The 71,856-nt window shown below is 41.2% G+C and overlaps 3 protein-coding genes across 3 annotated transcripts; all 3 read left to right on the top strand.

Moving 5' to 3' along the window:
- Positions 1–17,991: 17,991 nt before the first annotated feature.
- On the top strand, positions 17,992–26,209 carry LOC127690200 (stromelysin-1). Its single transcript, XM_052189746.1, has 10 exons — positions 17,992–18,096; positions 19,096–19,340; positions 19,430–19,578; positions 19,673–19,798; positions 21,311–21,475; positions 21,626–21,770; positions 22,413–22,546; positions 22,935–23,094; positions 24,897–25,000; positions 26,109–26,209. Exons 1-10 carry the CDS (start codon positions 17,992–17,994, stop codon positions 26,207–26,209), a joined length of 1,434 nt encoding a protein of 477 aa, XP_052045706.1.
- Positions 26,210–37,897: 11,688 nt separating this feature from the next.
- Positions 37,898–50,894, top strand: LOC127690199 (interstitial collagenase A). The gene is made up of 10 exons (XM_052189745.1): positions 37,898–37,996; positions 38,570–38,811; positions 38,905–39,053; positions 39,259–39,384; positions 40,642–40,800; positions 40,912–41,029; positions 48,413–48,546; positions 49,605–49,767; positions 50,521–50,624; positions 50,794–50,894. The coding sequence occupies exons 1-10, from the start codon at positions 37,898–37,900 to the stop codon at positions 50,892–50,894; spliced, it is 1,395 nt and encodes a 464-aa protein (XP_052045705.1).
- A 7,851-nt stretch (positions 50,895–58,745) lies between these two features.
- Mmp10 (matrix metallopeptidase 10) lies at positions 58,746–66,630 on the top strand. The gene is made up of 10 exons (XM_052189744.1): positions 58,746–58,850; positions 59,484–59,728; positions 59,818–59,966; positions 60,407–60,532; positions 61,772–61,936; positions 62,390–62,531; positions 63,316–63,449; positions 64,083–64,242; positions 65,208–65,311; positions 66,530–66,630. Exons 1-10 carry the CDS (start codon positions 58,746–58,748, stop codon positions 66,628–66,630), a joined length of 1,431 nt encoding a protein of 476 aa, XP_052045704.1.
- The last annotated feature ends 5,226 nt before the right edge of the window (positions 66,631–71,856 follow it).

Below are 71,856 nucleotides of genomic sequence, written 5' to 3'. Positions count from 1 at the left end.
CAGAGATTGCATTCCATGTGTATTCTTTTGTGATTGGGTTACCTCACTTAGGATGATATTTTCCAGATCAAACCATTTGCCTAAAAATTTTGTGAATTCATTGTTTCTAATTGCTGAGTAGTATTCCATTGTGTAAATACACCACATTTTCTGTATCCATTTCTTCTTTGAGGGGCATCTGGGTTCTTTGCAGCTTCTGGCTATTATAAATAAGGCTGCTATGAACATAATGGAGCATGTGTCTTTATTGCATGCCGGGGAATCCTTTGGGTATATGCCCAGGAGAGGTATAGCAGGGTCCTCTGGAAGTCTCATGTCCAGTTTTCTAAGGAACCTCCAGACTGATTTCCAAAGTGGTTGTACCATCTTACAGCCCCACCAGCAGTGGAGGAGTGTTCCTCTTTCTCCACATCCTCGCCAACACCTGCTGTCTCCTGAGTTTTTGACCTTAGCCATTCTGACTGGTGTAAGGTGAAATCTCAGGGTTGTTTTGATCTGCATTTCCCTAATGACTAATGATGTTGGGCACTTCTTAAGGTGCCTCTCGGCCATCTGAATTTCTTCAGGTGAAAATTCTTTGTTAAGATCTGTACCCCATTTTTAATAGGGTTATTTGGTTCCCTGGGGTCTAACTTCTTGAGTTCTTTGTATATATTTGATATTAGCCCTCTATCAGATGCGGGGTTGGTGAATATCCTTTCCCAATTTGATGGTTGCCGTTTTGTCCTTTTAACAGTGTCCTTTGCCTTACAGAAACTTTGTAATTTTATGAGTTCCCATTTGTCAATTCTTGATCTTAAAGCATAAGCTATTGGTGATCTGTTCAGGAACTTTTCCCCTGTGCCCATGTCCTCAAGGGTCTTCCCCAGTTTCTTTTCTATTAGTTTCAGTGTGTCTGGTTTTACATGGAGGTCCTTGATCCACTTGGAGTGAAGTTTAGTACATGGAGATAAGAATGGATCAATTCACATTCTTCTGCATGCTGACCTCCAATTGATCCAGCACCATTTGTTGAAAAGGCTATCTTTTTTCCACTGGATGTTTTTGGCTCCTTTGTCGAAGATCAAGTGACCATAGGTGTGTGGATTCATTTCTGGATCTTCAATTCTATTCCATTGGTCCACTTGTCTGTCACTGTGAATATTGATACAAAAATCCTTAATAAAATTCTTGCCATCCGAATCCAAGAACACATCAAAACGATCATCCACCATGATCAAGTAGGCTTCATCCCAGGGATGCAGGGATGGTTCAATATAAGGAAATTCATCAATGCTATCCACTACATAAACAAATTCAAAGAAAAAACCCATATGATCATCTCATTAGATGCAGAAAAAGCATTTGACAAAATCCAGCATCCTTTCATGCTAAAAGTATTGGAAAGAACAGGAATTCAAGGCCCATACCTAAACATTGTTAAAGCAAAAAAAGCAAACCGGTAGCCAGCATCAAACTAAATGGAGAGAAACTTGAAGCAATCCCACTAAAATCAGGGACTAGACAAGGCTGTCCTCTCTCTCCATATCTTTTCAATATAGTACTTGAAGTTCTAGCTAGAGCAATTAGACAACATAAGGAGGTCAAGGTGATACAAATTGGAAAGGAAGAAGTCAAATTATCACTATTTGCAGATGACATGATAGTCTACTTAAGTGACCCAAAAACCTCCACCAGAGAACTCCTACAGCTGATAAACAACTTCAGCAAAGTGGCTGGTTATAAAATCAACTCAAGCAAATCAGTTGCCTTCCTATACTCAAAGGATAAGCAGGCTGAGAAAGAAGTTAGGGAAACGACACCCTTCACAATAGCCACAAACAATATAAAGTATCTTGGTGTGACTCTAACCAAACAAGTGAAAGATCTATATGACAAGAACTTCAGGTCTCTGAAGAAGAAAATTGAAGAAGACCTCAGAAAATGGAAAAATCTGCCATGCTCGTGGATTGGCAGGATTAATATAGTTAAAATGGCCATCTTGCCAAAAGCAATCTACAGATTCAATGCAATCCCCATCAAAATCCCAACTCAGTTCTTCACAGAGTTAGAAAAAGCAATTCTCAAATTCATCTGGAATAACAAGAAACCCAGGATAGCTAAAACTATTCTCAACAACAAAAGAAATTCTGGGGGAATCAGTATCCCTGACTTCAAGCAATACTACAGAGCAACAGTGTTAAAAACTGCATGGTATTGGTACTTGTGTGTTTTATGAGCATGTTACACACTCTGAGAAGACTCAGTGTCAACCATCACCTAAAACTTCATTGTTCCTTTAGCTAATGGAAATGCTTCCTCCAAAAACCAAGAAGCCTTGTTTTTAATTTTATGGTTATGAATACCAATGACGTTATTGGATGCTGAATGTTCTGGGTCCTGGTCTCTTCTTCACACAATGTGGATTTAATAAGGAACAAACTGGCACACAACATCAGCTCACTGGAGTTTTGAAAGTGAGCTTTGCTTTGGGATACATCCAAGCCTAATTCTGGATGCTCCTACAAATTTCCATTCTGTCATTCTTATATAATGTGATCCATTCAAAGGATGTGTCACAATTAACCAAATCATGTCTCAAAAGATGAGGTCCCTCAGAGCAATGACAAAGAAGTATGTAAGATTTGTCAATCAATAAACAGTACTGATTGCAGGCAGGTATTTGAGAAAGGAAATAAAAAACAGAAAGAAAACCAATCCCTATAATAAGACAATTATGAGTTACATTTAAAATGTTACCACTCATCCAAGGGAATATTCCAGACTTTTATGTAGGGCAGAGGTGAAACGTGTATGCAGATAATACACATGTCTACCAGTAGAGACCGGATGGAAACATGGACAATTTCCTGACGTTTGATCTCTAGCCTATAGCAACATTCCCAGGAAACTAATCTCTTCATCTACAATAAAAGCCAGCAACTATACTTTCAGACTTGCAGGAAGATGGACTGCTAACTGCAACAGCACATCAGGATTCTAAGCCATGGTTACTTCTATTGTTTTTCTCCAGGTAGCCAGGAGTTTTTTGGTAGTTGGTAGGTCCATATTTTTTGTCCCACCTTTCAACGTATAAACAATAAATGAAAATCACTAAATATACACACCAAACCGCTACCCACAGTTTCCACATGCCTAAGTAGACTCCATATGACTTTCCTCTAGGGTTGCTCCTGGCATGCTACCTGCATACACTTCCTGTTTCTCCAGCTACCTCGCTGTCTGTTGGGACTAGAGTGGCAGGCTGGCACACCTGGCTGGCACATCTGGCTGGCACACCTGGCTGGCACACCTGGCTGATGTAGACTTCTGTCCTACCTTGTAGCAGCTTTGCTTGTGTCCACACTAGGAAAAGCCTCCCAAGTTATAAAGAAAATGACCGCACATAGATATTTTTAATATTTTTAAGTAAATTTTAATTTTTTATGTGCATCTGTATGGGCAGATGCAAGATACAGTGAGCATATGGAGGTCGGAGGACAACTCGTGGGAGTCAGTTCTCTCCTTCATTCGCCTGGGTCCTGGGGATCAAATTCAGGGCATCAAGTTTAGAAGTGGCTGCCTTCCTCACCGAGCCATCTCATTGGCCCCAAGGAGCCCAGCCTTTATTGTGGATGGTTTCCCTCATTCTTTGCTACATACAGGATGTTATACCATGTTTCACCCACCTCACCATGCCTTTTTCTCCATATCATTCCTTTTCTCCATGAATTCTTTTAACTTATATCTACATTCTCTAGATTGTGTATATATGCATAATGTGTAGATGTATATACCTGAACTTATATAGACACATGAAATACATCACTTTTGAGAAGGCATCTTGTTATGTAACCTGGATTGGCCTTGAACTCATGATTCTTGCTCTTCAGATTCCTCAGTGCTGTGTGCATAAGCATCATGCAGGCACAGTTGATATCTGACCAAAAAAGCCAACAGGAAACTTTTTCATTTAAGAAGCAACCGGTTAGTAGTCAGGGGAGGGGAAACTCCAAGAACTTTCAATAGAGCTTATAAAGGGAAAAGAAAGAAATAACCATAGAACTAAAAACAAGGCTGCTTGCTTTCTTGAATGAACTTTATCACTAGCTAAGGGAATAATGAAGTCGTATTGATAAAAGGTTCAGGGGCTTAGTTGTATTTGCCTTAGGCAAGATCTCAGCAACCACTGGTTCCAGAACATACAGACATTCACTCCCTACTGGATATGAGACCCACTGTTCCCCATGAATTAGAAAAGAGAATATCTGTGACTTTATTGTCAAGTTGCTCATAGAAGAAATGTGGTTGCTCTAGCGTTTCTTATTCACTCATGATAGCTCTGTCACATATGAGTGGTCAACAGAAACAGAGCACATTGGTCAGGGCACAAGAACTTTCCTAGAGTCTTCTATGTTTGGTGTTCTGGACAGAGTTTTCTGATTGAAAGCTTGTCAGATAAGCTTTGAACCCAGAGCTGAGCTTGGCCCTGACATTTCTCATGATCATTCCTTCTCCTTCCATACAGATCTGCAGATGAAAAAAAGTTCTTTCTGCAGCAATTCTCTCACTGAATAATCAGACAAGACACACAATTGTTTAAACTACTGCTGTAATCATTGATTTATTTTATTCCATTTTGTACAATTGGAATATTTGTGCCATGAATGTTACAAAAATGTCCTTCTTCCTTTCCCAGAATCAGGTGCCTGAAACCACATGGAAGCCACTCCCAATGCCAAGGACATTGAATCCAACACTGACCAACAAGGACGGGGATCCAACACTGTTTACCCCTGAAAGGAGTCATCTGAATCATTATTCATTTTAAAATCAGAATAGTGATGGATTTTCATCTTTCATTGTCTTGGAAAAATTACTAACATGTAACTATTTCTCTAGCTTCTCTCCACATTTGCGTCATGAAGTGCAGTGGCAGTGATTACTGACCATTCGAAATAGCCTGCGTCAGTCTTCAAACTGGATACATGCTCTGTGTCCTCTTCATAGTTTCCCATGATCCCAAGCAAATGGTATCTACAGACTCCCCACAAGTATGACAGAAGACCAAAAGGAAAAGGCTTAATCACATATGCTTCCTAATCAATGTCTCAAGTCATTTCAGAAACTAAAAGTTGGCCTGCCACACAGACATCAGCAAATAAAACTGATTTATGTGATGTGATTTATGTATTTTCACAACTACAAACAGTTTGAGAAATATTGAAAACCCCCACCAATTAGGAGTAATATGTTTGCTATGAAATAATTATTAAAATCCTATTCTGAAGAGACCTTCTGAGCAGGAATTGTGAAAATCACACTTTCTTGACCTGAAGACTACATAATGCTAATGACAGGTCAACGGCAAGTTTCTTTCCAATTGCTGTCTTCTAGATTCTACCACTAGATTCACGTGTGTTTCTAATCAGAGAAGTTGGAGTGTGCTTCAGCATCCTCCAAGAAATGGTCAAGAGAAGATAGTGGCCAGGCCTGGGCCTTAGCTGGTAGAGTGCTTGCCTTGCATGCACACATTCCTGGGCTCAGGTACCAGTGTGGCATTTACTGTGTGTGTGTGTGTGTGTGTACACAAATCTGCCATTTGATCCACTGTGGTATGGCTCAAGGTCAAGATAATTGTTGGCTACACATCAAGTTCAAGGCTAGCCTGTGGTACCTGAGACACTTTCTTAAAAGAACTGTTTCACAAGAGTAAAGGGCAACTTTCAGTCTCCTCTTACTACTCCAAGAAATCAACCCATGACTGACAGTTAACCTGAACCACCTAGTACTTCACTCTAACAGTATTTTCCTATGCTCTTAGAAGTTTGTGGTCCCTAAATTCAAGTTACTAGGCTGTTGTGTTACATTGTTATTGAGGAGACATGACTCCCATTGTGCTCCCTGTGTTTTTGTTTGTTTGTTCACTTGACACAAAGTTGGGTCATTTGAGAAAAAATGAACCTTGATTTACAAAATGCCTCTATCAGGTTGGCCTATAGGAAAAGTCTATAGGTGGCATCTTCTTGATTAATGACTGGTATAGAGGGCCCAGTGCACTGTGGACAATGCCATCTATAGGCAAATTGCTTAGAAGCTGTATAAGAAATGGGAGATCAAGCTAGGAAACAGTGCTCCTCCATGGTCTCTGTAACAGCGCCTGCATACGGAGCCTACCTTGAGTGCGCACCCTGATATCTCTGTGATGGACTGTGATCCTGGGCCATGTTAGCCAAATTTCCTCCCCCAAGTTGCTTTTGGTTCTAATGTCTGTCGCATCAACAGATGGGAACTCAAGCACCTCCCCCACGCTATAATTTTTTAAAAGAAATTCTCACATGGGGAAGGTTAACCTGGTCACACAGCTAATATTCTGTTAGAAACTGAAGACTCCCATTTGCCAAGAAGTACAAGAGGCTTCATATGTCAGAGGTCAGGGAACTAAGTGGAGGAGATACAGATTACTTAACCAGAAAAGAATTCTCACAAGAGCTGTTTGCCATAGAGACCTTCTGTCACATTCACAGCAGAACCAGTTATAAAGAATTTTCCAGGAGAGGAGGGCTGAGGTGGTCAAGAGCCAAGAAAAGGACAGTGTCACAATCTCCTTTATACATCCAACTATCCAACTCATGTATTAGGAGTATTCTGGAAGAATCTTCTTTAATTTTGTTTGTCGCCATGTCCCTAAAGCAGAGTACTTCAGAAAGCACACGCATGACCAGGGATTTCTTCTGTCATGGAATTCAAATCCATGACCTTGGCAAGAAGGTGCTGGTGCCAGCTTGGAACCAACAACTTTCTGGTAATACATCCTTAGAATCTAAGGACATGATGACTGAGTAGTGTTTGTAGAAATTCATATTTGCTGTTGTCTTCAACTGAACTTTGTTGCCTAAGGCCCCTCACTACATGTGGTATTCATGGTGGTGTATACATGCATACATACATGCATACACACACACATACACACACACACATATATATATATATATATGCATAATACATACATACATACACACACATATACACATATTCACATTAAAGAGTGCAGAAACTCTTTTCCTCCAAGCTGAGGCTGAAATCCAGGGCCTAAAACAAGCTAGGTAATGTCTGTCCCTGAACTACAACCCAGACCTCATTTCCTCCCGTTCTAGTTCACCTGCAAGTTAGCATATCTGAGTGGTTCTGTAGTAAACAGACATAAAAGTCAGTATATATAGTGCAACTTTAACTGAAAAATGTATATCAGATGAGTATTAATTCTTCAATTCAGATAGAGTTATGTAAGTTTATCAAGACTTCTCTGGCTGGCGAGATTCAGAATTTTGAGAACTAATAACTGAGTTTCCTAAGCTGAGTAGCGAGCACGGTGTGCAAACAACATACAGGTATAAAATTGCAAATTTGGGGCTGGAGAGATGGATAATGATCAAGAGCCCTGGCTGACTTGCCAGGGCATCCGAGTTCAATTCCCAGCAGCCACATAGCAATCCAAAACCATCTGTAACTCCAGTCTCAGGGGACCCAACACCCTTTTATGACCTCGATGGGCACCAGGCACTCACATGGTACACAGACATGTATACATGCAAACACTAACCTATCTTTACCAATAAAAAATTTTTAAATTACAAATGTACGATTGATAGTCTTAAAAGAGTCCTCCTTGTAGCAGGGCTATAAATGATTTATTTCCTGGTATGTGTTCTAAACCTGCCTAATAAATATTTAAACTTCCTTATGTTTTGTAGAAGCAGGGTTTCCATCTACCATAGAATGAGCTTTAAACTCCTCTACTGAGACTTATCATCTTCTGTGGTCAAGCTTAAGCACACATGCTCAAAAGTTTATTTTCATATTTCATTACTGCTCTTTATATGTCAATGAAAAGTAACTACCATCTGGTTTTGAGAAAAGAGTCTAGGTTTTTCTTTTCTCGGGCAATGGGAATCACACCCAAAGCTGCCTGCATGTTCAACAAGTCCTCTGACACCATTATATCTGTAGATAATTTTTATCGGATATTTTCTTTATTTACATTTAAAATGTTTCCCCTTTCCAGGTCTCCCCTTCAGAAAACTCCTGTCATGTCCCCCCCTCTACCTGGCCCTGTAAGGGTGCTTTCCTACCCATCTACCCAATCCCTTCTTCCTGTGCTGGCATTTCCCTACACTGGGGCATGGAGCACACATAGGACCAAGGTCCTCTCCTCCTATTGATGCCCAACAAGGCCATTCTCTGACACATATGTGGTCAGAGTGATAGGTCCCTCTAAGTGTACTCTTTGATTGGTAGTTTAGTCCCTGGGAGCTCTGGGGGGCCTGGTTGGTTGATATTGTTGTTCTTCCTGTGAGGTTGCAAACCCCTTCAACTCCTTCGGTCCTTTCTCCCATTGGGGATCACATGATCAGTCCAATGGTTGGCTATAAGCATCAACCTCTGTATTTGTCAGGCTCTGGCAGAGCCTCTCAGGAGGCAGCTATATCAGGCTCCTGTCAGCAAGCACTTCTTGGCATCCACAATAGTGTCTGGGTTTGGTGACTGTATGTGGGAATGGATCCCCAGGTGAGGCAGTCTCTGAATGGCCTTTTCTTCAGTCTATGCTCCACACTTTGTCTCCATATTTCCTCCTGAGAGTATTTTGTTCTCTCTTCTAAGAAGCACTAAAGCATCCACACTTTGGTCATCCTTCTTCTTGGGCTTCATACAGTCTGTGAATTGAATCTTGGGTATTCTGAACTTTTGGGCTAATATCCACTTCTCAGTGAGTACATACCATGTGTGTTCTTTTGTGACTGAGTTATATCACTCAGGATGATATTTTCAAGTTCCATTCATTTGCTGCAAGTTTCATGAAGTCATATTTTAGATTTGTAGTATTCCATTGTGTAAATGTACCACATTTTCTCTGTTGAATCCATTCCTCTGTTGAAGGTCGCCTGGGTTCTTTCCAGATTCAGGCTGTTATAAATAAGGCTGCTATTAATAGAGTGGAGCATGTATCCTTATCACATGTTGGAGCATCTTCTGGGTATATGACCTGGAATAGTATAGCTGGGTCCTCTGGTAGTACTATGCCCAATATTCTGAGGAACTGCCAGACTGATTTCCAGAATGGTTGTACCAGCTTGCAATCCCATCAGCAGTGGAGGAGTATTCCTCTTTCTCCACACCCTCCCTAGCATCTGCTGTCACCAGAGATTTTAATCTTAACCATTCTGACTGGTGTAAGGTGAAATCTCAGGCTTGTTTTGATTTGCATTTCCCTGATGACTAAGGATGTTGAACATTTCTTTAGGTGCTTCTTGGCCATTCGTTTCCTCAGTTGAGAATTCTCTGTTTAGCTCTGTTCCCCATATTTTATTAGGGTTAATTGGTTCTCTAGAGTCTAACTTCCTGAGTTTGTGTGTGTGTGTGTGTGTGTGTGTGTGTGTGTGTGTGTGTGTATTGGATATTAGCTCTTTATCAGATGTAAAGTTGGGAAAGATCTTTTCCCAATCTGTTGGTTGCCATTTTGCCCTATTGACGGTGTCCTTTGCCTGATAGAAGCTTTGCAATTTTATGAGGTCTCATTAGTTGATTATTTATTTATTTCATTACTTGATTCTTGATCTTAGAACATAAGCCATTGGTACTCTGTTCAGGAAAATTTCCCCTGTGCCCATGTGTTCTAGGTATTTCCCAACTTTCTCTTCTATTAAACTCAGCGTATCTGGTTTTATGCAGAGGTCCTTGAATTTGGAACTGAGCTTTGTACAAGGAGATAACAAGGGATCAGTCTGCATGCTTCCACGTACTGTCTGCCAGTTGAACCAGCACCATTTGTTGAAAATGCTGTCTTTTTTCCACTGGGTGGTTTTAGCTCCTTTGTCAAAGATCAAGTGACCATAGGTGGGTGGGTTCATTTCTGGGTCTTCAGGTCTATTCCATCAATCTACCTGCCTGTCACTGTACCAATACCGTGCAGTTTTTAACATTTTTGCTCTGTAGTATTGCTTGAGGTCAGGGATGGTTATGTTCCAAGAAGTTCTTTTATTGTTGAGAATAGTTTTCGATATCCTGGGTTTTTTGTTATTCCAAATGAATTTGAGCATTTCTCTTTCTAACTTTATGAAGAATAGAGTTGGAATTTTGATGAGGATTGCATTGAATCTGTATATTGCTTTCAGCAAGATGGCCATTTTTACAATATTAATCCTGCCAATCCATGAGCATGGGAGGTCTTTCCATCTTCTGATGTCTTCTTCTATTTCTTTCTTCAGAGACTTGAAGTTCTTGTCACACAGACCTTTCTTTCACTTGTTTGGTTTGAGTCACACTAAGATATTTTATATTATTTGTGACTATTGTGAAGGGTATCATTTCTCTAATTTCTTTCTCAACCAGTTAATTATTTGAGTATAGGAAGACTCCTGATTTGTTTGAATTAATTTTATATCCAGCCACTTTGCTGAAGTTGTTTATCAGCTATAACAGTTCTCTGGTGGAATTTTTAGGGTCGATTAAGTATACTATCATATCATCTACAAATACTGATATTTTGACTTCTTCATTTTCAAGTTGAATTCCTTTAACTTCCTTTTGTTGTCTAATTGCTCTAGCTGGAATCTCAAGTACTCTATTGGATAGAGAGAGAGAGAGAGTGAACAGCCTTGTCTAGTCCCTGGTTTTAATGGGATTGCTTCAAGTCTCTCTCCATTTAGTTTGATGTTGGCTACCAGTTTGCTGTATATTGCTTTTAATATGTTTAGGTATGGGCTTTGAATTTCTGATGTTTCCAAGACTTTTAACATAAAGGGATGTTGAATTCTGTCAAATGTTTTTTCAGCATCTAATGAAATGATCATGTGTTTTTTTTTGTTTTGAGTTTGTTTATGTAGTGGATTATTTTGATATATTTCCATATATTTAACCATCCCTGCATCCCTGGGATAAAGCCTACTTGATTGTGGTGAATGATCATTTTTGATGTGTTCTTGGATTTGGTTGGCAAGAATTTTATTGAGTATTTTTGCATTGATATTCATAAGGGAAATTGATCTGACGTTCTCTTTCATTGTTGGGTCTTTGTGTGGTTTTGTTATCAAAGTAACTGTGGCTTCATAGAACAAGTTGGGTAGTGTTGCTTCCGCTTCTATTTTGTGGCATAATTTGAAGAGTATTGGTATTAGGTCATTTTTGAAGGCTCCATAAAATTCTGCACTAAACCGATTTGGTACTGGACTTTTTTTGGGGGGTGGGTGGGAGACTTTTAATGACTGCTTTTATCTCTTTAATAAAAAGATTATGGGACTATTTAGATGGTTTATTTGATCCTGATTTAACTTTGGTATTTGGTATCTGTCTAGAAAATTGTCTACTTCATCCAGATTTTCCTGTTTTGTTGAATATAGGCTTTTGTAGTAGAATCCAATGATTTTTTTGGATTTCATCAATTTCTGTTGTTATATCTCCCTTTTCATTTCTGATTTTTTTTTTTAATTTGGATACTGCCTCTGTGCCCTCTGGTTAGGCTGACTAAGGGCTTATCTATCTTGTTGATTTTCTCAAAGAACCAGCTCCTGGTTTTGTTGGTCCACTGTATAATTGTTTTTGTCTCTACTTGGTTGATTTCAGCCCTGAGTTTGATTATTTCCTGCGGTCTACTCCTCTTTGGTATATTTGCTTTTTTGTTGTTGTTCTGGAGCTTTCAAGTGTGCTGTTAGGCTGCTAGTGTGTGCTCTCTCCAGTTTCTTTTTGGAGGCATTCAGAGCTATGAGTTTTCCTTTTAGCACTGCTTTCACTGTGCCTCATAAATTTGGGTATGTTGTGCCTTCATTTTCATTAAATTCTAAAAAGTCTTTTTAATTTCTTTATGTATTTTTTTCCTTGACCAAGTTATTATTGAGTAGAATGTTGTTCAGCTTCCATTTCTATGTGGGCTTTCTGTTGTTTTTGTTGCTATTGAAGACCAGCCTTAGTTCAAGGTGATTTGATAGGATGCATGGGATTACTTTAATCTTCTTGTATCTGTAGAGCCCTGCTTTGTGACATGGTCAGTTTTGGAGAAGGTACCATGAGGTGCTGAGAGAAAGGTATATTCTTTTGTTTTAGGATAAAATATTCTATAGATATCTGTTAAATCCATTTGGTTCATAACTTCTGTTAGTTATACTGTGTCTCTGTTTAGTAGTGTTGGGGTATTGAAGTCTCCTACTATTATTATGTGAGGTGCAACGTGTGCTTTGAGCATTAGTAAAGTTTCTTTTATGAATGTAGGTGCCCTTGCATTTGGATCATAGATTTTCAGAATTGAGAGTTATTCTTGGTAGATTTTTCCTTTGATGAGTATGAAGTGTCCTTCCTTATCCATTTTTGCTAACTTTTAGCTCAAAGTTGATTTTATTCATTATTAGAATGACTACTCCAGCTTGTTTTTTTGAACAACAAAATTCCCTGTAAAATTGTTTTCCAGCCTTTTACTCTGAAGTAGTGTTTGTCTTTGACACTGAAGTTGTTTCCTGTATGCAACAAAATGTATGTCCTGTTTACATATCCAGTCGGTTAGTCTATGTCTTTTTATTGGGGAATTGACTCCATTGATGTTATGAGATATTAAGGAATAGTGATTGTTGCTTTGTTATTTATAATGTTATTTTTATGTTTGTGTAGTTATCTTCTTTGGGGTTTGTTGAAAAAAGGTTACTTTCTTGCTTTTTCTAGCGTGTATTTTCCTTACTTATCTTGGCGTTTTCCATCTATTATCTTTTGTAAGACTGGATTTGTGGAAAGATACTGTGTAAATTTGGTTTTGTCATGGAAATCTTGGTTTCTCCATCTATAGTAATTGAGAGTTTTGCTGGGTATAGTAGCCTGGGCTGGCATTTGTGTTCTCTTTGGGTCTATGTGTCATCTGCCCAGGATCTTCTAGCTTTCATAGTTTCTGGTGAGAAAATTGGTGTAATTCTGATAGGTCTGCCTTTATATGTTACTTGATCTTTTTCTCTTACTGTTTTTAATATTCTTTCTTTGTTTTGTGTATTTCATATTTTGACTATTATGTGACACCAGGAATTTCTTTTTTGATCCAATCTATTTGGAGTTCTGTAAGCTTCTCATAAGTTTGTGCACATCTCTTTGTTTGGGTTGGGGAAGTTTTCTTCTATAATTTTGTTGAAGATATTTACTGGCCCTTTAAGTTGGGGATCTTCACTCTCTTCTATACCTATAATATTTAGGTTTGGTCTTCTCATTGTGTCCTGTATTTCCTGGATGTTTGGGGTTAGGAGTTTTTTGCATTTTGCATTTTTCTTTGATGGTTGTGTCAATGTTTTCTATGCTTTCTTCTACACCTGAGATTCTCCTACCTCTTTTATTCTGTTGGTGATGCTTGCATCTATGACTCCTGGTCCATTTCCTAGGTTTTCTATCTCCAGAGTTGTCTCCCTTTGTGATTTTTTTATTTCTATTTCCATTTTTAGACCCTTCATGGTTTTGTTCAATTCCTTCACTTGCGTGGTTGTATCATTTTGTAATTCTTCAAGAAATTTTTGTGTTTCCTCTTTAAGGGCTTCTACCTGCTTATCTGTATTCTCCTGGATTTCTTTAAGGGAGTTATTTATGTCCTTCTTAAAGTCCTCTATTATCATCATGAGATGTTATTTTAAATCAGAATCTAATTTTCTGGTGGTGTGTTGGGGTAACCAGGGCTTACTGTGGTGGGAGAACTGGGTTCTGATGATGCCAAATAGCCTTGGTTTATGTTCTTGCCCTTGTCTCTTGCCATCTGGTTATTTCTTGTGTTAGCTGGTCTTGCTGTCTCTGACTGTAGCTTGTCCCTCCTGCAAGCCTGTGTGTCAGCACTCCTGGGAGACCTGTTCTCTCTGGGAGGAATTTGGGTGTGGAGAGCTGTGGTACAGAGTTAGCTCAGGGGTGCAGAATGAAACTAGAAGGATCCTGTCCCAAGCTGTTCCTTGGTTCCTGTGTTCTGAGTTCTGGGAAGGTCCCTCAGAGCAGAAGTCATGGTCTTACCTGTGCTCACAGGCATGTCCATAGTCCTGGGAGACAAGCCTTCTCCCAGGGGTACTCAGGTATGGAACACTGTGGTACAGGATCAGTTCCAGGTGCAGACGGAAACCAGAAGCTCTCTAGATAATTTTTGACACCTGAATTTTCTCTATGTCTACATCATTGTACTACTCACATGCTACCAGCTTTTGCTGTTTTATTATGTTTAAGAACTTCCATTTAAGTCTTCCTTCTTACCTTATTTCTCACAGAGCAGTTGAGTAAGGAGCAATTCTTCTGGATTGTCGCCTCCTTTCCACCATTTATTTTTCATTTTTTCCTTCCTTCCTTATTTCGCATTTAAAAACATTGACTTATTAGAGCTGGCCCTGCCTCTAGCTGGGGAGGTGCTGGAGAGTTAGCCCCGGTGGCATGACGCAGGACAACTGATCCTGATGGAGTGAGCCAGTTCCACCTCTTGCTGCTGCCATAGGCAGTAGAGCCATCCCTGCCCCTCACCTGAACAAAGCAGGAGGGCTGGCTCCATCCCTTACCTGGGCTGAGCAGGAGAACTGGCTCTGGCGACATAGCTGAAGAAAAGCTGGCAGGCTGAACCACACAGCCACCTCCCAGACCCAGACTCAGGGCTTTGAGTTAACCCACTGCATCTGAGCTGCAGTGCATGTGGAGTACATAAAGGGGCCAGTCCTGCAGAGCCAAAGCTGCAGCAGGATCTCCATGACACAGGCAACAACAGGATATCCAATAAGAGTCCTGGTGAGGATCAAGTATTGGTAGCGTATCAGAACCCAAAGGCCTCAGACCACACCAATGACTCATTTCAAGTAAAGATGTTTGCGACACCCAGTAGCTCCCATAGCAAGATAGGGTTTTTTTGTTTGTTTGTTTGTTTTTATTTTTTGTCTTTTTTATTATTTTTATTTTTAATTTTTGTTTTCTTTGGGGGTGTTGCAAGAGTGAAGGGTAAATATCAAGGGATGGGGACATGAGTGGGATTGGAGTGCATGATGTGGAATCCACAAAGAATCAATAAAAAGCTTTTCAAAATTAAACTATGCTCTTTAGTTAATTTTATTATTCTCCCTCCCCCAAATTTCTTCTAAAATTTTATTAACCAATGTGAACTCTTAGTGTGAGTATTTTGAAGTACTTCAGATGAAGATACTTGATAAATTAGTATATAGCTATGTGATTTTATCTGCTGCTCAGATCAAGGATTATGTACTCTCATGACTAGTCAGGAAGGCGCATGGGCAACAGGAAGGGGAAGTGAGTATTTATCAGATCAGGTGATGCTTGGACCACCTGCAGCTTCTGAAGAAATGTTTAGACCAGAGTGAATTTAGCTCCAAGTCTCTGAGCACTGAGAGGTCAAGTTTATAAAACTAGCCACAACCATATCTCGCCTATATTAACCCATGCCATAAGTGATCGTTCTGTGAGGCCATCATTCCCATTTCTGTGTTGACAATACAAGATGTCTGCATATTCTTCTACATTCAAAATGGTGACTCTCTTCTTCTCTTTCCCCTCCCTTTCACTCTCCTTCTTCCCTTCCCTCCCTCCCTTCATGATCTCCTTTCCACCTTCCTATCCCTTAGTTTTGTTATTTTATTTATTCCTTTTCTATAATAAAACACATTTTAAAATTCAATCAACAGAGTACAATCTCACTGTGTCTTTCATCATGAGAAAATTAGCCGGTTCTATGATTTTAGTTTGAGAACTCAAGATGTCCTAGCACATGCATTCAATTTGTTCTTTTAATAGAAGGACTTGAGGTGATTGCTTCAACTTTTCCGGTGGAAAGAAAGCTTTTAGAACTTCAGTTATTGGAAAGTTGGTGAGATGGCTTAGGGTGTAAAGATGGCTTGAGTTTGATCCCTGGGATCAATATGGTGAAAGGAAAGAACTGATTCCTGACAGTTGTCCTCTGACCTATGTACATATGCCATGGTGCAAACTGCAAAAGTACCTAAGGGAATACAAGAAAATGCACTCAGTAGATAAATTAACATTTAGGAAAATTTAAAAATCACTTGAGTATTTATAGGATCCAAGAATTCAGAATTATCTGCATTATTATAAATGTAGCTTTCCTATGTGCCTTCCACTCCTGATTAATGCATTAATACAGTAAGTATGTGCTATATGTCACGTGTTATACTGAGTATGGGGAACACAGAATTAGAGCTAAGTGGCTTAAGAGCCTCAGTGTGAGGTATGGGAGTCATGTTGTACCACAGTGACCTGAATATGCAGTAACAAAAGCTCACAGGGGGCCACTGAGAAGCGGGGAATGATAGCCTGGGACTCAGAAAGATTTCCCAAGGAAGCCTAATGCTGTTCACAAAAGTAACATTGTTTTGTTACATATCAACAGGTTTGTTTTTATTTCAAGAACAGCAAGACTATTTTGCCAATCACATCTGAAAAATTGGGAAGTACCTATCTTTTAGGTCTTTCCCTGAACTTCAAATACACTAAAATATATTTTAGTGATAATTTCAGGAAAAAAAATATGGAGAAGGGATTCTTCACCTAGAAGGAACTGTGCCCATCAAGACTCTCCTCTTTTCTATGTCACTTTCACTGTTTGGCTCCGCCTCTTCCTGAATTTTTCCCCCTAAGGACTGGCACCAGCCCCGACCCTTATTCTCAGCCCAGCATAAACAAATATTCCTGCTTTTGTCAGTCAAGACTAAACACAGATTTTGTTTCATCTACGGAATAGAGACTTATAGACCTCTGTTTCTGAGTGGCCTTTAAAGAGAACTTGGAATGGAAATGCATCTCTTATTGTGACGTGATGGGCGTTCTCTGGCCAACTGGTTCTGTCAGGCATCTCTAGTACTGGAGATGTAGTCCAAAAAGCAGTAACCCTGTCTGATCTTTGTACATCTTCCCAACTGAAAACATAAATGGCACAGAAAGGAAATGTGAATGAGAAGCAAAGGGAGGGAGAGTGCAGGACCTGCACATGCGCAGCATGCAGTTCACCATAATGTAACTCCCATCTCCAGCACAGTGCGCTCCTTAGGAAGCAAATGGCTGACAAACAAACAAATGATAATCAAGCAATGTGTGGTGATAGGAAGACTGGAGAGGAGGTTGGAAAGGAGCAAGGGTGATTAAGTTTATCAAAACCTTTTATAAAATGCTTAAGGACTGCAGTCATGCATTGTACCAAGAATATAAGCGAGAGACTCTACTGGGGAAGGGGGGAAGAAGAGAGGAGGGGAGGGGAGGGGAAGAAAAGAAGTAAGACAAATGGATGTAAGGGCAGAATAGGGGAGGAATAAAGAAAAAGAGAAGAGACTCAAATTAAGGCAAAGCATAAGCAAAGAGTCTTGGATGACATTTTTCAACTTCAGATCATCTGTTAATTTGGTTCTAAGGACAAAAGAAAAATACTGACAAAAAGAAAAGATATGAGATAAAACCAAGACATTCTAGTTCCGTAAATCATATCAATTATATGAGTCTTTACAGAAAAATCTACTATAGGCTCATCATGTTTTACTATATGGGGACAGAATGTGGCCTGTAGCTAGGCATGCTTACATGTTCCTAACCTCATCTCACTGTATTCACCCTTAGCTTCTACAAGTTCTTTGTATGACTTAGACTTTTTACCAACTTAGTCTACTTCAATCCAAGTCGCAAGCATTACAGCTTCTGAAGGATAGTTAAATTTTCCAAAGTGGAAAAAAAATGCCCCAGTTTCTCTTTTGCCAAGGCCGGAAGCATTTCCTGGAGATTAATCACCATTTGCCTTGCAAAATTAAGGTTTGAAGAACTTAGTAAAGAGGATTGTATCACCCTTCTCTGATTTTTAATTTTTGGAAGTGGTCCCATTTGAATGGAAGCAATTATGAGTCAGTTTGGGGGGTGACTCTACAAACACTGCCACTCTATAAAAGTTGGGCTCCGGAAGGTGGACCTAGAAGGAGGCAGCAGAGAAACCACTGGCGTGGTGCAGAGCTGCGGAAGCTGAGGAAAATGAAGGGTCTCCCAGTCCTGCTGTGGCTGTGTGTGGCTGTGTGCTCGTCCTACCCACTGCACGGCAGGGTGAAGAATGACGACACCGGCATGGAGCTTCTGCAGGTAAGGGATGAAAATGGCCTCTGGGCTTTTGGCGGGGCACAGCGTTGCATTCCACAGACCTGTTCTGACTGCCTGTGTAAAGGTGGTTGGGCGATGAAGGAGAGTTAGAAGTTATTGGATCTCAATATCACGTGACTCTTCCTTTTATGTAAGAAGAAAGGCCACGAATATTGGGTGATTTTTCAAGGTCAGGCAGCATAGTGCAAGTGACAGCATTAATGCAGGAGGCACATGAATGGTAAGGGAAGGGCGCATGGACTGTGTCTTGCTTTAGTCCAGTGTAATTTAGTGAAACATCTGTACTGTTAGTACAAGAGAGGCATGTCTACTTTTTTCCCTAGTAAACTAAATCCTCATGAAAAGTGGAAAATTGGGAAAATTAAATAAGATGATCCCAAACACATATTCACACAAAGGCTTATGTGTTCGTTTTGCTTTTCTCTGCACTAAATACTTGTGAATTTTCCCATTGATGTCATTGCTTTAATGGCAAACTAAAACTACAGAGACATTGTGTTTCAAAATAAAGTACAAAAGCGGCCCTCACTGACAAATTAAATGAATGTTATGCTTAGAATTTTAGCAAATTAGAGAAATAAGTCAAAGAGACTAAGAAAAGTAACTGACTGTCAGGCTCGGTTTTCTGAGCCTGTGAACCCAGTGCTCAGAAGGCAGACACAGAAGGGTCATGAGTTTAAGAAACTTCTTGGCTAGATAATGAGATCCTGTCTGAATGAATGAAGGAAAGAAGGAAGGAAGAAAGGAAGGAAGGAAGGAAGGAAAGAAGGAAGGAAGGAAGGAAGGAAGGAAGGAAGGAAGGAAGGAAGGAAGGAAGGAAGGAAGGGAGGAAGGGAGGAAGGGAGGGAGGGAGGAAGGAAGGAAGGAAGGAAGGAAGGAAGGAAGGAAGGAAGGAAGGGTATATGACTATAAAAGTTTACTGTAAATAACAATAGCTTAAAAATCAGAATTGTAACTTAAAAGTTATATTTATTCCACTAGAAATACCTAGAAAACTACTATGGCCTTGAAAAAGGTGTGAAGCAGTTTATTAAGAATAAGGACAGTAGTCCTATTGTCAAAAAAATTCGAGAAATGCAGAAGTCCCTCGGGTTGGAAATGACAGGGAAGCTGGACTCCAACACTATGGAGCTGATGCACAAGCCCAGGTGTGGCGTCCCCGATGTTGGTGGCTTCAGTACCTTTCCAGGTTCGCCCAAATGGAGGAAAAACCACATCACCTACAGGTATCAGCTACAGAGTATTCACATAACATTAATAATGTGTCGGAGCCATCACAGAAGCAACTGTTACCTCTTTGATTTCTCTCATCCAGGATTGTGAATTATACACCAGATTTGCCAAGAGAGAGTGTGGATTCTGCCATTGAGAAAGCTTTGAAGGTCTGGGAAGAGGTGACCCCACTCACTTTCTCCAGGATCTCTGAGGGAGAGGCTGACATAATGATCTCCTTTGCAGTTGGAGGTAAAAGCCAAGAACTGCCTGAAATACTCATGGCCAGTTGGTATTTTACTAAAAAATTACATATATATATATATATGTACTTTTTTTTTTTAAGAACATGGAGACTTTGTCCCTTTTGACGGGCCTGGAACAGTCTTGGCCCATGCCTATGCCCCTGGACCAGGGATTAATGGAGACGCTCACTTTGATGATGATGAACACTGGACAGAGGATGTCTCCGGTGAGTGCTGCAGTTCACAGCATGACTTAGTTCCATTTCTTTTCATATTTAGGGAAGTCTTCATAACCAGCAGTACTAGATGATAGAGCGTGTTCTGAATTCCAATAAAATCCTTTATTTTAATCATTGTTGAATGTACTTTCAGGTGGTTAGAAACCATTTATTTTCCTGATACTAACAGCATAAACTATATCACTAAATGTTTGACCTGTCCAACTTCGATAAGATGATTTTTGTTTTATTATATTTTATTTTGCTGTTTTGTTTTTCTCTCTTAAAAGATTGTTCTTTTCTACCGAGTGACAGAGAGGGGTGGACCTGGATGGGAGGGGCGGGGAGGAACTGGGGGAAGCAGAAGGAGGGGAAACTATTCAGAATATATTGTCCAAGCAAACAACCTATTTTCAATAAAATAGAAAAAATAAAACAAAAGGGAAAATCATTAAATTTTTAACAGTTAGGGATCTTGTATGATCTAAGGCCATGATTACTAAAATCTGCAATGATATCAAAAAAAATTGTAAATATTCAAGTAATACAATAGGAAAATTTTCAAACCAGGAGCCAAAATTGAATTCAGAAACCAGAGGGTTTTTTTTTTTTTTTTGATTTGGTTAGTTAGTTTTGTTGATCTGATTGAACTCATATTTTTGTGGCTTCTATGTTAAGATGAATTTTTATCAGTTTCTGAAAGAAAAGAACTAGCCCTAAAGTACAAGGGCCAACTATGTAAGTGGGAAGGGTTCTTAGTTCAGGACTTTGGGGATTGATTTTCAAAGTTTTCAAAACCATGGCGGAAGTAAATTATATTATTTTGGGGACTGAACTGGGATTCAAAAAGAACTTATAAGCTGATATCCATAGAAAATACAAATCTAACTTTTGCACTGGATAAAATTTGTGGTTTCATAGTATTAGCAATTTTTTTCCAGAGGACCTCATTACAGATACTCAAATGAGAACACCCTCAGGTCGACAATATTCACATGTAAAATTTACAAAAATGTTATGCCAATCATGACTGTCCTACACTTCCCAAGGTCAGCACTAAGAGGTTTATTTCAAGTATTATACTGAGAAGAATGTGCATACAGTCCGGGTCCGAGATCTCATTTGTAACCGTTAGACATGCCATGCTTTAAACTAATTGTAGAAAACCTACGACACCTCTCTCATTTGTCATCTTTTTGGACTTGCTACATAATAGGCTGATGAGGCTTGAAAATGATGTAGCGCAACCCAACAGAAAGCACAGAATTATGGTTACTCATGGGTAACCAAAGAGAACTGTTGGCTTTAACTGGATACTTTAGATTTGTCTCAAGCATGAATTGTTAAATACACTTGGTTCTCTGCTGAGCGCATGCTCAGTCCGCTGTTCGATGGAACAACATACAAGGTGATAAGAGCCTGTGATTTCCAGGGAGTAAATAACCGCAGTGCTCAGCTGGCCTACAGGATATGCAGGGAGGTAAGGAATAAGCACGGTGTTATGTATGATTTCTTCAACAGGTACCAACCTATTCCTGGTTGCCGCTCATGAACTTGGCCACTCCCTGGGTCTCTTTCACTCAGCCAAGGCTGAAGCTTTGATGTACCCAGTCTACAAGTCCTCCACAGACCTGTCCCGTTTCCATCTCTCTCAAGATGACGTGGATGGTATTCAGGCCCTCTATGGTGAGAGAAACTGAAAAAAAAAGGAGTCCTTGTGGCTTTGCCCACATGAGTATCTGTGATTCAGAGTTCTTGAGGGCGCTTGGGAAGCACGGAGTTGACAGGCAGGCCATGTTTCTCCTAATGTTGCTTCCTTTCATCTGTTCCCTTTAGGAGCTCCCACAGCACCCCCTGATGTCCTTGTGGTACCCACCAGATCTAACTCTCTGGAACCTGAGACATCACTAATGTGCAGCTCTACACTGTCCTTTGACGCTGTCAGCACCCTGCGGGGAGAAGTCTTGTTTTTTAAAGACAGGTCAGACCAAAGAGCTCTGAATCACTATCTATTTTCAATGAAAAAAATTCTTAGGAAGGACAACAATCAGGAAATTGATAGATACATTTAAACATTTAAAAATAAATTCTGGAGCTTGGCATCTTTGAGATCTGGCATTGACCTCTCTGTGTGTTCCTAACATGAGCAAGCTCATTTTTGAGGGCCGTTTCATAATTTTATTCTTGTCCCAAATATTCTCTTCGGCCAGGGTTACTTTTTTAGAGGGTAGAAGTAATCTTCATAGTCAGAGTTTTCTCTTTACTTTTTTTCAAAATGGTACCATGAGAAGCATTGGGTTTATCAGTTAGCTTGCTTGCTGCTGGGTAACTATGCCTGTGAGAAAACACTCATTCTGCATGAAAGGGAGTGGAGCAGTGTACACTCCTAGCCCTCTCCCTACACGAACAGTAAATATTCTGAGAGCCCGGGTCTTTCTAAGAGGCCCAGAACGGCCTGGAAATTGTCAGCTCGCACCTCTTCCCTAAACTCAGGGCACCACATCCAACCCAGAGGATAAGAAAATGAAGAGATTATGGGTGAATTTAGAATTTGGGCCGGAGACATCATGTTACAGACAACAGTTGTTTTTCAATTGTCACTTTTTTAAACATCTGCTTTTAGGCACTTTTGGCGCAAATCTCTCAGGAGCCCTGAGCCTGGCTTTTATTTGATCTCTTCATTTTGGCCGTCCCTTCCGTCCAACATGGATGCTGCATTTGAGGTCACTGACAGAGACACTGTTTTCATTTTTAAAGGTAATTATTCCATAATAGTGCTTTAACTTAGGGAAACAAGCTTCTGGCAGGAAAGTAATCAGTACTCGATTTTTCTCCACTGTGTCAAATTCTGCATAATTAGAAATTAGCCAAAGAGGATAATGAAATACATAAAGCCAACATGGTCATAATTTACAGATAAAAAATTAACTTGGAGAGAGACATTGTCCGAGTTGAAAATTCTCTCATTTGATCTTGGCTCATTGTTTCCATGTGAACATTTTCATTGCATGCACACCACAGATCTAAGGTCGAAATCTAAAACTCGGACTCCCTCTTCACCTTTAGTGGTGCTAAGAATGTTTCCAGAACCACAAGCCATTTTTAACACAATCGGTGTTCCTGCTGTTGTTTTGTTTTTGTGTAGGAAATCAGTTCTGGGCTATCCGAGGGCACGAAGAGCTGGCAGGTTATCCTAAAAGCATTCACACTCTGGGTCTCCCTGCAACCGTCCAGAAGATCGATGCTGCCGTTTCTAATAAGGAGAAAAAGAAGACCTACTTCTTTGTAGGGGACAAATATTGGAGGTGGGATGCTGTGAGGCGCTTTAGTTTAGAGATGAGTGGAAAATTACTTTCTATCTCTGAGGAAACACTTTTACCATCACCACCACCACCACCACCACCAACACCACCCTCCCCCCTCCACCCACCCATCCCCACCCTCCTTCTCTCTGGGCAAGGACAAGGGCTTTGGACAGAAGCTTTGGACAGCCCTTTGTGGGAAGGGCTTTGAAAAGCAGCAGCTTCCAAAAGGCAGCTAAGTGCTCCTGTTTGGATCCTCACCTCCCCACCCCTGCCCACCCCACTCCTTATTCCGGGACCCTAGGCAGTAAAGGAGAACTTCCTTCTCCCCTCCTGCTGAGAGCTCCCCTTCTTTCCTTTGCCTGTTCACTCCTCATACACTTCAAGCTCAGGCTTAAGTCCCTCTTCTTTCAAGTCCAGTTGGCCTTTACTTCCTCACTGAGCGCCCACATGTCAGTTAACTCTTCCGTTCCCAGAGTTCTCCCTGTCTCACTGTCAACAATCTGTTGCATAGAGAAGAGACACTCCAGCAGACCTTTTCCACAGCTCGCACGCAGGACGCCTTCCTTACAGGATTACTAATTCCTAGGCTGTTAGTCTAGATGTTGAGACATCGGGACAGACCATCCAGTGTACAGTCAGAACCTCACTTACAGTGCTTTGCTTCTTGTTCAGTCTCTTTCAGTGTTCAGTGGGAACTTTCATTCAAAAATAAATCAATGCACAGGACAGGGAAAGGAGATATAGACAGCCTACTGATGGTGGTGAAATGGAGAGCATATTTTATTTTTAAAAATGTGTTTATTATTTGTGTATGTGAGTATTTTGTCTTGTGTGTGTATGTGCGCGCGCGCGTGTGTGTGTGTGTGTGTGTGTGTGTGTGTGTGTGTATCACATGCTTATGGTGCCCTTAGAGGCAGAAATGTGCATAGAATTCCTCAGGAATAGGAGTTACAAATGGTTGGGAGCTACCATGTGAGATCTGGGGACCTAACCGGGGACCTTCATAAAAGCAGCTAGTACTCTTAAGAACTGAGCGGTTGCTGCAGCCCCCAAATATTCCATTTCTATTTCTGAGGATATTTCTGTGTGAGCGTATCTACATGTGCATGCAGGAGCCTACAGAGGCTAGAGGAGGATCAGTTCCTCTGACACTGGAGTTATAGGCAGCTGTAATTCACCTGAATTTGTATGGGGAGGTGAACTCCAGTTATGGAAAAACAACAGCAAAGTGTTCTTGACCACTAAGGCATCCACAGCCATAGGGATTGTATTTCTGATCAGGAACACAGTCCACACATGTGTGTGCACTGATATGCATATGTACATGAATACATATGGTTGTATATTCATACGATCATGCCCCTGAGGCTGAAAAACAGATGATGATTCTCTAATCCGGCTTAAAGAGAGCAGTAACAGTAGTAGGCTGTTGTCCCTGCTCCTCCTGGAGCTAGTTTTTAAGATTATATTAAAGGCAGGTTTACTGGAAAGCTGTTTTCGGTGCTCGCTAGTTCACTGACTTTGGGGACAGAGCCCAGGGAAGTTACCAAGGGGAAAGTGGGGAGGAGAGGGAGAGAGAAAGAGAGAATGGGTAGACATGCAGAGAAGGAAGAGAAGAAGTACAACTGTGGTTTGAAGAGCTAAACTTTAGCTTATTAAAAACACATGGTGCTAAGTAAGCTTGACATTTATGTGCAGAACTTAGAAAGGTGACTAGGGTGGCACAGTGCGCACTCTAGTGTGTGAGTGTGAGGGCACGCCCTCCACGCGGCTCTGAGCTGTGCTTCTGTCGTTTTGTGCAGATTTGATGAGAAGAAACAAGCCATGGAGCCAGGATTTCCCAGGAAGACAGCAGACGACTTTCCAGGCGTTGACTCAAAACTTGATGCCGTCTTTGAAGCCTTTGGTAAGACGACACTCTGTTGGCAATGGGGGCCCTTGAAATGCTCTGTGGTATGAGAGGACAGACTAGAATTAAATAATTTTCATAACACAGTTTTACAAAACCCTCAGTGCTCTCCTTCCTCCCAAGAATTTCAACTCCTTTGCTTTGCAATTGCGGCTGGCTCTCCTCGGGTGAGCAGCTTTGACTCATGATGGTGTTTAACAAAAATGCTTCTGTCTTATGCACGAGTGGAAGACCAAAACACTGGCAAGCCGCTGCCTCACTTTGTGAGCCTTTCTTGATCCATGTTCTTCCCCATCAGTGACTGGGACCTAGTAAGGCTGACGGGCCGTCTCTACCCAACCTGTTTCCACCACTCAGTCTCAGACGCTGCCTTTCCTGACTTCATTAATAGCAGACTACATTGGTTCCTTGTAAACACTCACCTTTCCATTCACTAAAGCTTAAAGATGTGTTTCCTATGAAAGAGTGAACGAATGAAAACTGGTCATGTTTACTGACTGTGCAGACTACGAGGGCAGATCCTGTGACTAATTTTCCCTAGGGCCAGGAATAGCCTTGGGCTAGAATTTGGCACCAGAAGGAGGGGTTAAGAAGAAAGGAAATAGCTCATAGATTCAAACAAGATGGATTATACTTCCTGAATAGAAAGCGGAAAGGTAGGGGGTCTTCCTGCTGCCCTAAAGGCAGGGAGGCCTCCTTCCTGTCCAGCCCAGTGCAATGGAAGAAGTATGTCCTTCCTTCTACCTTCAACTCTTCCAACTCCTTGATCAGACAGATGTGATTGGATTTACTTAACAGAGCTCTTGCCCAACCAAAACGTTAAAGTAATGGTTTTGTTAAATGCTTCATATTCTTCCCGGCATGAAGTAAAACTACAGAGACACTCTGTTGTTTGTTGTTGCTGCGGACTTCTCAGATGAGCAAGGGTTTGAACCCGGGATGTAGAACACTCTAGGCAAGTGTTCTCCACTGACTCACACCCTGGGTCTTTCTGCTCTCTACTTACCTTTCACTGAGTTTTTTGTTTTGTTTTGTTTTGTTTTAACTTTCCCAAATTTCTACTTTGAAGAAAGTGACTCAAGGATTCTCTGGTCTTTACACACAGGATTTCTCTACTTCTTCAGTGGATCTTCACAGTTGGAGTTTGACCCAAATGCAAAGAAAGTGACCCATATATTGAAGAGCAACAGCTGGTTCAATTGTTAAAAAAGACATTCAGTAAAGACATCATGTGTTTTAACTGATGCTCATAGTTCTTCATCTGAGTCTTTGTGACTGGAAGTGATTTGCTCAGCATGTGCTATGGCAGACCCAAACAGGAGCGATGAATGGCACCAGACGACTTCACATTATCAAAGGACATTCAGAAGCACTGCTTAGCTTACACTGTGTCCCAAGGAGAGGAGGGAAGGCACTCTTGGGCCACAGGCAAAAATGTCTGTCTCTATGTAGATGGTTTGTTTTATTTAATAAAGATGGTGTGTCATTTATTTAATCATGGTAGTTTGCTTATTGATTTCCAGAACAAATGCTCAGCAGTTTGGGCATTGATGGACTGAACAATAATACATCACTTGAGATTCTGGGCAACTGGAGGTAGCATGTTTGCTGTCTCCATGGTGAGTTTATTCATGAAGAAAATGAACCACTCACTCACCTAGTGCACCACTACAAACACGAAAATACAAAACATGTATTCTTCCCACCTGGACTTCTGATGTCTTCTGCCATACCCAATGGAAAAGCTCAGGGTGAGGCTGGTATTACAGGGCTGGCTTTTAATAACTACAATGAATCATACTCATAGCAAAGTAGTTTGAATGCCTCATTTTACAAATGAGGGACTCAAGGCTAACCCTTTAACTTACATATTTCCTCAGCACTGTTCCTTCCTGTCTCAACCATAAACTTTGTTCAAATCTACCCTGTGTATACATGAAAATATCATCTTGTACTGGGCATGTTTGTGCATCCCTTTAATTCCAGCATGTGAGAAACAAACGTCTGTGAGTTTGAGGCCAGTCTGATTTACATAGTGAGTTCCAGAATAACCAGAGCTGTATAGTGGGACCCTGTCTCAAAGAAAAAAGGAAGGAAGGAAGGAAGGAAGGAAGGAAGGAAGGAAGGAAGGAAGGAAGGAAGGAAGAGAAATAAATGGGATTCTGTCTCAAATAAATAAGTGAATATATGATAGATAGATACATACATACATACATACATACATACATACAGGAGAAGGAGAAGGAGAAGGAGAAGGAGAAGGAGAAGGAGAAGGAGAAGGAGGAGGAGGAGGAGGAGGAGGAGGAGGAGGAGGAGGAGGAGGAGGAGGAGGAGGAGGAGGAGGAGGAGAAGAAGAAGAAGAAGAAGAAGAAGAAGAAGAAGAAGAAGGAGAAAAGAGGAAATCATTTGGTATCTGTATGTGCCAAAGGTAAAGTCCATTTGCAAAGGACAGTTACAGAACAGATTTCTCATCCCTCAGTAGCACTTGAATCTCGATGCCTAGCACACAGTGGGCTCACAGTCACCTTTAGATTATCATCTACTGGAAAATAATTTATTAATCATATTCCATGTGCCAGGCATTCTAGACTAGAGGCATAGAAATCCAAAACCGTGCATACCATTCCTGGCTTCATTGGGACTGTTGTCATGGATCGGGAATGTGGACAGAGGTGAGAAGGGAGCCTCAGACTCGGGGGTCAGTTTATAATAGCTTATTTATTCATAAGTAGCAATAAAGAAATAAATAGCAAAATGGGATTGCATTAGTTCACACACACACACACACACACACTAACCTCCAGTCTGGCTTGATGTCATAGCCTAGCTCGATGGCAGCATGTCAGGTAAGGTTTGCTTGTGTCCTTCTGCTTTGAGGGAAAGCTGAGCTAGTGGTGCTGGCTTGTTGATAAGTGGCCAGGTCGGTGGACTCAATTTCCCAGCACGACATCATCTCCGCGGGACCCTGGGAGAGAGTGATTTGCAGTAGCCAGACCTAGGTATTGAAGCTACACTTAGCCAATCACAATTAAGGTGTACACACATTACTTCATCTTACTTCAACATTAGCATACACACACACACACACACACACACACATACACACACACTCTCTAGGCTTGCTTTCTGTGGTTGCATTCATCCATGGTATCATTTCCTTATGTTGTTTACATCTTGTTCCTTATAGTTATTATAATTATCATTGAAATCTAGCAAAGATATACAAATAATCACAAATCCAGAAAAACACTTATAATGTTAAGGAGTTATAAAAGAAAACACACTTTTGTGGATACTTCTAGAGGCTCTTCTTGTAACTATATACATTCAGGGGAAGATGTGAGGACTGAAGAGAATCTGGCTGTGGTAGAAGGTTGGTAATAAATCCTTGATTTTAAGCAGAAGAAATTTCTTTTTTTAATTTTTTATTAGATATTTGCTTTATTTACATTTCAAATGTTATCCCCTTTCCTTATTTCCCCTTGTTTCCAAAAACCCTGTATCCCACTCTCCCTCCCACTGCTCACTAACCCACCCACTCCCACTTCCCTGTCCTAGCATTCTCCTACACTAGGGCAACAAGCCTTCACAGGCCCAACGGCCATCCTCTGCTACACATGTGGCTAGAGCCATGGATCCCTCCATGTGTACTCTTTGGTTGGTTGGTTTAGTCTCTGAGAGCTCTGGGGGAACTGGTTAGTTCCTATTGTTGTTCCTCCCTATGAGGCTGGAATCCCCATCAGCTCCTTGGGTCCTATCTCTATCTACTGCAAATGGTCCTCCATTGGGGACCCTGTGCTCAGTCCAATGGTTGACTGTGAGCATCAGTCACTGGCAGGGCCTCTCAGGAGACAGCTATATCAGGCTACTGTCAACTAGCATTTGTTGGCATTCCAATAGTTTCTGGGTTTGGTGAATGTATATGGGATGAATCCACTGGTGAGACCATCTCTGGATGGCCTTTCCTTCAGTCTCTGCTTCATACTTTGGATCTCCTTCCGTGAGTATTTTGTTCCCTCTTCTAAGAAGGACCGAAGTATCTACTCTTTGGTCTTCCTTCCTTTGAGCTTCATATGCTCTGTGAATTGTATATTGAGTATTCCGAGCTTCTGGTCTAATATCCACTTATCAGCAAGAGCATACCATGTTTACTCTTCTGTGATTGGGTTACCTCACTCAGGATGATATTTTCTAGTTCCATCCATTTGCCTAAGAATTTCACAAATTTGTTGTTTTTAGTAGCTAAGTAGTACTCTATTGTGTAAATGTACCACATTTTTTTCTGTGTCCAGAAGAAATTTCTAAGCAGCTTTATACGGAGGACAGTCACATTAAGGAAGGCTGTAGAATTCACTGTGATCTGGCTTCTGGCCCCTGCACTCGTCTGTCTATCCTGATTCTGTTCTGTAGATTTTACCTAAAGGCTCCAGAATAGCTTAGTACCTATTTCCCCTGGAACCTTTGACCCTAAAAAGGTCTAGTACTCTGTGCGTACAGGAAGTAAGGAATGTCTGAGTCTGAGGGTGGGGGAAGGGGAGCAGATGCTGGGAATCTGCTGAGCAGTTAGCAATAAACCAACAGAAGAATGGATTTGATGCAGATGAGAAGATAAAAACCCAGCACCTCACCAATCAGTGAAATTATATAATATATATAAAGTCTATAATATAAATACTATACATATTATAGTTAAACTTCAGAGGTGCTGAGATTAAAGGTATGTATGTACTACCATGCCCAGTTACTAGGATTTGAGGAAAGTGGAGACAGAGAGGGACTGTACTTAGGAAATATGTAAATTAAAGGGCTAGATAGGTTTGAGGGAAGTGAGACATTCAAACTAGATTATTTGCTATGAGTATAGAATTCATTCCTATTATTAAAAACCAGCCCTATAATATGTCTCGAGTATAGGATATGTACGTATGTATTTATGTATGTATGTGTATATGAACAAGAAAAACCATGAGCCACTTTGTTCAAAGGAGAAATTTGGGAAAGTTTAAAAAACAACTCAGTGAAAGGTAAGTAAAGAACAGAAAGACCCAGGGTGTGGGTCAGTGGAGAACACTTGCCTAGAGTGTTCTACATCCTGGGTTCAAACCCTTGCTCACTGAGAAGTCCACAGCAACAACAAACAACAGAGTGTCTCTGTAGTTTTACTTCAAGCCAGGAAGAATGTAAAGCATTTAACAAAACCATTACTTTAACGATTTGGTTGGGCAAGAGCTCTGTTAAGTAAATCCAATCACATCTGTCTGATAAAGGACTTGGAGGAGTTGAAGGCAGAAGGAAGGACATACTTCTCCCATTGCACTGGGCTGGACAGGAAGGAGGCCTCCCTGCCTTTCTACTTTCAATCAGGAAAAGGTAAGGGAGACTCAGTTGTAGTTAGGAAAGTAGGGATGATATCTCAGGCCGGAAGGACAGGGCCATGACAGGGAGGCAAGAGCAATTAAGGGAACAGCCCTAGTGTCATCAGACACTAGTTCTCTGTTTCAAACGCAATTTCTATGCCCAGCATGTACACATGCTTGCACTGCAGTCACAAAGACTCATGTCCCTGTCCAGATGATTCTACCATTTACCTATTGTGACGTAGGGCTAGGGCTTGGGCCTGGTGGGTTCAGACTGCTCTTGAAATCACAGAGATCTGCCTGCATCTACCTCCTTTTTCTTTTTCTTTTTTTTTTCTTGGATATTTTCTTTATTTACATTTCAAATGTTGTCCCCTTTTCTGGTTTCCCCTCCAAAACACCCTATCCCATCACTTAGTCCCCCTGCTCATCAACCCACAAACTCCCACTTCCCCGTCCTGGTATTCCCCTATACTGGGGCATCCAGCCTTCTCAGGACAAAGGGCCTCTCCTCCCTTTGATATCCAACAAGGCCATTCTCTGCTACATATTCAGCTGGAGTCATGGGTCCCTCCATGTGTACTCTGTGATTGGGAGTGTAGTCCCTGGGAGCTCTGGGGGTATTGGTTGGTTCATATTGTTGCTCCTCCTATGGGGCTGCAAGCTCCTTCAGCTTCTTGGGTCCTTTCTCTAGCTTCTCCATTGGGGACATTGTGCTCAGTTCAATGGTTGGCTGAGAGCATCCACCTCTGTATTTGTCAGGTACTGGCAGAGCCTCTCAGGAGACAGCTATATCAGGCTCCTATTAGCAAGCACTTGCTGGCATCCACAATAGTGTCTGGGTTTGGAGACTGTATATGGGATGGATCCCCAGGTGGGGCAGTCTCTAGATAGTCTTTCCTTCAGTCTCTGCTCCACACTTTGTCTCTGTATCTCTTCACATTGGTATTTTGTTCCAGCTTCTAAGAAGAACTAAAGTATCCATATTTTGGTCTTCCTTCTTCTTGAGCTTCATTTGTTTTGTGAATTGTATCTTGGGTATTCCAAGCTGGATAATATCCATTTATCAGTGAGTGCATACCATGTGTATTCTTTTGTGATTGGGTTACCTCACTCAGGATGATATTTATTCCTAAATGCTTGGATTAAAGGTCTGCAATACCACAGCAGGCCCAAGTAAGTACATTATCAAGAAGTGACTTCAGTGTTTTGTTTAAGTACATGATGATACTTTATAAAAAATTTGAAAGCTTCTGACCTCAGAAAATGAAAAAATCTTCCATGCTTGTGGATTGGCAGGACTAATATAGTTAAAATGGCCATCTTACAAAAAGCAATATACAAATTCAATGCAATCCCCATCAAAATCCCAACTCAGTTCCTCATTGAGTTAGAAAGAGCAATTCTAAAATTCTGAAGATAACAAAAAACCCAGAATAGCTAAAACTATTCTCAACAGTAAAAGACCTTCTGGGGGAATAAGTATCCCGGACCTCAAGCAATACTACAGAGCAATAGTGTTAAAAACTGCATGTTATTGGTACAGTGACAGGCAGGTGGATCAATGGAATAGGATTGAAGACCCAGAAATGAACCCACACACCTATGGTCACTTGATCTTCAACAAAGGAGCTGAAAACATCCAGTGGAAAAAAAGATAGCCTTTTCACCAAATGGTGCTGGTTCAACTGGAGGTCAGCATGCAGAAGAATGCGAATTGATCCATTCTTATCTCCTTGTACTAAGCTCAACTCCAAATGGATCAAGAACCTCCACATAAAGCCAGACACACTGAAACTAATAGAAAAGAAACTGGGGAAGACCCTTGAGGACATAGGCACAGGGGAAAAGTTCCTGAACAGAACACCAATAGCTTATGCTCTAAGATCAAGAATTGACAAATGGGACCTCATAAAATTACAAAGTTTCTGTAAGGTAAGGAATGCCATTGAAAGGACAAATTGGCAACCAACAAATTGGGAAAAGATCTTCATCAACCCTGCATCTGACAGAGGGTTAATATCCAATACATACAAAGAACTCAAGAAGTTAGACCCCAGAGAACCAAATAACCCTATTAAAAATGGGGTACAGAGCTAAACAAAGAATTTTCACCTGAAGAACTTTGGATGGCTGAGAAGCACTTTAAGAAATGTTCAACATCATTAGTCATTAGGGAAATGCAAATCAAAACAACCCTGATATTTCACCTCACACCATTCAGAATGGCTAAGATTAAAAACTCAGGAGACAGCAGGTGTTGGCAAGGATGTGGAGAAAGAGGAACACTCCTCCACTGCTGGTGGGATTGCAAACTGGTACAACCACTCTAGAAATCAGTCTGGCAGTTCCTCAGAAAACTGGGCACAACACTTCCAGAGGTCCCTGCTATACCACTCCTGGGCATATACCCAGAGGATTCTCCAGCATGCAATAAGGACACATGTTCCTCTATGTTCATAGCAGCCTTATTTATAATAGCCAGAAGCTGGAAAGAACCCAGATGTCCCTCAATGGAGGAATGGATACAGAAAATGTGGTATATATACACAATGGAGTACTACTCAGCAATTAAAAACAATGAATTCATGAAATTCATAGGAAAATGGTTGGAATTGGAAAATATCATCTTAAGTGAGGTAACTCATTCACAACAGAACACACATGGAATGCAGTCACTGATAAATGGATATTAACCTAGAAGCTCTGAATACCCAAATCACAACCCACATTTCAAATCACTCCCAAGAAGAAGAAAGAAGAGGGCCCAGGTCCTGGAAAGGCTTGATGCAGCATTGTAGAGGATTGCCAGGACAGAGAGGGAGGGGGTTGATTGGGGAACTGGCAGAGGGAAGAGGGCTTATGGGACTTGGGGAGGAGGGAACTGGGAAAGGGAAAATCATTTGGAATGTAAACAAAGAATATAGAAAATTTTAAAAAAGCTTCTAGGTTATAGCATAGATAAATGCCTGCAAGATGAGCTATTTTCGAAACCTCATTGAGGGTCACACTATGCAATTGTTTTCATCTTGATTCAGAATTGTTACATTATCCTCTCTCTTAAGTGAACTTAGTTACCCTTGTTTTCATATCCCAGGGAGCCATGAAAGGGCACTTCTCTAAAACTTCATATTCTACCTTAAGATCCAACAACAGTACTCTTGTGATTATACCCAAAGGACTCTACATCCCGCCAAATAGATTCTTTCTCAGACTTATTTATTGGTATTCTATTTATAATATTCTGAAATTGGAAACAACTTAGATTCCCATCACCAGATTAAAAAAACAGGAAAATGTATTACACTAATGAAAAAAATGTTATTTAACTGGTAAAAAAAAAATATGAAAATCAAAGGCAAATAGATAGAGCTAGGAAAAAAAAAACTCATCGTGAATGAAATAACCCAGACCCCAAAAGACATGCACACTTACCTGTATGTGTATGTTAGCTGATAAGTCCTTGATAGTCTTGCTGCTCTCTGAATAACCACAGAGGTTAGGTATAGAGTAAGGAACTAGTATGGAAGAAAGGATCTCCCAAGGGAGGGAAAATGCACTACATAGTTAGGGAGAAGCAGGAGGGATACTGAAACAGAATTAATCTGGGAGGTGTGGCAGGGAAGCACGGGGTAAGGGAGAAAACCTGCAGAGGAACTGCTAACAATATGGGGTTTTGAGGGGGCATACAAAATCATACGTTAGAAATCTCTTAAAATATATACATACATGAAAGAAATCTATATGGGATCACCAAATGAGCAGGTAGAGCCCCAGCTACACATTACTGTCAATCAAATGAAACCTCCAGTGAGTACCAGGAATGGGATGCATCTGAGTTGTTATCAAATGGATCTGTGGTGGTTTGAATAGGCTGGACCCCCGTAGACTCATGTGTTTAAATGTTTGGCCCACTGTGAATAACAGTATTAGGAGCTGTGGCCTCATTTGAGGAAATGTGACACCTGGGGGGGGATGGGCTTTGTGGTCTCCACCCATGCTCAATGTCTGCTCAGTGTTGAAGAGTCAGCTGCCTGCTTAACACACTCTCTCGGCTTCCTTCAGATCAAGATGTAGAACTCTTGGTTCCTCCGGCACCATGTCTAGATGCATGCTACCATGCTTCCCACCACAGTGATAGTGGACTAAAACTATGAAACTATAATCCCACCCCAAGTAAATGTTTTCCTTTATAAGAGTTGCCTTGGTCATTCATTCACAGCACTGAAACACTATGACAGAGCCTGATAGAAATTCCAACAACTCAGGCTACTACCAACATTACTGGTTGTTCTCCAATGTGAAGACACTGTTGCTGAAGACATCTACAGAATTCACTGACTACAGAAAAGCTCAAATGATGCTTTTTTAGGGCCTTGACTACTACTGACTAATGTTCATGGTACTAGAAGGTACTGGCCACACTAACAGAGGAGAAAGCTAAATACCAACTCAGCTCCAAATTCTTCGATCTACAGTGGTGATCTGTCTGCATGATGTGCTGGTTTAATAATGGCACAAGTATCATGGGAGTAACCAATCACAATCTGATTGGATTTAACGTTCACTCCATGAGAGAGAATTCATGCCTGACACTTCACTATGACCAAGGACTTAAGACTAGATGGGCAGTGGACCCAGGGTTGAAACAAATACTACCATTCTGCTAAAGGAACATAGTAATAAAATGACTCCTGATAACATTCTGCTATATCCACAGATCAGTGTCTCAGGCATCATCAGCGAAGTGCTCTTGTTCAGGAGTCAGAAACTAATACAGAATACCACGAGTGAACAATATGCAGAGAGTGAGGACTTTGAAACACTTAGTTATAACTGGGAACTTCCACCAAATCGTTCCCCTCAGGAATCAAGGAAGGAACTATGTGTGCGGAAGAGGAAGCAGAAAGATTGTGAAAGCTAGAGGGGATAGGTGACACCAAGGAAACAATGCCCTCCAGACTCACAGGACTGACTCAGTATCACTGAGACTGTGATAAAATACACAGGGCCTGCGCAGGTCCAAACCTGATGGGGCCCAGTGTTGAGATGGAGAAGTAGACACAAGGCCTATCACCAACCAAGAAACGACCCCCAATTGATAAGTGCTCCCAAGAGAAAATTAGTTTCTCCAAGGGAGCCACACTAGATATGTGAATCCATGTAAAGGTAGGCTCCATGCCCAGCAGAAGACAACCAATACAATATGACCTCAATGGTATTTTCAGAAATTTTTGAGGGTCTCATATTACTGTCTCTCTCTCTCTCTCTCTCTCTCTCTCTCTCTCTCTCTCTCTCTCTCTCTGTGTGTGTGTGTGTGTGTGTGTGTGATATGCTTGTTTCTTTTTCTTTCTGTTTGTTCATTTTCTTTTCTACTTGTTTGTCTGTTTTGCTTGTCTGCTGTTTTCTTAAGAGAGAGGGGAAAATATGGAATTAGAAGGAAGGGAAAGAAGGTGGGAGAGTATGAGGGAAAAGAAAACTATGTGCAGAATACATTCTATGAAATAACCTTATTTTAAAAACAAAATCAAGTAACAAGAACATCCTAGGTGCCGCTCACCCTCAGCTGCCCCTCACAGCTCCTGAGGGCAGTGTTTCACTGTGTCCCTTGCCTGAGCTGAGGACACCCGCCGAAGCCTTCTCATGCCCACCTCCCCTCCAGCTGATGCCCAGGAGGAGAGGGCTTGTCTCTGCGAGCTCTCCTCTCAGCTTCCTCCTATGCTGATTGACTCGTGTCTTACTCCTCTTCGTCAAGGAAGCTGTGGCTAAAAGGAGAGAGGAAATGAGTGATTTCAAATCAATGCATTTGATTTGAATCCATCCTTTCAAAGCATTACTTGTCACTAAGGTGTTGTTGGTTTCTCCACGCAGACAGACATCCACAAATGGGAACAGTCCTGAGAACCCAGACCTTGGTACCATAGCTATGAAGGGAGTGACATCATGGGGCCCTGACCTCGAGGCGGAGGTCGGTGCTTCTCAGTGCTGTACAGTGTTGAGTCCCTTTCAGGAGAGAAGGGATGGGAGTGGAGCAGCCTAGAGCCAGACCACCTTGTCTCCCTCATGGGGAGACAGAGGCCATGAGTCAGCACCCACTTCAACTGCATGTGAAACACGATGCTGCATGCACATCTGTCAGTACACAGTGATCCCTGTAATTGCTGTGCAAGAGCGGCTCTGAGGGATCTACTGAATGGATGGACATACAGTGCATGAATGAAGGTGTGTGGTTATATGCCTGTGTGTGTGTGTGCGTGTGTGTGTGTGTGAGTGTGTGTGTATGGTATCAACACATGTCACCTACCTCTGGTGAACAGAAACACTAGAATCATACTTGGTCTCTTGCTAGCCTGTTTTACCTGCCATATTTAGACAGATTTCAGAGATGGAGTCTTTTTGTCCCATGGTACTGATATGCAGGGTCTATGTGAGTCTGTATATTTCCTCTCCCAGCTTGGATGAGAATTCCTCTCAGGCACGTTCTTACAGCCTAAGCCTGGATAAAGATAAAGAGAGGCCATGGTAAAGCTGCAATCTTGTGGCCATGGTTCCTGAAAGGCAGAAGGAGACCTCAGAAACCCAATAAATACTACATGGCCTAGAGTTCCAGAAGTGTGGGCACTGAACTTTGGCTGTCACTCGGGGTCAGTGAGATCATCTTCTGTCCTGGGAGCAAGGTGTGCGCAAACAACCAGAAAACTGAGTAACAAAACCTGCTTAGTATGAGGGACACAGAGCACTATAGGGCCTGCTCAACTGGGCAGGGCTGGCTGTACAAGGAAGAGGAGGTTGAGTTTGATCCCAGAACTCATGTGAAACAGTGAGACGTGATGATGTGTGCTTGTATTTTCAGCATTGGGTGTGTGTGATCTGCTAGGTGAGCTCAGAACAATGAGAGACCCTTTCCAAAACTAAAATGGATGGCTACTGGGGAAGAGGAACCAAGGCTGTCTTTTCATGTATGCATGCATACACAACCATGTGAATAAACACACACACACACACACACATGTAGACCACAGCATATACACACTAATACACCCCTCACATCTCCCATCATACATTCCTCCATACACATACCACGCATCACACACATATACACTCACAACATACACCACACACACAAATATGCATATTCACATACACCATACAGGCACACACACATACACCCACACAAACACACACACACATGGCCTTGGATTATGCTGTCTCTATGGATTAATAGGACAGAACTTTTTCAAACACAACAGAATCAGAGAAAATGGTAGTTTAAAAGCTGAAGACCATACTTTTCACACATGTGCTGCTGGATATAGTCCTGGGATTGCTGAGCCAATCCAACATAACTTATCTGTTAGGGTCAAAGTGTTTGATTTCTTCCCTGTCTCTGAAGAGGATGTTGTTAACCATGAGTCAGCTAGCCTCTGGCTTTCTAGAAGTAGAAGAAGTCTCTATATAAAGATGGAGGTTCCAGGCTAGGATGTTGGAGCAGGCAGGAAGGAGGCACTCATGATCTTGCCCAGGAAAAAGGATCAGCATGCATAGTCTTCTTTTGTTGTTGCTTCTCTGGGGTACCAGCTCATACAGCTTCCCCGTGTTTCAGGATGGAGTCCGGCAAAATGTGGAGACAGTCTGGGTAAATGAATACTACATTACACATGAAGTAGTTTTCAATTTGCATTTTCTATCATAGCATGATGGCATTTATGGATGGATTACTGTCTAAGAGAAATGGTGTTTGCTAGAAATTTAACCTTCTCAAAGATGTTTACAGTCAAATGTAGACACCTCTTTCTGGGTGGGAGAGAGGGGACCCAAGCAAGGAGAGGCAACTCCCTCTATAAATGTGGATTTGCAACAGAGTGCAAACCTCTCCTACAAAACTTCACACTTTTCAATAGTTAGTGCTGGGGGATCTCTGTCTAAAATGATCAGGGTAACGAGGGTAGAAAAGTGTAACCAAAGCTTGGAAAGTAAACATAAGAGCCATTTTTTTAGTGTTTCAGTAACTTGGAATATTTATCTATTCCTAATTATGTGTGTGTGTGTGTGTGTGTGTGTGTGTGTGCCATGTGTACATCCATCACAGGTAGAGGTCAATAGAATCTTTAGATCACCTGAGCCTGTGCTCTCTGCCAGCAGTCAGAGATCTTAACTGCTGCACCATCTCTCAAGACCCTAGTGGTTCATCAATGTTATATTTCATCAGAAATACCTGGAAAACTACTACAACTTGGGCAAAGACATGCAAGCTAAAAATGTGAATAGCAAGGAGGTGATGGCTGAAAAGCTGAGGCAAATGCAGAAATTATTTGGGCTGAAAGTGACTGGAAGTTCAGATCCTGAAACCCTGAGTGCTATGAGGAAGCCCAGGTGTGGGGTGCCTGATGTGGCCCCATATGCCATCACTCACAACAATCCTCGTTGGAGCAAAACTCATCTGACTTACAGGTAACTAGAAGGGGGAGCCAAGTGGGGGCATAACTACACCGCTGGAACAGAAGGAAAGAAGATCCACTGTGTCTCTGTCTTATATTTTCTTAGCATTTTAAACTACACTCCATATTTGCCAAGAGCAGTTGTGGAAGATGCCATCGAGAGAGCCTTTCGAGTCTGGAGTGATGTGACACCACTAACATTCGAAAGGGTCTTTGAGGAGGAAGGAGATATCGTGTTCTCTTTCCACAGAGGAGGTAAACTCTTCGACCTCACCTTACCCTTCAACCCTTTCTGCTTGGCAGAAAGAGTTCCTTGTTAACAAACATCATCGATTTTTCTGGAGCTGAGGAGGCAAATAATATCACATTGGATGGAAGTACATTGACTGCTCAACAAAACTCTGAGCTAACGAACGTGAGATCTTAAATGAACCCTTTGTTGAATTTTTGTTTCTTGCAGACCATGATGACAATAACCCATTTGATGGACCAAACTATAAACTTGCTCACACCTTCCCGCCAGGCCCACGTTTGGGAGGCGATGTTCATTACGATCTTGATGAGAGGTGGACTGACAACAGTGACAGTAAGTTCACCAATGTTGCTTCTCGCACTTCACCTGGCCCTTGCTAGTTCCTTTCAGTGTTGGCTTATTTAATGGACAATGCTTTAATGGAAGCAGTTAACCTATCACCACGCACAGAATTAGGAGCACAGTATTAGGAGACAGGAGTATTTTTGACTGAGAATCATCCTCCTGGTGGCAAACGAGCCACTCTAAAACTTCTCTGTGCTACATCCTCTGCATAAAAGCTACGGTTCTTTAGCTTGAGATGCTTGTAAGACTCCCAACAGTGGGAATGGTGTTGTCTCTGGCCTTTGCCTGTGCTCAGGAGCCTTTTGATCCTACTGGGTTTCCTCATCAAGCCATGCTATGAGGTTTTGTATGTAGTTTTATGGTATCTTGTGCTGCTGATATTAATTGGAAGCCTGCTCTTTTTTTTTTTAAAGGGAAACAGAAAAGATTTAGGAGAAACCGGAAGTAAGGGAAGGCTGTAAGGAGTAGACAGAGAGGCTGCAGTACAGTCATGACATATTTTATGAGAAAAGAATAAAAATACATAAAAAGTAAAATTCAGATGGCTGATGAGATGTAACATCTGAAATCCTCATTTTGATTCTCACAACCTATCTGGTGGAAGAAAACTGAGCCCTTTAAGCTGTTCTCTACTTTCTACACAGGCATCCTCAGTAAACTCTGTGCTTACACACACGCCTGCACATGAACAAATAAACAAATAAAGTAAACAGATAAAATAAAATTTTTTCTTTTCAAAAGGAAGGAGCTATTGAACATTTAATGTGTTTCGTATGGGCCTGAAATTTTCCTTATAGGAATGATGCAATAAAACTTAACAAATTTCTTATTAACTTGGAAGGCTGAATGATAAGGGATTTTTTGTTTTGTTTTGTTCTTGTACTTTCTAAGTTTCACACACGGTGTGTCCATCAGCTTTGTGAATAAGAAGTATGAACTGTTAGCGGGGTGTTATTGTTCCTCTGAGAAGGAGCTTGTCCCAGTTCAGGGTTAGCATGGACTCATCTGAGCTGGACCTTAAGTCAGTGAGGGCCCTATTGTACAATAAAACCCTAGAATGTAGGCTTGACCGTGGCTCCTTATTATTAATAGATGCACACTTCCACCGTCAGGAAAAGACGGTATATGCATACGTGTAGTTCAAAAAGTGACTAAGAAGATGTGAACATTCACCCTGGAAGATTATTCCATTAATAATATCTCAACCCATTTTTAATGATTAGATGGGTGTCTGTGTCCTTCCAGATTTCAACCTGTTTTATGTCACGGCTCATGAACTCGGCCACTCCCTTGGACTCACTCATTCTAGTGACATAGGAGCACTGATGTTCCCCAGCTACACATGGTACACTGAAGACTTTGTGCTAAACCAGGATGATATTAATCGCATCCAGGCTTTATATGGTAAGTGAACCAGCCTTAGCTACACAGTCAAAGGCATTTTCATCTTGCAGGTGCCCCCCCCCCCCGGTTCAGAACCATGGAAACTAACCCCAGCTTTCTGCTGTTCTTTAGGGCCTTCCCCAAATCCCATCCAGCCAACAGGTGCAACCACTCCACATCCATGTGATGGTGATATAACCTTTGATGCAATAACTACATTTAGGGGAGAGGTGATGTTCTTCAAAGGCAGGTAAGTCCTTCACTGTTTCCTGGGCTCTTTATTCACTGTCGTAGGCCACCAATATGGCTCATGGGTTAGCCTCACACTACAAGGTAGCAATTGCTTGTATTTCCTCTCTTTCCCCCCCCCTCCTCTTTTTCTTCGTTTTTACAACTTATAAAGGGTGATTTTCCACATGCATTAGGTCAACTGGTGCAGAGATAGTAACCCTACAGGGAAAACCTGAAAATATGTCACTTTATGGACCTGTAAATTTAGGTGGAGGGGGGGGGAGTTCCCCTGGAGACACAGAGCTCATGGGTGGCTCTGCATGTTACATCCAACAGTTGTATGATGCAGTTACATTGAACAGGTTACCTGGAAGGGAAGCTGGGGATGTATGGGAAGGCAGCAAAAAAGAGACGGAGACCAAGATAGCATCTGCTATTTAAGGTCTCAAAGCTTAATGAAGAACTCCCAGTAAAGTCTGGAAGCTTCTCAGCAGAATCAGTTCAGTTGCTCCACGGGTGGCCAGTGTTTCTCAGGAAACTGGAAGTCCTTGAAAAGTAATAGGCTTTACCTTGGCCTGGACACTCCACCCTAGGTGGAGGGGATTATGGCTGACACAGAAGTTCCCCCTCAAAGGCTGGGAGGGGAACTTCACATTGGTCAATGTCAAGTTCCTACCAAATGGCATGGTACCTCAATAAGGCTCTCTACAGGTGGCATATTATATATTAGTCTCCTGGCCCCCAAGTTGGACCTCTTTTAGGCGTGTTGATCTGAGTATTGATGAGTATGATGGTACTTTACAAGGAGTAGTCCTTTTAAGATACATTTTCCCAACAATATGTGCATGTATGTATGTATGTATTATGCATGCATGCATACATGCATGCATATGCCCCTCTAAGCCCTTTATCAGCTTTACCCTGCTCCTGAAACGTCTCTCTACACTTCAGAGGCTCAAAGAAGCAAAGGGAAGAAACCATTGCTGGAAGAGTTCTGAGGCCTTGGCTCCTCCCCCAGGCAGAGAAGGGAAGCCAGGATGCTGTGCATCACCTCCTCAGAGGAGGGAAGTAAAATTCCCTGTCAGTGCGTGGGCCTGAAAGCATGCTAGGCCCCTTCCACAAACTGTGTCCACAGCATAGCAATGTCTAAATGTCCATAATAACATCCCTGATGCTACCCACTGAAGAGTACGTGTAGCATAGGAACGCCACAGCCCTGGATTCCCCCAGATTCTCTTCTCAGAGTGCAGTTGGTGCTGGCTGGCCATGTTGTGGCTGCATCTACATCCACATTCAGATATTGGCTCCAAGTGCTTTCTAGGACCTTCTTTCCTACTTATGAGAACGAAAGATAAGGTTGGATCCTGCATGATGGGAAGCTTTGAAATATAGCCTTAAAGGAAATCTCAAGGGCTGGGAATGTGGTTTAGTAGGTAGGCCATGCACAAAGAACTGGGTTTGGTCTGAAGCATCAAATAAAACTGTGCATGATAGGACACAGCTGAGATCACAGGACATGAAAGGTAGAACTAGGAACTTCCCAAGGTCTAGGTTGGGCTGGGACAGCTAAATAGTTAAGAGCACATGTTGCTCCTACAGAGGACCTGGATTTGGACTCCAGCACCAACATCTTGGCTCACAACCTTTGTGAGTGCTGGGTAAGCAAATGGTGTGCCAACATTCATATAGACAAAACACTCATACTCATAAAATGAAATGAATAACTAAAACAATCTTTTAAAGACGTTCAAGGTCATTATTCTGGAAGCTACCCTGGGTTACTGTTTTGAGAAATTCAAAAAAGAAAGCATGATATAGGTAGCCCTGTCCAGCTGTGAATGGAGTCAGTATTCTGTATTCTCTTCCACATACATGGATTCAATTAATCACAGATCTATGAATCTAAACAGTACTTTTAAAATTGCATCTGTACCAAGTTTTCTTGCTACTATACTGAAATAATATTTTATAATAACCAAGTAGCATTATAAATACTCTTAAATGATTTAAAGCAGAGCAAAAATGTTCATGGACTATACATTCATTTTATTTATAATATTTGAAATTATAATATAATAACATCATTTCCCCCATTTCCCTTCCTCCCTTCGATCCCTTCCATACATACCTCCTTGCTCTCTTTCTAATTCATTGACTTTTTATCATTACTTTTACATACATGTATGTATATACATATGCAAATCCCTAAATATAAGCTGCTCATTCCATATCCTGTTACATGTATTTATATTTTTAGAGCCATCCACTTGGTATTGGTTAACCAATTGGTGTGCTTTTCCCTGGAGAAGACTATTTCCCATGCTCCCAGCATCTCTTAGTTGCCTGTAGTTCTTTGTGTAGGGATGAGCTCTCGCAGGCATTACTGGTCTACTGTGGCAAATCTGTTGTCCTTGTTTAACTCGTGTTTATACAGTTGTATTGGTGAGACTTTACAAGTGTAGCTTCAGTCATTCCTAGGAGACACAATCTCACAGAAAACTCCCTGGTCCTCTGGCTCTTACACTCCCTCCCCTTCCTCACTGATCCCTGAGCCTTAAATATGGGACTGCTTTTTAGTAATATTGATTTAGATTGAGTTGTACAACCCTACATTTGGAAATGTTGTCGTTTTCTGGTGTTTTCTGTCTGGTGCAAAAAGAAGTTCCCTTGTTGAGGGGTGAGGACTACATTTATCTATGGGTATAACAACAAATATTTAGAATATAGTTAGAGACTATGCTAGTTTAGTCAAGCGGTCAAGATCCATGACACCACTAGCTCTGGCATAGTTTATCTCTTACTGAGCATGTCTGAAGTAAAATTAGAGAGCTGTTGGTTACCTTCAAGGTATGCATGCCAGTACTGTGCCCTTAGGGCTATAGTACCAGGCTGGTCATTGGTGAAGTCATGGTTGCCGTAGATGGGTAGGAGTGTTGCTTGCCTCCCTCCTTTGGTAGCTTGCGTGTCACCTTCTGCTATCATGATAGCTAGTCCTCAGGAAGGAGGCTTTCAGGTCAGTTCCAGCCCAAGAGCCTCTAGGCCCTGTGTCTGAAGTGTATAAAGTCTTTAGCAATGGGAGAGTTATCTTCCATCTCTATAGAGCAACCAAAGACATCAACTATAGCCCATAATGTTTTAGGAATCTTTTAGACAACACTGACCAAGAACTCGCAAGAGGCTTCTCATGCATAGTGCTGGGGTTTTATTGGGTGGCCTTTGACTCTTAGAGAGATCATTGTAAGCCCAGATGGAAAAATATTACTTAAAACTATATATGTCTATTTCTATAGAGACTTATGTGCATTACAGGACTTTTCTTAGGCTGATGGTTAATAGTATGATTTCTTATTACTTTTTCAGACATCTCCTCCCTCCTTCTGTATTTATCTCATTCTCCTTCCTAGTTAGATCTACCCTTTCCCACTTTTCTGATCAAATCACTTGTGCCACACTGTTCTCCTCTCTGTTGTTCCCAACCCTCCCACCCTGGAATGGCCCCTTTGTACTTTCTTGATTGCTGTAGTTACTCCAAGGCATGAACTCACATCTGATGATTTGGAGGCAAGAGCCTAACAACTTAGAACACGTGCTGGTTGTCTTTCTGGGTTGCATCACTCAATGCGATGCTTTCCAGTTCCATCCATTTCTCTGCAATGCTCACAACTTCCTTTATCTTTCTGCAGCTGAATGGTTATATGTGAACCACACTTTCATTATTCATTCATCAGTTGAAGGACATTTAGGTTACTTCCATCTTCTAGCTATTGTGAATACAGCAGCAATGAACGTGGGTGGGCAAGTATCTATGTGCATATGTCAAGGGGTGATATGGTTGGGTGCGCACTGATTTCCATAGTGACTGCACCGGTTTGCAGTTCCTACCAACAGTGAATGAGGTTCCTTTAGTTCTTTGTCCCAGGCTCCATGCAGCATTGATTGTACTTTGTTTGCTTGATCATTGCCATTCCGACTAGGTTAAGATAAACTCTCAAAGGTATTTTGACTTGAATTTGCCTAATTTCTAGAAACAATGGACTGTTTTTGATATATTTCTTAATCATCTCTTTTCTTCTTTTGAGAACTCTCTGTTCAGGTCCCAAGCCCAGTTTTTAATATGTCCTTTGGGTTTTGTTGGTGTTGGTTTTTTGATTTGTGTTTATTTTGGTTATTAATTCTGTGTCATATGTAGAGTTGACATAGATTCCCTCCCATCTGGATCCACTTCCTTTCTTGCTTTTATTAGGAAGCAACAGGCTTTTAAGGAATAATAATAAAATACAATAAAATGTAGTAAGATACAACAAAAAACATCATAGTTGGACCAGATAAGCAAACAGGAGCAAAAGAGCACAAGAGAAGGCACGACGGTCAGAGACTATCTCATGGGCACACTCAGGAACCACATACTAGCACTAACCTTGGAGCTATAGTACACGCACAGAGAGCGTGTGTGCCGCTCAGTCTTGAGCATGCTGCTCAGTCTCTGAAAGTTCTTGCGATTAATCGTTTGATCATAAATCACAAATTAATCATAAAATGTTGACTTAGAGGGCCTTGTTCCCCTGGTGTCCTCCATCCCCTCTGGCTCTTTTTGCCTCCTCCTCTTCCACAGGGTTCCCGGAGCCCCGAGGAGAGAGATTTGGCAGAGGCATCTATTTAGAGCTGAGTTTTCTAAGGTCTCCCACTCTTTAAATATTGTCTGGCTATGAGTCTCTGTATTTGTTTCCATTTACTGCAGGAAGAAGTTTCATTTTATTCTATACACACATACAAACACACACACACACACAGAGAGAGAAAGAGAGAGAGACAGAGAGAGAGAGAGAGAGAGAGAGAGAGAGAGAGAGAGAGAGAGAGAGAGAGAGAGAGAATTTTTTACTTTAGATCCCTGGGCTACCTAGTCTTTGGTTCTTGGTCAACGAAGCAGCACTGTGTATGGGTGTTATGTGGTAGAGTGGGCCTTAAGTCAAATCAGATATTGTTGGGTTGCTCTCACAGCTTTGTGTCATTGCATCTCCATATCTTGCAGGCAGGACACCATTGTAGTTCAAAGGATTTGTAGCTGGGTTGGTGTTTACATTTGTCTTTGGGTAGCATGCAGATTTCTTCCTGTACCAAAGATAGTATGGGTGAAGGCTTCACAGTAGGCACAATCTTGATTTCTCCATATTCAGTGACTGAATAAGGTTTAACTTCAGCAATGAGGACTTTCAGCTAGTTTGTGGAACCTACAGAGGGCTGAAGTTTTCATTGTATAGGTCCTTCAGTTCCTTGGTTAGGTTTATTACTGGACATTTTATTTTCTTTCAGGTTATTTTGAATGGGAGTGTATCCTTCTCCATGTGTTTGCTGTTGATATAAGGCTAAGCTATTTATTTGTGTGTGTTGATTCAGTATCCTGCAATGCTCTGAATTTGTTTAATGCTTCTATAAGTTTTCTGGTTGAATTCTGGGGATCTCTAATATATAATATCAACTCATCAGCAAATAGAGAGAGATTGACTTCTTCCATCTTTGCATCCCTTTAATTTCCTTCTCTTTACCTATTGCTCTAGTAAGTACTATGAGCATGATGTTGAGAAAGACTAAGGATGGTGGGCCTTCCTGGTTTTGGTCCCAACTTCAGTGGGATTGCTTCAAACTTTTCTCTATATAGAATGATGTAGGCTTTGTGTGTGTGTGTGTGTGTGTGTGTGTGTGTGTGTGTGTGTGTGTGTAATTGATTTTAGGTGTGTGCCCTGTAGTCCTACATACTCCTGGACATTTATCATGAGGGCATGGTGAATTTTGTCAGTGCTTTTTGTGTAGACATCCAGATGATCATGTGAGTTTTGTTAAGTCCACTTATGTGGTTTATTGAATTTATTGTTTACATGTATTGAATCATCTCTCCATTTTAGAGATAAAGTCAACTTGAGTCTATATTAATCAGGGGTATAGGTGTGTAATTTCTCTCTCTCTCTCTCTCTCTCTCTCTCTCTCTCTCTGTGTGTGTGTGTGTGTGTGTGTGTGTGTGTGTGTGTCTGTGTTAACTGTGGTCATGATGTGTGGTTTGTGTTCTAGATAACATAATGTATTTTAATAATTATGGTTTCATATTTTTCAAGCATCTCTTCAGATTTAAATAATGTTTTCTGTATTTTCTTTAGATTTGAGTTTTAGATAGAATTTTTTTAGGCTCTTCATATCATGGAGTCTTTTCTTTCTCTTTCAATTAAGGTGAATGACTTCGATGGCTGTGTTAGACTAGACTATCTGACATAATATTTTAGAACTTAAAATACATTGGTGAGGGGTCTTCCAGTTTTCAGAGTTTCCATTGAGATATGTGTTATTAATGTATTTTTCTTCATATGTGTCTTGTGCCTTTTCCCTTGAAAGTTTCAGTACACTTTCTTTGATATGTATATTTAGCATTTTAACTATGATGTCCCGTGCCTCTTGGTCTTAGCATGGAATATTAGAGCAGGTCTGGTTGGGTAGAAAGTTTGAAGGTAGTGTTGGTGGGGACTGTGGGCTGTGGGGAGCTAGGTAGAATTGTAGCAAAAGCCTAAATTTTGTGATTCAGGTGGACTAACTGAGATGCTGGATGTGGGACCCAGGCTAGAACTGAGAGGTTGGGGAGGATCAAGGAGACTCACTGGGCTAGACCCTGGTGAAGAATGTGTGGGATCTAGATGGGTGGAGAGGTTGGAGGTGGCATATAGGAGCCCATGGTGGTAGCCTTATAAATTGTATTTTGAAAATTATACCCCCTATAATGGATTTAATCTTCCCTGAATTTGGATATTCACAGGAATATCCATGCACCCTCACATACTCAGAGATAATGACCTTCACTAAATACTGGATATTGGCACAGGATGGTATATTGCAGTTGGTCACATGCTACAGCCTCATCCTCATGGCTCACCAAAGCTCAGCCTATATTTTGAAGGTTTATGAAAATTGGTTGTGAATCACAGCTGTTATCAGGGTTAAATTAAATTATACTAGAACACCAGTAATAGAAATAAAGCATTGCTCTGTCATCATCTTCACCGAAGGCGTTGACAGTGCTGAGGCACAAACTCAGAGCTTCACACACGCCAGGCCAGCACTTCCCCTCTCTGCTCTAGCCCACTCCTATTCAAGTACCTTTTACTCCTTATGTTCTTGAGTTCGCTTATGCCATTTGTGTCTCCAAACGATTGGGGTCCCATGGATGTGCTACAGTCAGTCTCAGAATTTGTCACAGCATGAGTATTTCCATCAAGAAAGAAGCACGTCAAGCAGAAACCATGCCTGACGGCTCCTTCAGGGAGACAGTAGAGATTTGCTCACAGGAAGACTCCAGTGAGAAGAGGCTGCGGATGGCCGGGAGACCCATTGACAGCCACACGTTCTCTTCTTTTTCAATCAGGTTCTACATTCGGGTAAATAGATTCATGCCAGAAGCTGAGCTCAATTTGATAGGTATTCTCTGGCCAAATCTGCCAGGTAAACTTGACGCTGCCTATGAAGTTAGCATGATAGATCAAGTCCGCTATTTCAAAGGTAATGTTTCTACTTGTTTCTTTGTTTTTATAAACTAAATTTTCATTCAGTTTTAGACTGAGATAAAAGAATATTAGCTGCATTTACTGCACAGACTTCTGAATGTTCAGGCTTCTCCAAGTAAGTTAATGGAGCCCATCAGCTTAGGTAAAAGTTGTATTACATATTCAGCATCATTTTTCTTAAGACGTAAATTACTAGAGTTCTAATTCTTTAAACTTGTTTAACAAGACATTGTAAGCAATTTCTGTGTTTTACACTTCCTCTATATGCCTGGGAGTGCTCAGATATAAAATTGAGAGTCATGAACCAATTCTTCCAAATATCACACAGAAAGATTTTGTATATGCAGTTTTCTAGACCCCCCTCCCACCGTGATGTGAAGACTTTTCCTTGAAAGAAGGAAAAGCCATCAGCAGGTAGGCAGACCAGGCACTGCTGACTGATTTCTCCTAGTAAAGTGGTAACACATTTCTATGGTAACATGTTCCTCTGCCTGTCATCCTAGCACTTTTTCCTTGGTATTGTTGTGTGTAACAGTCTTGAATCTGCATAAATTTACACATCTACCTTGTAGGATGCTGTTAAAATTTGTTACTACAGAAATGGACTAGATATTATAGCTATTTGAGGGTCTGACTTTGTAAAGGAACTTCACCTGCAATGGGGGAGTGGAAAGATAATTTTCAAAGCATGATACAGACTAGAATGGCCTTGGAAGAAAAAAAAAGTCTCATATAAACCAGGCTTGGTGACTCATGCCTTTAGTCCTAACAGTTAAGAGTCTAAGACAGGAGGATTGCTGTAAATTCTATAATGAATTCTAGACTAAACTAGGTTGCAGTGTAAGTTCCTTGTCTCAAAAACACAACAATCAAACAAACAAAAGCAAACTCATTTAACTGCTTTGAGATTGGATCCTGATATAAACATTCAACAGAGGAGACATCAAGCCCTTCCCAGCAAGGTTGCAGTCTGTAGCTAGGACACTGTTCTAGCTTGTGAAACTTAGCTGAAAATGTAGACAAGGAGGGTCATATGTGGTGTTTGATTGGCAGGCAATAAAGTCTGGGCAGTTCGAGAACAGAGCGTCCTGAGAGGATTCCCCACAGACATCCACAGCTTCTTTGGCTTCCCTAGCGACGTGACACACATTGATGCTGCCGTTTGTGAGGAAGAGATTGGAAAAACATACTTTTTTGTTGACCACATGTACTGGAGGTAAAGACTGAAATCTGACTAACGTTAGGGTACAAGTTGTTTGGATACAGAAAGATCTTCAAATGTATTTCAAATGATGCTAACCAACTGTCTTTTATATGAATGGCTGTAGCACTCAGCATTCAGTAGACCATGGGCCAACAGGCATCGCAAAGTGCGTGCTTGTACAGGGAACCTAATGAGCCTGCCTTGGTATTCTGTGCAACTGAAAAGTGGGGGAGTAAAGGCAATTAACTTCTTGAGCTACTTTGGCCTAAATTTACCATTCACAAAGCATTTTATCTTAAGAGAACATCTGTGTGGTTCATTGCATTTTAAAAGGACCTTATGCATATTTTGGTATATCCAACATTCTACATTTCCTTACCCAATTCACTGTTTTCTAATCTCAATAATTAAAATATTCTACGTCATCCAAGCTCTTGTGTTTTCTGTAAATATTTTTTTCATTTTTATTGGATATTTCCTATATTTACATTTCAAATGTTATCCCCTTTCCCAGTTTTCCTCCCTCCCAGAAACTCCTTATCCCATCCTCCCTCCCCCTGTTTCGATAAGGATGTTCCTTCACCAACCCACCCACTCCCATTTCCCCTCCCTCAATTCCCCTACACTGGGGCATCAATCGAGCTTTCATAGGACCTCTCCTCCCATTGATGCCTGACAAGTCAATCCTCTACTTTCTGTAAATATTTTAAGCAACCTTCAAGTTTGGTCAAAGGTTCTGATACTTTTAATCACTTTTTAAATTAGGTATGATGAAAACACACGGTCCATGGACCCAGGTTATCCCAGATTAATAGCAGAAGACTTCCCTGGAATTGAGGATAAAGTAGATGATGTTTTCCAAAAAGACGGTGAGTATAAATATATTTCCTCCATTTTGTTAATTATTAAAAGTAATAGCATTGCTATTTAGACAGCAGATATAAAAAATATGCATACTGATGGCATGCAGCACTCAGGATTGAGTCAAAGTCTGGAAACTTCATGTGTTATATAATAAATATATTTTTTTATTTCCAGAAAATTTTTATTTCTTTCACCAATCAGTTCAACACAGATTTAACCTCCGAATAAGAAGAGTTGATGAATCCCGTGATTCTAGAACCTGGTTCAACTGCTAAAAATATTGGCAACCCGTTACCAAGTTAAGGGAAATGCATATTCCATGATCTTAAAAAAGATATTTTTCTGAAGAGCAAAATATTGTTATGTTTTATTTACCTTCCAGAAGTGATGATACACAGAACTAAGTACAAATTAACTTTATTTTTCAAACATTCACAATTTATAGTATAATATTTTATGAACTAAAAGAGTTTAGTACTACAATTGACAACCCCTGAAGGCCATGTCATGGTTGAAGAGTCACTGAAGAAAGGCATTTCGCACTTCGAGATCTCACTGTGATCCTAGGCATCTCCTGTCAAGAAAGGAGAATCAACAGAGAAGCTCTTCCCGGAGTAAAAGTGGCTCTGAACACAGGAACGTGTGCACAAAAGGAAACACATCGCTGCTTTGGTTTTGGTGTTTAAGGCAGGATCTTACAGCCCAGTGGACTCGGAACTCTTCTCCCTCTGATTCCCACATGCTTCTGTAATCCCTACAGTGCCCAGCTAAGAGACACTTCCTGTCCAAAATATTTTATACTTAAATAAAGCCACTCTTGTCTCTAATGTTTTATAAGATCTCTATTTCATTATGTGATTTCCTGATTGTAAAGCCTAACTTTTAAGTTAGTAGTATTTTTTCTCATTTACAATAGAAAACAAACAGTATGAAAATTCTCATGAGAAAATTAGTCTACACAAAATTTTGAATTTTCTACAATTCTGAAGTTTGTTCTGTGTAGAGATGAGCGGGTTCTTATTCCCTCCACCCCAGACAAGAAATCTAAACATGGCATAACGGTAAAGTAAGCAAAAGCGGGAATGATTTTTCTAATTTGATGCTGCTTCATTGCTTAAGGAAATGGGAGAGTGACATTTTCCCAAAGTTGTGCTTCTGGGTACTGCTGGGGTTGAGGGTGTTGGGCAGCCAGCCGGCTGCAGGCAGAAGTGAGGAATCCCAAGTCCCCAGGTAAAGGGCCAAGCGAGAGCTGAGAGATGGCAGCTGTCCAGAACAACTCAGGTCAGGACTGCAGAGCCGGGCACCGCCCAGCTGGGTAGAGCATAGACAACCTGAGAATCCTCAAGTCCACAAAGGCAGCACGGAGGAGAGGGGCCTGCTCCGATCCAGAGAGAACGTGTCCACGATCACACTTCCCAGGAAGTGCTGACTGCTTCTTACTGAGTTCAGAAAGAAAATAGGTTAAGTCATGTCTACAGAAAGATATGTCTCATAAAGCAAAGGAAGCACAGCACTTTATCCTTGTAATTATCATCAAATGCCAAGGCTATGTGCTCAGAGTAGATCTTAAGAGCACTGGACTACGATGTATGTGGCAGGGCTGCAAGGCTAGACAGTGAGGAAGGTACTGAATTAGGTCTCTGTAAACTGGGACTGGTATTTCAGAAAGGAATCCGGGAGTTTTTCCAATGTGTTGCCTCCCTGGCACTGCACATCATGGACACAGCAATGATCCGTAGTATATGACAGAGATCAAAACTTTTGTTTCACAGTGTGGAGTTAGCAGCCAGAAGGTGCAGGGAGACTGGAATTTCCACTAGATTCATTATATGGAAATGAAGCACCTGCAGTTCCGGTCTTCAGGAAGGCCCATAGGCCAGTTTTCACTAAGACTATAAGGTATATATTAAAAAGGGCGGTGTACTGGTGTCTGAGGTGCATATACCTGTGAGCCCAAGTACACAGGCCCGTGGGGATCGGGCAGCAACTCAGTTCTCATTGTTGTGTGCTTTCTTTCTTTCCTGTTTGTCTTTCTCTCCTTCTTTCTTTCGACAATATCTCTCAGTGGCCTGAAACTCGTGGGATTGTCTGGGCTGACTGACCAATGAACCCCAAAGATTCTCCTCAACTTTCTCACTGCTGTAATTACAATCACAAGCCACTGTGCTTTTACATAGCAACTAAAGTTTGCAACTAAGTAATCTGAGCTACCTCCGCTGCCAGGCCCCCTGCCAGGCCCCCACCGGTTGCTTTATGTTTGTTTTTATTTTTATCCTCCTCATATAATACATCCTGGTTAACAGATTCCCCTCCCTGCCTCCCCCCTCCAGTGTCTTCTCCCTCAGATCCACCCCTTATTTTTCTTCCCCTCAGAAAAAGCAGGACTCCCAGGAACATCAACCAAACTCCACATATCAAGCTACAATAAGGCCAGGCACTTGCCATCACATCAATGCTTGGCAGTAGAAGGAAAAGGGTCCCACAAGTAGGCAAAGGAGTCAGGGAAATTGCCACCCCTGCCCATTATTAGGATTCCCACAAGAACACCAAGTTACCTTCAGCCATAACATATATTCAAAGGACCCAGGTCAGACCTTCACAGTCTTCCTTGTTTCTACAGGTCACCCTGAGTCCCAGTCAGTAGATTCTGTGGGCTGTGTTCTCCTGACATGTCCCTGACCCCTCTGCTTTCTCATATCCTTCCTATCCCTCCTCAGCAGGGCTCCCGGAGCTCCACCTAATGTTTGTCTGTGGAACTCTGCATCTGCTTCCATCAGTTCCTGGATGAAGTCTCTCGGGTGCTAGGCTCTAGTTCCAGAACACTCTGCAGGCAGGACAAACTGTGAGTCAAAGTTTGTGGGTTGGTGCCCCAGTCCCTCCTTGAGGCCTTGCCTGGTTACAGAAGATTGCTGGTTCAGGCTCCATCACTAAGAGTCTTGCTAGGGTTACTCTTGGAATTTCCACTGCACTAGATTTCTTCTTCACCCCCAAAACGCCTCCCAAATCCAGTCTTTTCTCCCAGTATTTCTCTCTTCCCCACCACCTGATCCCTTTGTTCCCACCCCAACCTGCATCCAGTATGTCAACTGAGTCCATTCTTTTTCCCCCCTTCCCAGGGAGATTCTTGTGTTTCCCCTTAACCCAAAAACCCAGAGAAGCCATAACATTTTTGATGGGTGTATAAGTGTGGTGAGCTAGCCTTCCATGAGATCATTCTTCAGTTTTTATGATTCTAAGCTCAACCTTCTTGGGTTGTTCTGCAGATTAAAAATAATATGTAGTTAAGAATATCTCACATATAGGATCTTTATTCTAGGACTGCACCTTGCCTTAATGAATTGCATATGCCTGCTTGTTTTGCTCTATAAATATTCAGTAAATTTAATAAATGATAACATACTTAAAAATAAGCAGAACTCCATAGCGCCAAGTTAGTAATCTCCTTCTGGTGTGGTGGCCTAAAGCAGAATTTGTTTATCCACCAAAATCACTCCTAGGGAACACACCTTTCATGGTTAGTCAATCACAGTCAAAACCATAACTCTCTGATCAACAAGAACCATCAGCAGGATGTGCCACCACCACCAAGGAATGACTCAAACGAACATGAGGCATCTCAGAGTGAACTGACTCAGCACCTCAGGCACAGCTAGGAATCTGTCCTGCTAACATGCTCTATCAGTTAACAAGCCAGGAATAAAAGAAAAAGGCTCTTTCTGCCTGCATGAAGTACACATAAAAGCCAACACCTTGTGCAGGGTTATCCACACCATAGGGAAAGCAATCTGGGATGAAATTACACACTTGCTCACGTCTAGCTGATTTTTGTCTTAGTCTGTCACATTTTATAATTATCACACTAATTTGAAATTCTGTACTTCAGATAAGATTGCTTTTTCCCCTGGAAGAAAAATGTGTTTCAAACATTTTCACACCTTCTAACTTCTATCATAGCTCTGAGTGCCTCCAAAGAGACACAGAAGAGCATACACTACCAGCTTAACAGCACTCCTGAAAGCTCTAGAACAAAAAGATGCTAAAACATGCAAGAGGAGTAGACAGCAGCAAATAATCAAACTTGGGGCTGAAATCAAACAAGTAGAAACAAAACGAATTATACAATGAATCAACAAATCTGGGAACTGGTTCTTCGAGAAAATCAACAAGATAGATAAACCCCTAGCCAGGCTAACCAGAGGGCACAGAGATAGTATCCAAATTAACAAAATCAGAAAAGAAAATAGAGACTTAACAACAGAAACTGACAAAAAATCATCATATCCTACTACAAAAGCCTATATTCAACAAACCTGGAAAATCTGAATGAAATGGACAATTTTCTAGACAGACACAAATACCAAAGTTAAATCAGGATCAGATAAAACATCTAAACAGTCCCATAACCCCTAAAGAAATAGAAGCAGCCATTAAAAGTCTCCCAACCAAAAACAAAAACAAAAAAAACAAAAAATAAAAACAAACAAACAAACAAACAAACAAAAAAAAAAACCCAGGACCAAATGGGTTTCATGCAGAATTCTTTAGGCCTTCAGAGACCTAATACCAAGAAACGAAATGCCTTTAACATCTGTCTACTATAAGATAGTAAGCCTTGGGGATTTACGCCATGACAAGCAGTAGGCAGATAGGTTATATGAGCAGGACAATTTACCATACTTTATCTCTAGACAGAAGGGGGAGATTCTGATGGTCCTGTTCCTCAACTGGTTCTTGATTTGTCAGTAAAGAAATCAAGGGGACAATTGCTGAGCAGAAGGTACAGCCAGGACTTTCAGGTTCCAGGAGAAAAAGACAGATGCCAAGAAGGAGGGGTTTTTTGCCATGCTTTGGAGGTAGAACTCAGCAACTATGTGAGATCTCGAGGGGAGCTGGGGCCTGTGGTCACTACTATAGGCAGGCGGCCATAGATGCTTCACAGGGTCTAGATGGGACTAGCCACTAAAGTTTAGGGCAGGTTGAGAGACAGAAATAATAAATTGATAAGAGCACACTTTCCCAGGTAAGAGATATCAGCGCCAAACAATTGTGCCAAGAAGGAAAATCTAAAGGAAAAAATAAAAATGTATCTGGCTTCTAGGGCTGGAGAGACAGTTCTGTGGCTAAGAGCACTTTCTGGGTCCCCAGAGGATCTGCTCAAGTTCCTAACACCTACATGGCAGCTCACAACCACTGCTAATTCCAGCCCCAAAGGAATTGACTCCTGCTTCCAGCCTCTGAGAACACTTATACACACCTGGCATATACACACAGAAATGTGCATACATATGCATAAATAAAAATAAAACATTCCTTTTAAAAGAACCTAATTTTGGCTTAACTACGGGCTTTCTGTATTTGAAGAACACTCTGCTTGGTCAAGGGAGGAAATGAAAATGCTTTTCATTAGCAATATGTGAAAGGAAAAGACTGAAAATTTCATTGTAAACCTGAGTCTGGTTCATTTGTACTTTGGGAGAAAGAAAAAGAGTAAAAATTAAAAAACAAAGAGGAGGGCAGAGGTAGGAGGACAGAGGTAGTATTTTCATTTAATATGCAATTAGCTGATTTCCATTTGACAAGTCTTTACAGAGTATATGCTGATAGCGATCATTCTGAAGCAGAGAGTGGGTAAGCCCTGAGCATCTCACTTCTGTATATTTCCTCCTCTGTGTTGACTGCTCTCTCAGAGTACACAGCCCCCCCCCACCCCCGTAAGGTAATGCCTCTTTTTTTTTTTAATCAATATGCTTTCTCCTAGGGCCTATGATCTCTCCAGCCCCAGGTTTTTTTTTTTTTAATATTGTCTTCGTTTACATTGCCAATGGTAAAACCTTTCCTGATTTCCCCCCTCCCTAAAGACTCCCAACCCCTCCTCCCACTCCCTGCCTCCATGTATATGCCCCTCCACCTGACTCACTCCCACCTGCCCCCCTCCATTTCTCTTTGTTGGAGCATCTATTGAGCCTTTACCTCACCAAAGACCACTCCTCCCACTAATGCCCAACAAGGCACATTGTTGGCTGGAACCATATGTACCCCTTGGTTGATGATTTACTTCCTGGGAGTCCTGGGGCATCTCGGTGACTGAAATCATTGTTCCTCCCATGGGGCTGTAAACCCCTTCAACTCCTCCAGACCACCTTCCAGCTTCTCCATTGGGGGCCCCATGCTCAGTCCAATGGTTGGCTGCTAGCATCTGCCTCTTCTCCTTTTGGTATAAACTTCTTGTCATCCATAGTAATGTCCGGGTTTGGTGACTGTTATTTTTTTAAAGATTTATTTTATTTATTATATGTAGTTACACTATAGCTGTTTTCATACACACCAGAAGAGGGTGTCAGATGGTTGTGAGCCAATGTGTGGTTGCTGGAATTTGAACTCAGGACCCTCAAAAGAGCAGTCAGTGCTCTTGACCGCTGAGTCATCTCTCCAACCCTTGGTGACTGTTTATAGGATGAATCCTCAGGTAGGGCAGTCTCTGAGTGGCCTTTACTTCAGTCTCTGCTCCACACATTGTCTCCCTTATTGCTCCTGTGAGTATTTTGTTCCCTTTCTCAGAGGAACCAAAGCACCTTCACTTAAGTCCTCCTTCTTCTTGAGATTCCTATGCTGGGTGAATTGTAAATTGTTCATTTTGAGCTTTTGGGCTAACATCCACTTATTAGTGAGTGCATTCCATGTGGGCTCTTTTGTGACTGGGTTACCTCACTCAGGATGACACTTTCTAGTTCCATCCATTTACCTAAGAATTTCATGAATTCATTGTTTTTAATAGCTGAATAGTACTCCATTGTGTATATATACCACCGTTTCTGTATCCATTCCTCTGTTGAAGGACATCTGGGTTCTTTCCAGCTTCTGGCTATTATAAATAAGGCTGCTATGAACACAGTGGAACATGTGTCCTTATTACATGTAGGAACACTTTCTGGGTATAAGCCCAGGAGTGGTATAGCTGTGTCCTCAGGTAGCACTATGTCTAATTTTCTGAGGAATTGCCAAGCTGATTCCCAGAGTGGTTTTACCAGCTTGCAATCCCACCAACAGTGAAGAAGCATTCCTTTTTCCTACATCTTCTCCAGCATCTGCTGTCCCCTGAGTTTTTCATCTTAGCCATTCTGACTGGTATGAGGTAAAATCTCAGTGTTGTTTTGATTTGCATTTCCCTGATAACTAAAGATGCTGAACATTTCTTTAGGTGCTTTAGAGCCATTTGGCTTTCCTAAGTTGAGAATTCTCTGTTTAGCTCTGTACCCCACTTTTTAATAGGGTTATTTGACTCTGTAGACTAACTTCTTGAGTTCTTTGTATAAATTAGATACCAGCCCTCTATCGGATGTAGGGTTATAAAGATCTTTTCCCAATTTGTTGGTTGCCATTTTGTCCTATTGACAGTGTCTTTGCCTTATAGAAGCTTTGCAGTTTTATGAGGTCCCATTTGTCGATTCTTGTTCTTAAAGCATAAGCCATTGGTGTTCTGTTCAGGAACTTTTCCCCTGTGCCCATGTGTTCAAGATTCATCCCCCACTTTCTCCTCTATCTTACCCAATGACTCGAGAAATTGAGTTTCTGCCATCATAGCTTCCTAGACAGCAGTCCTCACAGTCACTTTGAAATCTCTTTCCTTAAACTATTCACTCCTTGCCTACCTGTATGTGAGCTTAAGGCATACTTTAAAAAGTTACACTGCTAAGGCAGGTGGATTTCTGAGTTCAAGACCAGCCTGGTCTACAGAGTGAGTTCCAGGACAGCCAGGACTATACAGAGAAACCCTGTCTCGAAAAAACAAAACAAAATAAAAAAAGTTACACTGCTTTCAAAATATATAAACATTTTTGCAAACATTAATTACCCAGCCAGTTCCTTTTCCTCTTTATAAACACAGAAGCCACATCCTTGAGATCAAGCATTCTTTCAAGTTTAGTAGGTTGAGGAATTCACCGATGTAAGTCATGCTCTCTTCGGCTTATGAATGCTCTTGCAGTCATTCAGATTAAAAATAGCTCCCACGAGAGTCATGCTTAGTGACCTAGACACCGACTCCCTATAAAAGAGTGGCCACTAAAGGGAAGATATGGAAGCCAGGTGCTAGAGAAGGATTCTTTTTGAAAATAAAGGCTGTCTGTATGGAGCCACTGGCCATCTTGGTGCTGCTGATCCTGCCGATCTGCTCAGCGTATCCTCTGCACGGGGCAGTGACACAAGGCTACCCAAGCATGGATCTTGCTCAGGTAATCAACATTGCGGGAATCCACTTAGGCCAATGTGGAGACACAACTGTACCCCTTGGCCCTCCAACAAGTGCAGTAAATTTAATTAGAAGTTGTGTTGGAATATATCTAAGTGTAAAAGGTAGAAACTTCATCTTTACCAAAAAGTAAAGAGGCAGTGAAGGAACCGCAGTTACTTGGGGGTAAATAACATTGACAGAAGCATACGAGGGGAGACTGGGAAATGGGTGAGATCCCTCCTGAGCTGGAACAATGCTACTTCAAATAGGAGGGGAGGGCCTGATAATATTTATCTCTTACAACTTCAAGCATGAAAGCATGCTATAATTTTTCATTTGTGAGAAAAGAAATTTATCTAACAACACTCAACATTGACAGTGTTGATAATGGAAATAGAAAGCTTAGATACGTCCGTTTAATGTGCTCATACACTTATGCCAACTTCCTTACGTTGGTAGCAAATTAAATTGCAATGAAATACTGAGATGAGGCATCTTAGCAGGAAAAAAAATCAAATGAAGAACTACAGCTACTTGTGTTTCATTCAACCAGGAATAATTAAAATAGATCTTGAGATTTGTGTGTTTACATTTCATAGCAACCTCTTTAAAACTGTGCCTGTTGCTCCATTAGCAATACCTAGAAAAATACTACAACTTTAGAAAAAATGAGAAACAAATTTTCAAAACAAAGGACAGTAGTCCTGTTGTCAACAAAATTCAAGAAATGCAGAAGTTCCTTGGACTGGAAATCACAGGGAAGCTGGACTCCAACACTATGGAGCTGATGCAGAAGCCCAGGTGTGGCGTCCCCGATGTTGGTGGCTTCAGTACCTTTCCAGGTTCGCCCAAATGGAGGAAAAACCACATCACCTACAGGTATCAGCTACAGAGTATTCACATAGCATTAATAATGTGTCGGAGGCATCATAGAAGCAACCGTTACCTCTTTGATTTCTCTCATCCAGGATTGTGAATTATACACTGGATTTGCCAAGAGAGAGTGTGGATTCTGCCATTGAGAAAGCTTTGAAGGTCTGGGAGGAGGTGACCCCTCTCACTTTCTCCAGGATCTCTGAGGGAGAGGCTGACATAATGATCTCCTTTGCAGTTGGAGGTAATGCAGTTGTATAGTCACTCAGCTGGTGTTGGGGTTGTTCAGGCTACTCAAACAAGATACCTCACCTTGGGAAATCTGTAAACAGCACAGAGATATCGCTCAGACTTCCTGAAGCTGAGACATACACAATAAAGGGGTGGGCAAACTCAGTCTGGTGTGTTCTTCGGCAGCACCTGTGTTACCACCTATGGCAAAAGCAGCCAAGAGGCCCCTCCAATTTCTTTCACCTGGGCACTAAGCATCCATAGAGATTCACACCCTGACCAACTTCTGAGGGCAATGGCTGCCTAGCATCCCCATCAGACTGCAGATTACATTTAGACATCTTGATTTCAAGAGAAATCAATAGTCAAACCACACAGCCCCTGTGCTGTCTTACTGAAAAGGGGTTAGAGGAAATTCTAATACTTATATTTCTGTACATTGCTTTCCATCAGAACATGGAGACTTTTACCCTTTTGATGGCCAGGGACAGAGTCTGGCTCATGCCTACCCACCTGGCCCTGGATTTTATGGAGATGTTCACTTTGATGATGATGAGAAATGGACACTTGGACCCTCAGGTAGGATGGGGTCAGATATGAGTTGTCCAAGAATAACTTGATTGTCTAGAGCAAATCTCAAATGGAATGTTCTGCACTTTCTGATTAGCTGTGTGGCAACCTTTGACTAATTACTATTACTAATGAACTGTGTAAGCTGAGTTTTTCTTTGCCCTCAAGTACAATATAGTGAGTGCCATTGGCCATTCTTTCCATAGTTCAGGCCCTTGCAGAGGGTTTGAGGGTAACCTGTTGACCACTGTTTGCCACTGTTCACAGCTGTTAACTGCTGTTGACCACTGCTTACCACTGTTCACAGCTGTTAACCGCTGTTCACCACTGCTTACCACTGTTCAGCACTGTTTACCAATCCCATAACAGAGGAGTAGTGTTTAATGAATGCCATTGACTAAGCTGAGACCCTGCGTGTTGACCTGGACTCTCAGAGAAGTAAACATTAACTAAAGTTAGTCTTTACTAACTGGGCAGGCCTGCAGCATGTGCCACGTGATATGTCATGATTTTTTTTTTAACATTTCTTCTCTTTAATTGCATGAACCTCTGTGTGATACCCAGCACCAGCAGAACTCTCGAGAATGAGGAGCAACTCTGAGTCTAGCTATGTTCATGGCAGGAACCAGTAATGGATGTTTCTGTTCATACGGCAGTGTGAGGTCTTCCTTTGGCATTAAGGGGTGTTTTTTTTTTTCTCCAAAATTTGTTTTCGGCAGTTTCATAAATGCATGTGGTATACTGTGAATTTACTTGTTCCATTAACTTCTCTTAGGAAGGTTTTTTATATCAATCAAATGTAGATTAGGTAATGAAATTCTCCACGGTTTTATTACTTCAGAGGTTGAAGAATATATAAACAGTTTGTGATTGATTTACACTGTGGTTAAAACCAGTTGGTTACTAAATCACAACAGTAGTTTCTGGTTTCTAGACAATAAAGATTGCTATTTCTTGGCATGTGGTTCATTTTGATTCAGCCAAAGAAATCTCTTTGCAAACAGGACTTAGCACTGTGGATACAGGAAGAGCTATCTCAACCAAGAGAACAACTAGAGTTAGTGAAACACTGTCTTACTGACTTCAAGTCAACTGTGACCATGTGACTAGCAGGCAGTATGCCAGCCAGTGAGCCCACAAAGAAGGAAAACACAGTGTGTGATCCAAGGATGCTCCGTGTGGTTGGCATGAGCAATATTTGTGGAATAGTAACTGTTACACTCTGAACATCTGTGGTTTCTCAAACAGGGATCAACTTATTCTTCGTTGCTGCTCACGAACTTGGCCACTCCCTGGGTCTCTTTCACTCAGATAACAAAGAATCTCTGATGTACCCAGTCTACAAGTTCTCCACAAGCCCAGCCCACTTCCGCCTTTCTCAAGATGATATAGAGGGCATTCAGTCCCTCTACGGTGAGCAAGAGGACAAAGAGCTTTAGAGTGGTTTTTGTTTGTCTGCTTGCTTTAGTCAGTGCTCTTTAAGAATGTGGTACAGTGAGTCTTCAGGAAAGCCTTGTTTTTATTACATTGTGTGTGTGTGTGTGTGTGTGTGTATGTGGTGTGATAGAGGAAGGGTATGGATGCCTGTGTAAGCATGCTATGGCACACATGTGAAGGTCAACCTGTGGGAGTGTGTTATGGCCTTTCACCACGTGTGTCTTACAAGGTGATGACATGCGACTTCCCAACTCATCGGGCCTGTAACAGGTTCCTTTACCGCCAGCTGAGCCTCCTCCCTCACCCTAGGATGAAATGTCTACACACTGCTTCATCTCAAAACACCATGAAGAAGTGTAGATACTGTGTAAATTGTTATACGCATCCCTGACCTGCTAACATTTGCCTCTCCTAAACTACTCCCTTCAGGAGCCCATCCATCCTCTGATGTCACAGTAGCTCCTGTGTCACCTGTCTCTCCAAGACCTGAGACCCCCGCCAAATGTGATCCTGCTTTGTCTTTTGATGCAGTCAGCACGCTGAGAGGGGAATTCCTATTCTTTAAAGACAGGTTAGACAAAATCATTTTCCTAGCTATTCTTTTGGTGTCCAATGCTCAGAAAGAAAAATAAACTTGAGATTATATATAATGGATACATATAATAAATACACTTTATAATACATTTCTGGCATGTTTTAAAATTATTTACCTCTGGTTTATAGTGTATTTTTAAAGATCCCCATAGCATTGTCCAGAATATTTTTTTTAGATTCCCAGCAGATGATTTTGGGCCAGTAGAATATAAGATCCATATAATCAGGGAAGCTTGTCTCTTATTTTTATTTTTTATTTTTATATACCATAACTCACAGAACTTCTAAAAGTATCGGCCATCTTTAGGACCAGACAAGTATCTTTATCCTTGCTAGAAAGTACTATTATTTCAATTAATTCATTTTAGAAAAATTGATACCATTTCATGCACAATACGCAAGTCATTCCAGAAGATACAAGAAAACTCTCATCCATTTGTGCTGCCCCGGAGCCCTGCCTGTGTATACCTCCTGACACCAGGCTTTTGTCCCATCTTCCAACGTGCTCACTTTCAAAAGATGCACGACATTTTAAAAATATTGAAATATACAATATTTTACATGCTTTTGAATGGAATCTTATTGAACCAGGGTGAAAGTTCCTGTCACCCCAGGCTGTTTATCTGTTGCCTGGAATCACATGTGGGACAATCCAGGGCACACCGCTGCAAACAGGTGAATCAGCACGGAGCAGAAGACCATGATCCTTCATGCCTAGTGCTTTTAAGAAGAAAGACTATCGTGACTTTTGTCTATTACAGGCACTTCTGGCGCAGATCCCACTGGAATCCCGAGCCTGAATTTAATTTGATATCAGCATTTTGGCCCTCTCTTCCTTCAGGCTTAGATGCTGCCTATGAGGCTCACAACAAGGACCGTGTCCTGATTTTTAAAGGTAAAAACTATTCAAATGTTTAATTTGCTGAAAGAAAGCTTGTTGCAATGCCTTTGCACTAGGAAGTCTCTTCATTGTATTAAATTTGAGATGTTTTATTAGAAGGAAAACAGATAGATAACCAGTGATTGTGAATGAGCATTTTAAACAAATTTGACCAAGGTGAATCTTATGAGGGAAGTCTTAGAAGTGTAAGCCAAGAGGTTTAAGAAATGACAACAGCTGGTTATGATAACCCATAGAGAATAAGTAAATTATATATATATATACAGAATAAATATATAAAATTAATTTAAAAAGACAGTGAATCTGTTCATCTCTTTGTTCATTTGCTATTTACCCATTCAGAATGTATTATTTTTGAGGCAAGATCTCACTCTGTAGCCCTGGCTGGCCCCAAACTCCCAGAAATCCACCTGTCTCTGACTCCCCAGTGCCAGGATTAAGGGTCTATGCCACCACACTCAGCCAGGAACTATTGTTTTAAATTCTGTAGTGACCTAAGCATAGAGTTACCAGTTATTAAAAATCAAGACTTTAGCTTTCATCTTCATCACAACAATTCACTATTCTCATTTCTAAAACAAATTAGCTTCACTTGAACAAATTTTCTTGTGTGTGGTTATTCAACAGGAAGTCAGTTCTGGGCAGTCCGAGGAAATGAGGTCCAAGCAGGTTACCCAAAGGGTATCTACACTCTTGGTTTTCCTCCCACTGTGAAGAAGATTGATGCAGCTGTTTTTGAAAAGGAGAACAAGAAGACTTACTTCTTTGTAGGGGACAAATACTGGAGGTGAGCTACATCGGGAAACTCTGCATAGAACACAATTACAAAAGTTAGTTTTCTCTTTTTTTAAAATTGTATTTATTGAATATCATCTTCATTTACATTTCCAATGGTAAAACCTTTCCCTATTTCCCAAAGACCCCCAGTCCCTCCTCCCACCCCCTGCTTCCACGTATATGTCCCTCCACTGGACCCACTCCTACCTTCCCCCACCCCCTCGATTTCCCTTTGTTCGGGCATCTATTGAGCCTTCACCTGGCCAAGGACCACTCCTCCTACTGATGCCCAACAAGGCATTCCTCTGCCACATTTTTGGTTGGAACCATGTATACCCATTGGTTGATGGTTTAGTCCCTGGGAGTCCTGGGACATCTGGGTTGCCAACAATACGGCATCTAATGTTTCCAAACCTCAAACCTTCTGATTAAGCAAAAGACGATATGGGGTTTCAACTTGACAAATGCAAAGGACTTTTCTGGTGTGTGTCACCGGCTTTGAGGACTGGTGGACTGGAGGGCCACAGGCACATTGCCTTCACATGCCACTGTCCCTCATCATGAGACTGCTATGCAACGCCGGGTGCAGCAGCCTGGAGGCTCTACCAGGTCCTTCCTAGTGTTTTTAGCCAAGTGTTGTAACTTATCTTTCATCTTCTGTTTATATAGAGTCTATGCATTATGGGGTCTCTGTGTCCAGGCCTAGAAATTTGACCTTAGGTACATGTATGGAATCCCTATAGACTTTAGCATGATGACCCTGTTTCAGGAGATCATTCGTTATTCTGTGAGAGATGCTTGCAAGTCCAGGAAGTTTGAATGTCACCATAACCCTCCCACACAAAAAGTATTTAGCATTGCACAATTTGAAAAGTTGCCAGAGGACCCCACCCAGGACTGTAAGCACTACATCACACCGCGTGTGATGGGACTTGCCACGGTGTGGATCTGAAGTTTTCTTTTCACTTGCTGTAGATTTGATGAGACAAGATATCTTATGGATAAAGGCTTCCCAAGGCTGATAAAGGACGACTTTCCAGGAATCGGGCCACAAGTCGATGCTGTGTTACACGAATTTGGTAAGATGTGCTTCATGTCTTCAATGGCAAGGGTATTTTGGGTATTTTATGGTATCACAGTTAAGTATATGCTGGGCTGTTTGAAGTATTCTTAGATTCCTATATAAAAGTGCTACAAAAATATTTGCTCACAAAATTTTTAAATTCTCTAAAACTTACCAAAGTACACATAAAATTGATTGACCAAAACTCAGTGAGGTTATTAATGTCAATAATGAAGTTAGAAATTGAAACGCTTTCAAATCATTTGCCTTGTGTCTTTTTTACTCAAATCCTGAAAATGTTAACCTTGTAACTGGTACAAATTTCATCTAAGGTTTTTTTGTTAAACAATTTTTAAGATTCTGTTCTATAACACTAAGACATTCTCAAAGTGAAGCCGTTGTCTTTGTGACCACTGTGTCATGATGAGATACAGCCAACTCTGGGACAGGTGTTCTACTGTCCCGGCTGGTGTCTGATGGCATTCTCCGCCAAGTCTTCTCGGCATTCTCCTCAAAGTTTTCTCGCCTTTTCCATCGACTGTGTCTGGGCTCCTGTTGCAGCCTGAAATGAGTCACATTCTTCACTAGGAAATAGATAATAGGTTCCTTTCACATGCTTAATCAATGAAATTTGATTGCTGGTATTGATTTATGGGTAAACAAAACATTCACTCACTCCCTCTGAGGGTATACCTGGGGGATCTGCTGGGATTCAGTTGTGATACTCAGGACACCACTGACATTGCTATTAAAGGAACTTTCTCACAACACACATGAAAAGGAAGTGAACCCTGGGTAAGCTTCATCCTTGTCTCTGTCCCTTGGGCCCGTTGCCTCCCACACTGTGATCTAAGAGCTACTTAGTTGAAGGGAGATTGGAAAGAAAGGAGGAAACTATTCAATATTAAAACCCCTTGGCTTCTGTTTAGAAATTGTATATTACGGTGTTTTAACACAGTCTTCAAAGGCAGAGAAATGACATAAAATCCTCACTCTGCCATTTATTAGGACTAATGCCTTAGAGAAATGTTTAAACTTTCCTAATTTTCAATTTGTCCTCATTCACTTTGGGCAAACATTTTGAGTAAGAAACATCATACAAATTATGCGGCTCAGTGTCAGGCAGCGTCACCTGGGACACACCCTCCTGCCTTGGCCCATGTCCGTTCTTAGTCATATCATAAACTTGACTGATTTAAGAAAGTGTCATCACCTGTCTCATCCGTATTTCCAGGGTTTTTTTATTTCTTCTGTGGATCGTCACAGTTCGAGTTTGACTCCAATGCCAGGATGGTGACACGTACACTGAAGAGCAACAGCTGGCTGTTGTGCTGATTATCGTGACAAGACATATACAACCCTGTAAAATGAGTCTCTCACCTAATTTATTATGTGTCGGAATGATTAATTGTTCCTGCATGTTCTGTGGTTCCAGATGAGGCCAGCAGCTATCTTTCTTAATGAGCCACAGAGCATCACCTGAGTACAGAAGTGAACTTTTCTCACTGCGGTAGATGAGAGGGTGCATCCCCATGGGTATTTTATTGTTTAATAAAGAGCTTTATTTTTGAACCATTCCTTGCTTCCTAGAGTAATTCTTGATCAGAACATTAATCACACTGTGAACTAAACATCTGAAAGGTGATCTGCTAGTAGGTGTAATGGAGTCATATACAGCATGAATAGGGCCGTGCGGTTGTCACATATCCTCTCCAATCCTCTGTACCAACAAAGTCTTTACTTTTTCTCATAGATATTGTGTTCATTATGAATCTAAAGAAGAATGAGATATATCATTACTTGTCCTGTAAGACTGGGGCAGGAGCCTTCTAGAATATTGAAGCCAGTAAACTGAAGATATTAGCTAGTCTACTTCATGACTTGACATGCAGCAAACAAAATTAATTTGGAGTTTTATCCACCTCTTCATTTCTTCATTGGTATTTCTGTCTGTCACAGAAATTGACTGGATTTCTCATAACTTCATTCCTTCATCAAAACTTCTCATTATTCTTCTGTACCCAGAGGTTTCTATGTCAGATGGTTTTGCTTGGGTGTTCTGGTTATATGGCAGCTTTATCACCACTAAGATATATTATATCCCATACCAAATACATTATTATTGATTCACATAAATACATGTTGCTGTCATAGACGCAGGGCACAGAAATGAGTTGAGAATACATTTAACCCAACCTCAGTGACTTTTGTTTGGGGCAGCTGGGCATAAATCAAGCAAACACAAATTATTGTATAACCACAAATGATAGTTGTTATTAAAGAACTGACATATTGGAGGATGAATAGCATTAAGAAGCATCTACTCTTTTAGTTTAGTTGCTAAAAAAGCTTTCTTTAGTACTACAATGGAAAATGCATCCAACCGTGGAAAGGTACTGACGAGCTGTTAAATAAAGAAACATGGAATTCAAAGAAGGTGAAATGGAGATTTGGTAGCATCAGCTCAGTCCATTGACATACAGTTACATGATTGATTGGAAAGAAAAGAGATGATGATACAGGGTGAATCCTGTCACGTGAAATGGCCAGAGGTCAGGACACACTTGAGTGCTCCGTGTAATATTAATAAACAACCCACACTATCTCTGGCTATTCTCTGACTGTGGAGTTCTCCCTGCCCCAATGGCTAAGCCCGTGTGGTATCCGCCAAACTTCTTGAGGTGGCTCCCTTGCCACAGAACCCTTTCCCATGCCCAGTCGTCTAACCCCTGCTGCTGCCAAACCCTCTCAACAATCTCAAATTTTCGAGGCTAGCTGTGGACACACTCTTGCAAACTCATGCTTCTCTGCGATTACCTTTCCCTGGAACTCAGTTGAATCACTTAGAAATGGAAATCACCAGAAAATCTTAGTTTAGAATCAACATATAACACAATTGCTGGGTGAGGGATCTATCATCCTAAATTCACCAACTATTCTATGTTAGAAATCTTCTGGTGGCAGATCTTGGTGGATTCCACCACCAGAACTATCAGTCCCCAGCCTATATCTTGTCAGCTGTCCAAAAGGAAGTCCTCTCCTCCTGATTTTCCTCTTCCTCTCTTGGACCTGGAAGGGCTGCCTCATCCTCACCCAATGATTGGATTCTTGTTGTTTTTATTATTTAATCAATTAGGGGGAAATTCTACTACATCTCACCTTTTCTGTCCAATAAAAAGAAAACTTTTCTCTCAAATATAAATAGAGCATAACTATTGCCATTTTGTAACTTCTAAAGTATAAGCTACATCTAACATCCAGTCCATCATTTTTTCAATTAAATAAAGCACTCTGTTATCTATTCTAACTTAAAAAGGCTTATAATTCCATATCTGTTTTGCTCTGGTTTAGCTTGTATACTATCTGAAAACCGTCCTCTCAAATATGTTCTCTCAATGCTAAACAGCCTGGGTTGGCCTAACCTTTAATGGCTGAGCCATCTCTCCAGGCCCCTGGGTTGGCTAGGAGACTATGGTTAGTCTTCAATCCCACCAGAATTCCAAAAGCAACATAAAATTTACCTAAGAGTATAGGAAACTTAACACAGCTTCAAGAACTGAGACAACTGTAGAGACAGCTGCCTACCTATATAGTCTCCTGTATCTAAACACGTTGGAGGATCAAAGTGACTATTTGGCCCATGATCATCTGACAGACCTTTGTACTGCAGAACTCTAAAGGATTGACTACCCTCTCTTGGCAAGGATGGAATCACTACGCAACAATAATCAGTCAACTCTTCCACATACTGTGTCCTTTTTCTGGACAGTAATATGTCTGTAGATGAATAGGCACTTTCTGCCCAGTGAATATCTTGCCACAATGTACAACCTCACCTGAAGATAGAAATGCTCAGTTTCTTCTTAGAATCTACAACTAGGGAGCTGTTAGGAGCATGTATACCTCAACAACAAATGATTAAATAACATCAAATGTCACATTCTGTGGATTTCAGACATTTTTGAAAACTATGTAAAATCTCTAACTCTCAGGCTAAGAATTTTAAATTTCCTGTGGATTCTTGCCTAAAACATTGGATCGCCACCTGTTGCATGGAATAATTAATTACTACACGCTACACTGTGGTACTGTACAGCCCTTGAATTTCAGTGACCCATCCTTCAAGGTGTGCCAAAATGTCCCACTGGAGTGTCTGCTCTGAGTACCCAAATGTTAAGACCTCCTCATTTTGACCTTGCCTGTCCCTATGGAGGGGAGTTCTTCATAAGGGTCTTAAGACTGTCTTTTAAAGCTCCTTCTGGTGTAACAAATAGTATTTACTCACATGTTGTGGACTAAAAAGTTTCATCCCTTCATCTAATAAGATGAGAGAGCAGTGAACCATTGCACATCTAAAGCTTTTTTTGAAAAACACAAAAAACAAAAACAACAACAACAAAAACCCAACATCTCTACAAATAGCTAATAAGTGCTTTTAACAAAAATGTTCAGAATTCTTAGCTGTCAGCTATCAGAAAAAATGTAAATGAATGTTGCCTAGTGATTCCATCACACCTGAGTCAGAATAGATCATCAAACAATCAGATGAGAACAAACGCTAGGCAGAATGTGGGGGAAGAAGTCAAAGCATAAACTTGTGAAGCTTACATGGAGATCTATACAGAGGTTCCTGTCTGGAACCATAATGGGACAAGCTAATATCCTAGCAGGTGATCATCCTGAAATGCCCGCTTCAAATTATTATATAATCTGCAACAGGTGCACCCCCATTCAGCAAGGCCGTGGGGGACTAATTTTAGGAAAGATTCCTGCTATTAATATGCTTTCCTGTTATTATCATATATATATAATCAATAAGTAATAGCACACCTCTTTGGAGCAGATTTCTGCAGATCCACAAAGATGTACTGTCTTATAGTGATACTATGTAGACAAATAGATTACTTAAGTTTTAATGATGATCCTATAAGAATTCCTAAAATTATATCTGTGGTTATTAAGCTCTTTTATAATAGGACTGCTACCAGGTCCTTTTCTGATAGTCAAAACTGCAATGGGAACTCTGCCAGTCTCCCAAGTGTCACAAGTTAATTGCTCTTAGATGGCAACCAGACATTCTCTTACTCAGAGCACATTCCAAGAGATTGTAAAATAATTAAACAACGGTCATAAAAAGGGAACTAGCATTTATTATTAGGTTCTAGGATGGAAGATAAAATATTGACTGGGTTTATCTATACAAAACTTCACTTATAACTTAGTTATGGTTTTAAACTTTCAATGAACTTGTGAAAGACATAGTGATAGATGTTTAGCTAGATAATTACACCTAATGAATATGCATGTAAACATTCTCTGTTGTAAACTTCTATTTTAATTTATGACTTGGTATTTTGTGTGAACTTGTGATGAACTTTGTAACATGTGATCATGTATTCTGAAAGATGTTTAAGTACTGAAGACAAAAGAGAAAGAGCACTACTTTTTCCTCTCTCCTTCTCTCTCTCTCTCTCTCTCTCTCTCTCTCTCTCTCTCTCTCTCTCTCTCCTCTCCCTCTCCCTCTCTCTCACTTTTTACCTTTCCCCACTTAGAAGAATTTTTCCCTTTCTCCACTTAGGATCTTTCTGCTTTTCCCTCTTAGAGAGTTTTCATAGAAAACTCTTTAAAACTTAGTAATAACTCATTAGCCACTTCTTTAAGTGTCCCATTTTTTCTCCCTGTGACTTCTGACCAGCAGGCTGAAAGTTAGAGCCCAGCAGTTCCTGCTGAGATAGAACAAAGACCACATTGCTTAATCCTCTGCTGTTAGGCTACAGGTGCTAATCACCTATGTCTTTCACCCTCAGAAAGCAAGAAAGTATCTAGGAGTTTTAGAAGTTATCATCAGCATTTCAGTACAGTTAGAAAGCACTGAGACCCTCAGACTTCAAAGCCATCATCACCAGAGTCCTACTCTGTGACTCCACCACTACCTTCTCCAGGTCAGGAGGCTTCTGGCCCTTAGCAGTTCCTCAAACAAACTGAAAACAGAATTCTATATGCCCCAGCTATAGCAATCCTGAGGTTCTATCTACCCTGAACCATATGACAGAGACACATACAGACCCATGTTTGCAGCTGCACTGTTCACAGTGACAAGGAAACAGTGTCTGCCTGGGTGGCCATCAACAGACAAATTAGAAAAGAAAATGAAGTGCAGTCTTTAAGAAATGGATACATGACATTTGTGGGGAAATAGATGTAACTGGAAATCATCATGTTAAATAAACCAGACTCAAAAAAAACAAAAACAAACAAACAAAAAAAACCAAATCCAGCATGGTCTCTCTTATATGAGAAATCTAGGTTAGAGAGACAGAGAGAGAAAGAGACAGAGACAGAGAAAGAGAGACAGACAGAGACAGACAGAGACAGACAGAGACAGAGAGAGATAGAGAGACTAAGACAGAGAGACAGAGAGACAGAGAGAGACAGAGAATGCTGTGTGTGTGTCTGTGGTGTGTGTGTATGTGTGTGTCTGTGCTGTGTGTGTGTGTGTGTGTGTGTGTGTGTATAAATCTGTGTTTATGTGTGGTGTATGTGGTATCTCTGTGTGTATAC

This window comes from Apodemus sylvaticus, chromosome 7 (assembly GCF_947179515.1).
Source record: "Apodemus sylvaticus chromosome 7, mApoSyl1.1, whole genome shotgun sequence".
Lineage (NCBI taxonomy): Eukaryota > Metazoa > Chordata > Mammalia > Rodentia > Muridae > Apodemus > Apodemus sylvaticus.
The sequence above is the reverse complement of the archived record's forward strand: the minus strand, read 5'-3'. Positions and strand labels throughout refer to the sequence as shown.

Coding starts and splice junctions, on each gene's coding strand:
- LOC127690200 (XM_052189746.1), top strand. CDS start 17,992: ATGAAGGGTCTCCCAGTCCTGCTGTGGCTGTGTGTGGCTGTGTGCTCG. Junction 18,097..19,095: donor CCGGCATGGAGCTTCTGCAG/GTAAGGGATGAA, acceptor TTATTCCACTAG/AAATACCTAGAAAACTACTA. Junction 21,476..21,625: donor TGGTATTCAGGCCCTCTATG/GTGAGAGAAACT, acceptor TGTTCCCTTTAG/GAGCTCCCACAGCACCCCCT.
- LOC127690199 (XM_052189745.1), top strand. CDS start 37,898: ATGCATAGTCTTCTTTTGTTGTTGCTTCTCTGGGGTACCAGCTCATAC. Junction 39,054..39,258: donor GTTCTCTTTCCACAGAGGAG/GTAAACTCTTCG, acceptor TGTTTCTTGCAG/ACCATGATGACAATAACCCA. Junction 40,801..40,911: donor TCGCATCCAGGCTTTATATG/GTAAGTGAACCA, acceptor GCTGTTCTTTAG/GGCCTTCCCCAAATCCCATC.
- Mmp10 (XM_052189744.1), top strand. CDS start 58,746: ATGGAGCCACTGGCCATCTTGGTGCTGCTGATCCTGCCGATCTGCTCA. Junction 61,937..62,389: donor GGGCATTCAGTCCCTCTACG/GTGAGCAAGAGG, acceptor TACTCCCTTCAG/GAGCCCATCCATCCTCTGAT. Junction 64,243..65,207: donor GTAGGGGACAAATACTGGAG/GTGAGCTACATC, acceptor CACTTGCTGTAG/ATTTGATGAGACAAGATATC.